This window comes from Mixophyes fleayi, chromosome 1, assembly GCF_038048845.1.
Source record: "Mixophyes fleayi isolate aMixFle1 chromosome 1, aMixFle1.hap1, whole genome shotgun sequence".
Classification (NCBI taxonomy): Eukaryota; Metazoa; Chordata; class Amphibia; order Anura; family Limnodynastidae; genus Mixophyes; species Mixophyes fleayi.
Genome location: NC_134402.1, coordinates 309,908,492 through 309,980,580, shown reverse-complemented (window position 1 = coordinate 309,980,580; position 72,089 = coordinate 309,908,492). Strand labels below are relative to the sequence as shown.

At 39.8% G+C, this 72,089-nt stretch overlaps 1 long non-coding RNA gene across 1 annotated transcript; it reads left to right on the top strand.

Annotated features, from left to right (window-relative positions):
- Window positions 1-18,746: 18,746 nt before the first annotated feature.
- Window positions 18,747-38,890, top strand: LOC142158061 (uncharacterized). The gene is made up of 3 exons (XR_012692720.1): window positions 18,747-18,904; window positions 19,003-19,360; window positions 38,628-38,890. It is a non-coding gene; the product is annotated as an uncharacterized LOC142158061 (long non-coding RNA).
- Window positions 38,891-72,089: the final 33,199 nt, after the last annotated feature.

Here is a 72,089-nt window from a genome sequence, read left to right as displayed (position 1 = left end):
CACATTGAATAACAAAAGCTTTGAGTATGATACAGTAATACATTAGACACATTTCAATACACCTCTACCCAGACATTTTTCATTGGTACACCTGTGTATACTTGAGGATCCTGCATGGTGGTAATTGGATGACGTGTATTTGTTTTACCTGGAGGAAAACCCATCAGCAGGAGGGATATGGGATGGCTCTATTGGTCTACCTTGTCCATCTTTCCAGAGTCCACCAGACTCCTCACCTTCCAGACAGTTTATCCCTCGGGTAACACAAATCTTCCTATATTAACCAATATGTGTATGCGTGCATGTGTGTGTGTGTTCACCTTTTTAAAACTAAAACAATACAACGAGAAACAAACAAAACATAGATTTGTTAGCTGTCACATAAAACCCTGCTGTCTATTTGACAGCTATGTTCTCCCTGGTGTGACAGCCCTGTATGGTTGTGCGTGTAAGTGTGGACCTTACTAGCAGCTACTTCAGTTGGTAACTGTGTCACTGTATAAAGTCCTCTATGTAGTGTCCTAATCATGTGCTGGTATTGCTATAAAACGATTTCTCAGTCACCTCAACATCGCCCTCTAGACTAGAAAAATGCTAAAGACCAATGTATATCAATCGATTTTCCCTCTGCCAACTCACATGTCATTCTCAGTACCTCATATTCAGCTACTTGACTAAGTGGGAAAGGCAAAGAGGTCTCTTTCTATAACACTTTTTTCAAATATAACAGTATCCAGTACATGCCTGTCTAACAGTGAAAATTATAAAACATGAAAATTCTACATTTTCTAGGGTTTCACATTGTCGTATCTTGTGGTAAAAATCCTACTCCAATGTTCTACACAGAGATGCATATCTGTATGCCTATCCTCTAGCAATCTCCTGTCTCCACCCTTTGTGCATCCATAAAAAGGCACATTTTTGTACAGGAGGCACGAACTAAAAAAAAAACAACAAAACAGATATGCAATCTATAAAACATGAATCGTATTTCCACAACAGAACCTTCTGCTTAAAAAAATCAGCAGTTTCTATACACATGAAAACAAAATCCCTGACTGTTTCTGTAACTTATGTCAATCTAGTGTGTGTATCTCTGAATTTGTATTATGTAAAAACATAAAAATATGTTTTAGCCCCATTGTTGATACTGTGTCTGATTTTATCTCTACCAGAGCAGAGAGAGAGAGAAAGAGAGAGGGAGAGAGAGAGGTAGAGAGAGAGAGAGGTAGAGAGAGAGAGAGGGAAAGAGAGAGAGGGAAAGAGAGAGAGGGAGAGAGAGAGAGAGAGAGAGAGAGAGAGACTAGCGTTTGTGTAAAGAATGAGAAATAGGAAAGCAATGAATGATGGGAATACAAAGGTTTGAATACAAACATACATGTAGAAAGGGAGATTTTTTTTACAACAAAATAACAGCTGGATTGGACTCTGACTCTATGGGGAAATGGCTGTATTCATTCCACTGTTCCCCTTAGCTATTTGCTAACTATGACCCCTCCCCATACTTGACTAGGGGTTCTTAACAGTGCAATCCAGTGTCGTCCGTCATTTGTTCATTAAGAACTCGGTATCTCATTGACTACATACCTTTTCAACGGACTTTTCTAACTTATAATAGAGAAATGTGAAAATGTACTCTTAGTGACTCATATTTTCTCTGAAATACATAAAACGATATTTTGGAGCAAAGTATGTACATACTTCATTGTTGGATAATGATTCTCAGCCAAACAAATTATCATGAGTCACTGCAGCCTAAAACAAAAGAGTGTTCCAATTGTCTATTGTTAATTAGTCTTTCAAGAGTAATTCTTCTATTTCTCTATCTCACCCCTTTTAAACACTTGTCTATACTTCTTTTGTGTCCCTTTTATCTGTGAAAAGAAAAACAAGATAGTTATCTTAAAACAGCAAACAAAACAAACATTTCTATTCTTTGCCGTCGGCTAGCGATTTAGGAAAACAAACATGTGACAACATAAAACGAACAAACAAAATCAACAAAGACTACTTTTAAAAAAATAAGTTTCTTTCTACATTTTGCACCTTAATGCTCACCACAGATTAACTCTAGAGTCGACTATATTTCTCCCCCAGAATATTAGTTGTTACAGAGTGTGCAATCAATTAAAGGGGAACCTCTGAGAGAAGTGTACGCCTCCTTTGTGGATGTCTATGTGATTTCCAACCCAGGTATTCATTCTTCTCTCTACACAGTTCCTACTCATGTGTCCCTTCTTATGGCAGTAGAAGCACGTCCCTGTCATGTCTTCACAATGTTTTGCTAGGTGTCCTATTTTATTGCCTTGAAAACACTTCCTCAACTTGTGTTGTTTCTCTTCCTTTTTACAATCTTTCCTAATGTGTCCTTCTTCTCTGCAATTGTAACATCTCACTATTCTGGGTTTCCTGTTATGTGGGTTGTATTCTGGTGGTCGTGTGTGCAGTCCCTCTAGTGCTGGGATACTTATCATCATTACCCTATCACTTAGTGTCTCTTTCTGTTTGTTTATACTTTTATCATGTTCTATAGCTGACTCCCTGAGAGCACTTACAGTGGTTCCTTTCCAGTATGGTAATGAAGTTTGCACCCTTCTTTTCAAGTTTTCCCTGAGGCCATCCATTAGAACTTTAACAGCAACCTCTCTGTAATATAGATTATCTTTTATGTCTGGTACCCCAGTACATTTGCCCATTGCTATCAAAGCTCTGCAAAAATAGTCTGCTGCATTTTCACTATCTTTTTGCTGGATACTAAAAATTTTACTCCAGTCCACTATCACTGGGAAATATGTGGCCAACTGTGTGATTATATGTCTAATATTGTCCTGATTATCATCCTCGGTTAAGGATTCATCCTCCTCCAACATACAATCCTTAATGAACTTTTGTATGTCAGTATTGAGAGGAAGACAGGTCTTCAATAATACTCGCCAATCGTTATTAGTTGGCTCATACACATTACCATAATATCTAATAAACTGCTGACATTTGGTCAAATCTTTCCTAGGATCAGGGAAATCAGACAAAATTGAAAATGTTTCAGACCTAGTGCATGGATCATGCTTTGCTACATGTTTTAAGGGAACATCACTATTCCTGTCTGCTTTCCCATTGGGAACTGCTGCTGTGCAGACAGGATGTAAGTCTACCAAATCACTGAAACTAGTTGCTGAAATTGCTGCTGCAGTACAATGGATGTCTCCCCCTGTGTTAACCTTTTCATTACTCTCACCACTTTCAGCAGCTGCCCCTGCTGGTGGGACCGTTCCTCTTCTTTGTCCTGAAACATTACTTTTAACGTTACTTAAAACAACATACAAGTTACTAGTTACAGTTTTTACATTTTTGGTATTGGCTGTACTTCCCGCCCCGACCGAATTTATCGGGGGCGTGTTTGCGCTCAGTTCGCCACGCTTTGCAACGCACACTTCCGGAATGCTTGTTTCCGGTACGCTTACTTCCGCTGAACACGTGTTTTTCCTTACACTCACTTCCGCTGTGCGTTCGCTGCTCTGCCACGTGTTACCTTCCATTTGCCACGATTTTAAACAATGATTATGTGCATTTCTCACTTTCGTTGACTTAATCAACCGTACTTTATCTTTTACGGTATTTAGCACCTCTGCATTAAAACTCCCTGTTGTTGGGAAAGGCCTATCACATTCTTTGGTCATTTCGACCCACGTGTCACAATACACAGTTGCGTATGCACCATATTTTGCACACATGAGAAACCTCGCTGACTCAATAAGACCTTCCTTAGGCAGTAAACTGGCAATCTCTAGCGTATGCCTAGCACCCATGTTGCACAATATACTTTCTACCCGGAACACAGACACACCGCAATGCTCTGTTCCTTCCGGCCAAATGTGAAACACAGACACACCGCAATGCTCTGTTGTTTCCACCAAATAATTTCAACTCTGTTGCTATACTCACCGCTAGAGATCTATAATCCTCGGTGAACGTATTTCCTTTAGCCGCGCTCACTCGCTTTTCTCGCCCCTGGCGAGGGTCCCTAATACAGAAATATCACTGTGGGCCCCAAGGGCTATCAGCTCCTCGATACCCTGGCTCAACCACAAAAATCTGCTGAGTTTATTATCGCTGGGAGCGCAAGTTAATACAATCAACCTGCCTTTCCAGTATAATTCCTCCTAGCTGCTTCACCAATTCGCACTAACGGTGCGATCGGATCGCACTGCCTACCAATACTAATTATTAGCAAACCTTGCGATCTATTGGTAGCGCTTTGCGAAAACCCGGTTTTCGCATTCGGTATACCTGCCCTGTATACCGTCCTTCAGTTGGGCAATCCGCCTCGTCAGACAGCAACTGAGCACCTCAACAATAAACAGTGTATCTACGTTACAAAATCGCACACTATACACCTTTTCTGCGCAGAAAATTGAAAGTTCCCAACAACCGTAATAATGTCTCAGAGGCTTTCACAAGTAATTATACTATGCATATAATAACTATCAAAACAATTGTTCAACCACGTGGCAAATCTACCGGAAGTTTGCGTACGCACAGCAGGAAGTACACATACGCACAGCAATGCAATACACTTTAACACTCACTTTAAACCATTAAAACGACAATAAAAAGAAACATTTTTCTTTCTTGTCCCTAGATTCTAATTAGCGTTCCTTCAGTCTATGCAACAACGGACATTCGGTTTCGCAACACACAGTGAACCACAGGTATTAGACGTATTACGTTCTTTCCTGCTTTATACGACGCGTCCGTCCATCCACCCTTTGTTGAGGAACCGAATATCGTAAGCGTTGCATACCTGCCGGTAACGTAATTCCTAACTCACGAGCCCCCATATTATTAAAGTAATTCTATCGTTTTAAAATAAGCATTGCCCAATCAATTGAATGTGTGTCCAAAGCACAAAGTGATTTATTTTTAACAGATGTAAATAGTCAACAATTCAATACATTATTATGTCATGATAAAGTACAGTACAGCACAGCCAATACCAAAAGATAAGTACATACCAATGCAATCGCTTGCGCTCGCTTGCGCACCCACGGGACCCGATGGACAATATTCTGTATAGAATATTGTGTCAGAGTTGACTGAGGCCCCAGTGAGATGCAACTAATATATATACAGTCAGTGTTTCATTGTGAACAATAGAGATGACGTAGATTGTTTCTATAGGTCCAGACGTTGGGTGGGTCCAGGCCAGACAGGTAATAGGTTGATTCAATCTAAGGAATCCAAAGGTGGGGGTCTTCTCTCCAGGGGGTCTGCTCCTTTTCATAGCCAGTATCATACAAAGGTTTTACTCTCTAATATCAATAACTAATGTATGCAATGTGCGATCTCTTCGCCGACTGCACCGGACAGCTGCTGATGATTAGGGCTTCAATATGATATCAGGCATGACACCTTTCCTATTACCTAAACCTTTAATAACACTACAATGTACATATAATCAACATATACATATATATATATATATATATATATAGACTAATAATAAACCGAATACTATCTGCTCCTGAATTACAGTGTAACAGAACCAATATGAAATTATATAAATAACTAACTGTTGTAATGCGAGTGTGTGCGTGCGTATTTTACAATGCGAACGCACCACGTCACGTAACACGTAACGTACGCTTCGCAATACGCACGGCAAACCAATATTAACCCAATATACTTTCGTTCATCCAATTATACGACTTCAACAAGGCCAAGTCCAAACCTTGAACTCTTTGTCATGTTCCTCAAAACATTCCTGAACAAATGTTTCATTGTGGCAGGGTGCATTTTTTTGCTGAAAGGCCACTGCCATCAGGGAATACCATTGTTACGAAAGGGTATACTTGGTCTGCAACAATGTTTAGGTACATTGCACACATCAATGTAACATCCACATGAATGCCAGGACCCAGCAGAACATTACCTAAAGCATCACACTCCTTCCACTGGCTTGCCTTTTTCCCATATTACATCCTGGTGCCCTCTCTTTCCCAGATAAATGAAGCAGACGTTATTAAAGTAATTTTATCGTTTTCAAATAAGCATTGCCCAATCAATTGTATGTGTTTCCAAAGCACAAAGTTATTTGTTTTAGCAGATGTAAATAGTCAACAATTCAATACGTTATTATATTGTAATAAAGTACAGTACAGCACAGCCAATACCAAAAGATAAGTACATACCAATGCTGTCGCATGCGCTCGCTGCGCACCCACAGGACCCTGTGGACAGTATATCTGTTAGAATATTGTGTCAGAGTTGACTGAGGCTGGTGGGGGATGCAGCTATTATATATGCAGTCAGTGTTTCATTGTGAACAATAGAGATGACGTAGCTTGCTTCTATAGGTCCAGACGTTGGGTGGTTTCAGGGTAAACAGATCATAGGTTGATTCAATCTAAGGAATCCAAAGGTGGGGGTCGTCTCTCCAGGGGGTCTGCTCCTTTCATAGCCAGCATCATACAAAGGATTATTCCCTAATATCAATAACTAAAGTATGCAATGTGCGATCTCTTCGCCGACTGCACCAGACAGCTGCTGATGATTAGGGGATCAATATGATACCAGGCATGACACCTTTCCTATAACCTGAACCTTGAATATCACTGAAGTGTACATATAATCAATATATATATATATATATATATATATATATATATATATATATATATACTAATAATAAACCAAATACTATCTGCTCCTAAATTACAGTGTAACGGAACCAATATGAATATGAATTATATAAATAACTAAATGTTGTAATGCGAGTGTGTGCGTGCGTATTTTACCGTGCGAACGCACCACGCCACGTATTACGTAGCGTACGGATCGCATTTGCATGGTTAAACAATATTAAACCAATATACTTTCGTTCATCCAATTATACAACTTCAACAACGTACACGGATGTCCAAATGGTGTAAAAGAAAACAGGATTCATCAGACCTTTATTTATTTCTCCATGCTCCAGTTATGGCGCTGAAGTACCCATTGTATGTGCTTTCGGCGGTGGACAAGGGTTAGCATGGGCTCACTGATCGGTCTGTAGATAGACAGCTCCACACTGTGTGTTCTGACAGCTTTCTAGCATAGCCAGCATTATCTTTTCAACAGTTTATACTACAGTAGCTCTTCTGTAGGATTGGACCAGAAGGGCTAGCCTTTGCTCCCCACTAGCATCAATTAGTATTGGTCGTCCATGACCCTGTTGCCCGTTCACCAGTTATCCTTCCTTGGACCACATTTGGTAGGATCTAACCACTATAAAAAGCAATGAACTGCGCAGATGACACCTATATCACAACGTGGTCTATACACACCATTGCAAATAAATGAAAGTAAACACATATAGGATCAATTAAACATATAAATACCCACAATTTATTCAAATAAACATAAAATAAAAATTGCACAACATGCAGAATAGTGTTAGTTAAACAACAATATACATGATTATCAGTGGAGAATGTGTTTCATTAACCAACCAAACAGGATGGATTGATGTGATACTAGTGGATTCTTCAACAAGTTTGGAGATTAATATAAAATTTTACTCTATCCAGTATAGAAAAATTCCATATTGAGTGAAGATGTAAAAAGTTCGGCATTGTATTTCCTGGCATCAGCAGGAGGATCGAGCGTGAGTTGCACTAGTCACGTTGTTAAACACAGAGCAGGGAGCTGGATAAGGGGATCTTTCACCTACATGCTCCTCTAGCGTTGTGTCGATTTACTGGCAAGGAACAATCAGGACTTCCTCTGTGGTGCACATCAAATTCACTGTCCGGACAGATAATTGTTAGCCGCAAATCGGTTCCTGTATAATGCAGCTCATAGCCAGCAACTCCGGGATGCAAAGTATAGCCAGTACTTAGATTCTTCACACATAGATAGTGTTGGTTGGATTAAGGAGATTGAAACACATAAATAGCGATGGCAGGTCTTGTGAGGTGTTCCCAGCATACAGTGGTTAGTGGTACTAACCACTATATACTGGGAACCAGTGCCGTAACTAGACATTTTAGTGCCCTGGGCGAGACAGGGCACCGGCGCCCCCCATCTAAGTGGGAGTGGCATTTGACAAGTGGGTATGGCCAACCTAATGTGTGGGTGTGGCTAGCACTTTACTGAAAGAATATATATATATATATATATATATATATATATATATATATATATATACACACATACACATATACACATATACACATATATACACACACACACACACACACACACACAGTGGTGGGATTCCATTAACCTAGCTTTTTTTATATAGAAAGGAGAAGCCCTATGACATACATTGCTATTTTAATATAGTACACTAAAAAGAGGCAAGATGGGAATATTAGGTCAAGTAACAGAACAGATCTTATAGGTCGGGGGTAGTAAAGAAAATAAATGTGTGCCTCCTTTAGCACTCACAAGTGCCCACAAGCAAAAAGGATATTTAATTTTGCAGAACACAATTTTTTTTTTTAATTTAGTTTTTTTTCTAAAATACATTTGACCTACTAACTTGCTGGATAAGTTAATAAATAAGCACTTTGGGTACATTCCAGATCGCTTACAGATCAATTGTTTAGTAAAACAATTACTGGATTGTTGTAAAAGGCATTTTGCAAAAAAATACTGGGTTTTGAATATTGAGTGACCTCCTAAGCTGAGTAAAAATACATAGCCTGCCCACACACACATAATATAAATACAATTTTACTTACCTTTCCTGTGTCCTCTGTCCTCTGTTCTGTGTCCTCTGTTCTGTGTCCTCTGTCCTGTGTCCTGTGTCCTGTGTTCTGCTGCTTCTGCCCCAGCAGTGCTCCTCGCTGAATATGACGTCGGGCGTGATGACGTCACATTCAGTGGGAGCGAGGAGACTGCTGGGAACCGCCGGGAGATCAGGTGACTTCTTTTTTTTCTTTTTTTTCTTCCCCTTTTGTATTAACTTTATTGACTTTTTTTTTATTTTTTTACTATGCCGGCGGGTAGGGGAAGGTAGCGGGCGGCTGCTGCGCCCTCTTGGGCTTGCGCTCGGGGCGACGGCACCGCCCGCACCACCCTAGTTACGGCTCTGCTGGGAACACCCCACAAGACCTGTCGTTTTTGAGATGCTATGATCCAGTCAACTAGCCATCACAATTGGGCCATATGATCAAAGTCGCTTAGATCCTTACGCTTGCCCATTTTTCCTGTTTCCAACATATCAAGTTCAAGAACTGACTGGTCACTTGTTGCCTTATATGTCAGATCCCTTTACAGATGCCAATGTAATGAGATAATCAATGTTATTCACTTCACTTGTAAGTGGTTCTAATGTATTTGCTGATTGATGTATATACCAGTGCCCAATATAATAGTCACCACACGTAGATGAAACCCAATGTATAGTCACTGCCCATCATGTTTCATGCCCACTAAAGTCCCATACCCACTCCCCCATCATAAACCATGCGCACAACAATCTTATGTAGACCATATACAACCCTGTTACATTTTCAATGGGCTCATTCACACCACATGTATTCTTCTGCCTACAATAAGTTAGATCATCATGTTGACCATGACAGAATTCAGTCCAGCTTTAAGGGATCCTGATAAACATCAGATAAAGAGCTATCTTCTCACAGGTACTCGGATGCCCCAGAACTTGAGCTTAGAGTAGTAGGAATTTATCTTAAGTGCCAAGTAGTGAATAGGTATAGAGACTATGAAGTAGTACAGCTAACGGTATACAAAAAATAACCAGAGAGGATGGAAATGGTCGAGGCAGGCAGTGTGCAGGAATAAACAGAGATAAGCCAAAGGTCAAGGAGGGCAGTAAGAGAGGAGGTCCTCTGTCAAGACGGGCAGCAGAAAGGGAATTCCAGGAACAGGTCAGGCAACAGGAAAACTGTAGAAGAGAAAAACAGCAGGTTTCAATAATCTATCATCATCATCATCACCATTTATTTATATAGCGCCACTGATTCTGCAGCGCTGTACAGAGAACACATTCACATCAGTCCATGCCCCATTGGAGCTTACAGTCTAAATTCCCTAACATACACACACAGACAGACAGACAGAAAGAGAGAGACTAAGGTAAATTTTGATAACAGCCAATTAACCTACTAGTATGTTTTTGGAATGTGGGAGGACACCGGAGCACCCGGAGGAAACCCACGCAAACACAGGGAGAACATACAAACTCCACACAGATAAGGCCATGGTTGGGAATTAAACTCATGACTCCAGTGCTGTGAGGCAGAAGTGCTAACCACTTAGCCACCGTGCTGCCAGATCAAGATCCAGATCAAGCTTCACTCACTTTTATTGCCAGCAAAGCAGCAGTCCTGCCTTAATGTCACCCTGCCTTCGGCGGGCACACACTTTCACAAGACCTGCAGGGAATGTAGATAAATGAAGAAGAACTTTGCAATACTTCTCTGTAGCTTCCCATCATTTCAGTGCAACTAGTCCAGCTAGTCCTGTATTTAAACATCCATGTTCTTACAACTGAGTCTTTCTTCTGGTCTCCAGGCACATCTTTCTATCCTTGCTCTGGGTACAGGCTGGATACATGGAAGGAGCTATTATTGTTGCTACCAAATTAGGAGCCCTTACCTCTTTTAGGCTGTAAAGGTACCAAGGTGCTGCCCATCTCACTTCTGAATTCTGTGGTGCTAGCTTCAAAAAGTCTGGAGATCACACGCTGGGGCAATGGTTTATAACAAAGGAGCCTAATAACTGATAATGAAATTAGCTATAGTAGCCATCCTGAATTACTCCCTTGTAGTATTCTTGTGAACGGATCCTGTGATTCATACCAACATAAATCACAGGATGGATCCGATTACGAGTCTGGCTTTTTACACGATCATCCAAGGCTGAATGGAGTGAATTTAAAGAGTATGTAGATGTGGCTATAACTATCAAATTTGCACTACATCACTTACTGACAACATCCTGCATTTGTTTGTGTTTATCCCTGTATAACATGCTGAGGTAGGAACACTGACTCACAACAAGTTAAATAGAATGAATATGGGGATATGAACTAATGATCTGAAGGCACTCACATATTCAACATAACTGCAAGTTTGAATGGGATATTAATGTATTGTGATTGTGACAACCAGATGAACTATAGAATCTACATCTAAGGACAATATACATGTGTATGCATAAGTTTGTATGTAATATGGTTGTCTATATCTAGTAGGAATGTTGGGATTAAAGGGTTTTTTCTACGAGAAACTGCGCACCAGACCTTGTTTTGAGAACGAGGTTTTGATCACGATAAATGCGATTTATAACACTGCGAGTTAGGCCCCGTTCTGGGATCAAGACTCGAGTTTCGGAAGTGAAGTGTGGAGATTGCGTCCAATGATTATTGTTATTACCTGTATAAAAGTTTGCAGAATGACACATGTACATTACAAGCCTTGAGAAAGATCGTGAATATACGGGTCGAAACGCGTTGGGATGAGTGAGTGACAGGACTATTTTTCCGGGGTCCAGCACAAGTTTATATCTCTGTGAAAAGGCGACAGTGTGGATTTGCATGCTACATGCTGTTGTACTTTGGGACTCTAGTAGGCGGCCTTGCCACTTCTATATATGCAATCGTGGATTGTGAATTGATTTGTTTTATGTGTTTTATTATTGTTTTTATACTCATTTTATTAAAAGATAAAGCACTATGTTATCCCTTTTGTTTCCTCCAGTCCCCTGTTCTCCATACCATTGATTGGAGCACAAATACATTAGGGAATAATACAAAAGAGGACTAAAGAAAAGGATGTCTGTGTGGAACATAACTGCCTGTTGTTACACTGAAGCCTCTAATTTGCATTTGTAAGTTTACTCACGAGAGGGGCTCCATATTCCAGGTGAAGGAGTTTCTATTCTATATTTATACACCTAAAAATAACAGTCAGTATTTAACTTATGTGCAAAACAGAAAACTAGTTTGCATCCCTTGCATTGCAACATGGTTTTGTCCAGGAGACTGAAATACCTCTTCATTTAAGATCCTTAATGAATAAGGCCCTATATAACTAATCCATGTAGCAGGGGTTTCTAGATATCAGGGGTGTATATAAACATCTTGTCCATTAATATTCCCACAAATTTAAAGGGATTATTCACTTCTAGACATCCTTTCACTTAAACTTCACTTAATAAATATACATCCAGCTTTTTTATTTAGAGGTCTAGATGGTTATACTGAAAAAGGAGGATTACATCCTTTAGTAATGTAAATATGGAGCCCTATATTCTATGTGGGTGGAGGAGGGAGGTTACCTGAAGAGGAAGGGTTTCAGCAAGAGTGGAAAACCTATTTAACATTCCATCCAGAATGATTGGCTAGTAATTTATCTAGCATTGAGACCACCAAAACACATTCAAAGCAACTATTTTTTTAAGGTGTGAAAAAAGTGGAAACTTGATAGTTGGCTACACAAATGCTGATTCCGCAATGTTCCGAAACTAGCAACATGACCGGTCCTTGATCTCATCACTTCCTACATCAGTGGGCATGTTATATAAGTCAGAACATACACACACCAACCATGCCCGATAATGATCTAAAATTATCATCACATTATTATCTAGCATTTGTCCAAATATCGGCTTCAAAATCACAGTGTGTGTGGCCACCATTAGATTGTCTAAGGCAATGTATAAATTTAAGACCTTTCACGTTTGGAACCTCACAAACAGCAACTGAAAATGGCTCCAGCAGTGTTTTGGTGTTTTGCAAAGCATCTCTTTGCAATGGGTCACATGATTGATGTAGTTGTGCATGCATAGAATTTGCTACAAAATATCCAAGATTTTTTTCATAATTTGGAGCACTATGCCTAAAATATTCCAAAAAGCTACCACCAAAAGTAAAAGGTGCCATTCTGTATAATCACCTCTTCATCTAAACTCAGAATTGCTTGAGTACATAACAGAAATAGTCATTTTGACTTCACTGTCCCACTACTTATTTATTTACAGAGCCCTAAATATGATAAGTTGTTTTAAAACAGAATTTCTGGTGTCAAAAGTTTTTGAACACACACAAAATCTCAATACCGCCTCCTCCATTCTCATTCAGAGACATCATTTTCCCCATTTGTTAGCCGTGTTTCCCATTTTTCCAAGGAGACTGCCCAACTTGTTCTTTTTATTATTTAATTATTTACTTGCTTGTTTATTTAAATTATTCAGTAATGTCACCATTTATTTTTAAATATCTTATTACCCAGAGAGAATAAAAAAATGTATTCTTCAAAAAACTTATTTTAGATAATCAATTTCCAGACATAAATAGCACAATAAAATTTAGTCAACACAGTCAAATTGAGAAATGTAAATATCATATAATACAGCATTATGCAAATCAAAAAAGATAAATCATAACTTGACTAACTTACTTAATTAGCTTCGTGTGTATGTAAATGTATTCAGAAAATATTCTCTTTAAATAGAAAACAGTCTCCAGGAAACGTCATCAGAGCAGAATCAATACAAAGAGATCCTGAGCAGAGTTCCTCTCTAACACCTCAGCCCAGACATGAAGAATCTCTGGTGGATACTCTGTGTTGGGGCATTAGTGCAAAGTGGGTTAATTTTCCGATTATGACTGAGAGCTACGAGTAAAATAGTATTTAAAAGATCTATAAGATAACTGAAAAATGTTGTAATTATTTGCAGGTGTCCATACACAAATCACCTTAGTGGAGTCTGGTCCTGGTACAGTGAAACCAACAGCGACTCTGGAGCTGACCTGTAAAGTGACCGGTGCCTCCCTCACTGACAGCACTAACATGTATGGTGTGAGCTGGATCCGCCAAGCTCCAGGGAAAGGGCTGGAGTGGTTGGGAGTAATGTACTATGATGCCAGCACATATTATGCCCAGTCTGTTCAGGGACGATTAACTCTGTCAAGAGACACAAATAAAGGAGAAGTTCATGTTAAACTCACTGAAGTGAAACCTGAGGAATCTGGAAAATATTATTGTGCAAGAGACACAGTATAACACAATAGCAGAGAACATGTGCACAAACTGATTTATAGAGGGAGGTCTGAGGGTAGAGCAGTGTGAGCTGATGGGCAAACTAAATAATGAGAAAATAGTGTATACTGAAAGCAACATTTATTAATTATATCTAGGTAATTGTTTTCACTAATAGCTCTTGAAATATCCCAAAGAACTGTACTTTTATGGAAATTTATTTTATTGAGGTTATAGGAATGAGGAGAGGTTGGTTTGGATGTGATACAAGGAATATTATAGTGCAAATATAATAGCAGAGCATTATATTAATTAATTACTGAATACTCATAATTACTTCTATGTACATTAACATTAGAGTTCTATTAAACGGTCATATAAGGATGTTGTCCTAAGACTTATGATTTCTCAGTGGTTCACTCCAATTCAGTTTTTAATAGCAAAGTTTCTCAGTCTATGGGCTAGATTTACTAAGCTGCGGGTTTGAAAAAGTGGGGATGTTGCCTATAGCAACCAATCAGATTCTAGCTTTCATTTTGTAGAAGGTACTAAATAAATGAAAGCTAGAATCTGATTGGTTGCTATAGGCAACATCCCCACCTTTTCAAACCCGAAGCTTAGTAAATCTAGCCCTATGTCTCTTTTCATTTTGGTAGCAGCTAAGAATGTCACTAATTTTGTGATTGGCCTATATGTATTTTGATATTACCTGTAGTACACCAGGACAAAATGCTTTTCTACATTATACAATTAATATTACCCCACAATCACCACCCAGGTAGTGGGAAGAGCCCTAGTGCTTTCAGCTCGGGGCTGGGTAAACTCATGGGGTGGTCCGCATTTGTTTTTTACAGATCCGATTTCCCTAGGGAATCCAGCGTCTTACCTAGGGCTGGTTTTGTATTATGGCAGGGTGACCCACGCTGTGGGTTCCCCTGCTATAGTACCACAAGCCCCAGCTGGCAAAGCCTAGTGCTGGTAATAGTAAAATCGGAGGAACCCTGCGCTTTTTGTCCCCCTGAGTTTGCTAGTACCAGCCTAGACTGGCAGCACTAGGGTTGATTAAACTGTTTGTGGGGTACCCCAATTTTTTTAACAGTATAAAAAACAGGAGTAAAAGTTTTAAACCCCCCCTTTCCCCCTAACCAAACAAATTAACCAACAGTAGTGCTCCATGCCTAGCCTGGTACTAGCAAAATCTGGAAGGGAAAGGCTCTGGTGGGATTATTGCAGGTAAACCCGCATCATGTGGTCCCCCTGCCATATAGACAAACCAGACCCAGGCTGGTCAGCATAGGGCTGGATTCCCTAGGGAGATCTGGGTCTGCAAAAAAAATGCGGACCCCCAGGTTTAAATTTAAAGCTTTTTGTCAACATTGTGACTTTCCACTTTACAGCCTGTTGACATTCACAATGTCAACATTTAACCCTGTCGACCTATTGAACATGTCAACATTCCGAATGTTGACCTTATAACTGTGTCAACATTTTGACTGTCAAAATTATGATAAAAGCATTCTGAATGCCCACATTTTCTTTATCTCTGTCCCCAAATTTCTCTTAGCTTCCTCTTGCATTTCCCAATCATCTCTAATTTGCTTTCTCTGTCTGTTTTATTCCCCCATGTTTGTTCCTCCCCTGATCCTCACATGCACTGTCTCTCTTACAGGCTTCTCTCAGCAATTGCCTCTGTGAAGTGCAACTCCATCTATGGCTCAAGCTGCCAACCTGTGATTGGCTGGTTTCAAAGTTGTGATGGAAGATTTGTTCCATCCAGCTGATGATGGGGTGGGTCCCAGGGTGTCACTTGCTCTTAACATTAGCTTCACTTGCTTCACAAGTGGCTCATCATTCACTCCGTTTTAAAAGGAATTAACCATCTTTCTCTACTGAGAGAGGGTTAATTAGTGATATACTTAACTGCTACCAAAACGAAGAGACAGACTGAGAGACTTTGCTATTAAAAGCTGAAATGGAGTGAACCATTGATATACATATAATAATTATATTTTAGATACTTTTATTAATCAAACCTCTTACATAGTTACTTGTACTAAGATATTTAACCTCACCATGAGGGTAATAATAATGAATAGTGAACTCTTATTTCCCCTATTAACGCAATGTTGGTTTGCAGGCCATTTTGTGTGATGTCATCAGGTATTTCCATCAGTGTAAAGAAGTACTGGGTGCTGTAGGGAAGATCTGTCACAGATCTCTCTTGATTGTCAGGGTTGATAGATCCATTATAAAATGGATATACGATCTTTTGACATTTTAGCTTCTACTAAAATGCTGATCAATCTAAGCTGCAATTTAGATTGCCTGCTAATACTGCCAAATTTATGCTTTGAGACAGGTTTCATGTTTGAAAAAAATAAAACAAATTAAACTCATGTTTTAATTGTGAAAATAAGACAAACTTGCTTCCTAGGCCGTCTATAAAATATGCATATTTAGTATCCTTTTAATTTGTAAAACTATTAACTACTTTGAGGGAATTTTGTAAGATTGCACTAAAGGATCAAAATAACTCAAATACGGTAATTTTTTTAATCTGTTTCTGCATGTATAGTGCTTTGACAATATATCTATATTCACTTCACTCTTCTACGTAAAGAAAGCTTCATCTTTTACAAAATTATGTTGAAAAAGTATTCCAATTTTAACTGACACATAATAAAACTGTGAACCAAAAGCAAAGAGAAATGGCCCAGGTGCACAGTACTCTCTATTATTTGAAGGTTGGGAATAGAGAGATGTGCATAAAACTTAACTTTTATTATTACAAACAAAAAAGCGAAATAAATCCGACTATCCTCATTTAAAAACAATTGTGTGTGTTTAAAATCCACTGATAGAGTGATTCTGCCTCTTGTTGTATTATAAGGGATTAGTCCTAGGTAGTATCATAAGGGAGTTGCTAATATGATATAGTATAATAGTGCTGCATGAAGAAATATCTATCTATACACTATTGTAAATAATTCCAGTATAATAACCACTTTAGGTGCAGCAGGTTGCAAATCTGTATAGATAGGTATGGGCAGGTTCTACTAAAGAAAAAGCCTTTTATTAAAATAAAGCACTGTGTCTTGCTAACTAAATCAGCGGAATTAGTGCTTGCCTCTTTATATTGCAGGGAATTTCTGTCCTATACTGCTCCAATATATCCCAAGTTAGAAGGAGCAATAGTTAGGTAGCTAGCAAGACACGCTAGAAATATTGCTGTATACCACTCCGTCAGATCCAAAGTGAGAAGGAGCAACAGCTAGGTAGTTAGCAAGGCACAGTGCTTTATTTTAATAGAAGGCTTTTTCTTTAGTATACTGCGATACACAATATCCTGTTCTTCACTTTGAATATGCAGTGATCCAAAAGAATGTGCCATCCAGAAATAGCCAAAGGATGAATTGTATCTGTTAAAGAGGTCGCTTTACTCTAGTTACTACGTACTAAACACTTTATACTCTGAACACAGTGCTTTATCAATATATTTATACATTAGATTAAATAGATTTACTAAAATAAAACAAAAAGTAATGGGATGATTTACCAAAGGGCAAAAGCCCTTCTGCAGGCAAAAATGGGTGCCAATAGCGTTCATTTTTCGCTTCTCCTTATATAATAAAGCAGTGGTTGAAGTGGGGTTGTCTATGGGTTTGGCTACTGTCTCCATTGTAAAACTATGAAATTCCATCAACTTACATTCCCATTACGTTTTTCTAAAACTTCACCTCGACCACTGTATTAAGGGTGTTAGCCATGCAATAACCACAATGACATTAAGTATCGTCAGCTAAGGCTTCCTTATCCTTTGACTACATTATTTTGATATAGTGGACCTGGAATCTCAAATCAGGCTTCCAGCTCTATGTATGCGCCAGGCACCCAGACTCAGTAGTAGTATAACAAGAGTCTCAGAATTGTTCCACTGTTGCTGCGATAAACTATTTTTAAATTGAGGTGAAAAGTTATTTTTTATCCCCACAATAAACAGTGATAAAGAATAACACTTTTCACCGCAATAAGTGTAATTTTTATAAAAAGGCCCTTGTGTTCTACCTCAACTTCAACTTTCTTAGGATACACCTGTAGTGTGTAAATCGGCAGTTAACTGAATGCAAAATGTATGACTAAAATGAGCTGAAAATGTGTAGGAAAACCACAGTCCCAATGTGCTCAAAATATTGCAGGGAGCTGCAGAGCTAACTCCACCAAAGACACAGATCTGAGTACTCTGTGCACCATGCAAACTAAAAGTGTTCTGTGTGCAGAACAATGTTTAGGAGGTGCACTGTGCAAAAGTGTCTTAAAAAGTCAGGAGGAATTGGGTCTCCTCCTACTGTGCACTCACCGTCTTTAATAAAAGAGATCCCATAAATACTGCATTGGTTAAAGTAAAAAAAATAGAAATAATTAAATAAAAGAAAATGTGATCCTTATAAATTCTCAACTTAGTCCCAGCAGTAGATAGTTTGGGTTGGTTTTGAGACAATGACCATGGTGACCCACTGCTACAGTGAAAATTAGCCTCAGGCTGGTCAGGGCAGAGCTGGTTCCTGTTTGTGGTTAATTTCTCTTTATTTCATAAAATTTTATTTCAGAATATCAAATTAGATTTTTATAAACAGCAGCGTAAAGAGCAGCCAACTGGGCTGTGCATTTGGAAAGCAATAAATCCCTTAGCACATCAGTATAAAAATATAATTGGTTTAATCCACTTAATTACCACAGTGCACATGTAAATATATTCAGATAACTTCCTGTTTAAATAGAGAACAGTCTCTGGGAGATGTGCACTGAGCAGAATCTGTACATCCAGATCCTCAGCTGAGTTTCTATCTAACTCCTCTGCCCAGACATGAAGAATCTCCTGTGGTTACTCTGTGCTGTGTCCTCACTACAATGTGAGTCTGATGTGGTGATTGTGTGTAAAGAGCTCAAAGTAACCATAGTCTTTGGAAGAACTAATAGAGAGTTAAAAGATTTTCTTGTTTATTTGCAGATGTCACCTCACAAATCTCCTTAGTGGAGTCTGGTCCTGGGACTGTGAAACCAACAGAGACTCTGGAACTGACCTGTAAAGTTACCGGTGCCTCCCTCACTGACAGTACTAACATGTATGGTGTGCACTGGATCCGCCAAGCTCCAGGGAAAGGGCTGGAGTGGCTGGGAGTTATATTCCATGAAGCCAGCATATATTATGCACCATCTGTTCAAGGAAGGGTAACTCTGTCAAGAGACACAAATAAAGGAGAAGTTTATTTGAAAGTCACTGGAGTAAAACCTGAAGAATCTGGAAAACACTATTGTGCAAGACACACACAGTGTAACACAGTAACTGAGGATTTGTACTCAAACTTGTTTAAAGAGAGGGAGTTTGTGGGCAGTCTGAGCTAAAAATAAGTTCACATTATGTGTGGAAATTATTCTTCAAAGACAAGCAGAACTCCCAGGAGAAAGTCATTGTGCACCTGGCACCTGGCATCAAAAACTTGTAGAAAGTGAACTAGCTTAACATGTTTAGTGCTGACAAAATTCATATGTGTTAATATATATATTCAAGGTCAAAACAAAGAGTTGTCAAACAAACCTTTCATACCAAGAACATACCATTATCTTATTAAGGCAATCAGGGTGCAGATACTGAAGCTTCAGCATCCCTAAGGCCTCTCAAGAACACAAATATTCTAGTAGTCCTGCCGATGTACCGCAGGTTATATGAACACTGCAGTACATGGATAACGTAGGTGGACTCAGAGCCGTAACGACGGCGGTGCGGGCGGTGCGACCGCCCAGGGCGCAAGCCCAAGGAGGCGCAGCCGCCCGATACCAGCCTCTGTGCCCAGATGAATCGCGGTTCTACAAGCTCCCCTACAAGCTCCCCTACAAGCAACATTCCCGGCATCAAAAAGCAGTGCAGTGGAACGCATATGCGTTCCACCGAAAGCAGGAAGTTCGGCATTTGGAACGCATTTGCGTTCCAAATGCCGAACTTCCTGTCATTGAAACGCACATGCGTTCCACTGCGGAAAGGCAAGAGGCTGAAGAAAAAAATCTCTCCCCCCGCCCCCACCCCCACGCCCACTGTGTGGACAACCAAGTCATTGTCCAGAATGTCAGTCTGCATACACCTAAGGACATATCAGAAGTACTTAAGATGATTATGGACTTTCTTATGCTTTCTAATGGTTAGTAAAGTGGTTTTAATTGATTTTCATCTGACAGTGTGTACTATCTCTCAGCTCCCTGCTAGGTTTAGATGTTTATAGACAGCTGCAAGAAATAATTATAACCTTATTTCCCTGTCCTCCTCAACTGCTTTTTATTAATGAAGTTCAATAATCATATTTCGAAATCTGGGTTTTGCAAAGTATCTGTTAACAAGCACGGTAAGCTCGACCATGAGACTGGCTCCACATGTAAAATATTATGTAAAATAATCCAAATGTATATTACAATTTGTGGGTCATTCGTTATTACTAATAATGGTATTTATAAGGAATGCCCTGCAGGGTGCTACAAATTAAATAAATGGCTGAAAAGCACATGAGAAAATCAATATATCAAACGTTGCAGGAGGCCATACAAGCTAATACATTAAAGTCATCTAAGGGTGGTAAATGCTTTAAATGTTACTATTGCTAGATTAAAATAATTATGACTTAATAATAGATGACATGCCAAATATTATTATTATTATTATCATGAAACTGAATTTCTTGACAAATCAATGCAGATTCTGACCCCTTTGCAGAGCTGTAACTAGGCATGTGTGGGCGGTGCCATCGCCCAAGGGCGCAAGCCCAAGGAGGCGCAGCAGCCACCCGCTACCTGGCACTGAATTAGACTGAGACTTTCCCGCAGAATTCTTTAAGTAAAGTGATAGCCACACCCCCACATTAGGTTGGCCACACCCACTTGGCAAATGTCACTCCCATTTAGATGGGGGGCGCCAGTGCCCTGTCTCGCCCAGGGCACTAAAATGTCTAGTTACGGCACTGGGTGGACTTACAACTTATGAAGTCGGAAATAGTAAATTTGTTTCTGTAAACTGATGAAATCACTTCAGTGGCTTTGCTTTATTTAAAGATTTACAGAAAGGACACACAGATTTGCTGCATTTATTAGACATCCTTATTGTTTTTGGGGATAGCCAAGTAATATTGGTCACCGGATCTACATGTTTTCAGAGCACTGGTTGAAAAGAAACTTTCCAAATACATATTTTTCTTAAAACTAATAAACGGTTTGTCTAGAATCAGATCCTTAAACATCACATCTGTTTTCAGGCTAGTAAAATTTCTTAAAACTCGTTGTTTTATTTTATGTGATTCCTTATTAAAGTGACATAAGGCATTTTTAGACTGTTTAGAACTCCTTTATTCTCACCATTTTTTATAGAGAACCTCTTCTATGTCTATACCATGAAATATACTGTATCTGATAATATTGATTCATCTATGTATAAGTCATGTTTTCGATGATTTTTGACCTAAGTACTGACATCAAGAATGGTACCTCCAGAATTTTCTTATGGCAATCCCATTTTCTTATGGCAAAAAATAAACCTTCACATGGGAGCCTAGATGCAAACGAGCATAGAGTGGCGGAACATGCAGATATATATAAAAATCTGGATACATGCATAGATGTGCACCCTTATGCTGTGCATGCACAATATGGATAAGCCCATTTTGTGTTTATGAGTTGGACTTACTTTCAAATCTACATGAGCCTCTTAAACTTTTATACAGTGAATCTCTTTAGTTTTCCATCTCCCTGCAAACTTAAGTCCTCCTCATGTTTGTGGACATATACGCTAAAATACTTTGGGCGGACCATCCAAGGATACCAGTACAAAGCCAAGGTAGCTTGCTGTGTACAATCAGTGCACTTAGTAACTGCGGTCCTGTATGTGAATAAATAGAGCTAATGCAGTATGAAACGACACATTTATTCCACGATACCATGTGCTGAATTGCATTGTTTTTCATTACAGTCACTTCATCTGGCTGTGTACCATTTAACACAGAGCAATGCTTTAAAAATACAGTTATTTGCTGTATATAGAATATTCTGATCCATATACACTATATGGACAAAAGTATTCAAATGCTTGACCATTAACCATTACACCAACAGGGACTGTAATGACATTGTATTCAAATATATATAATTTAATATGGAGTTGGTTCCCCTTTTGCAGCGATAACAGCTTCCACTCTTCTTGGAAGACTTTCCATAAGATGTTGGAGTGTTTCTGTGAAAATTTGTACCCATTCATTCTGTAGAGCATTTATGAGGTCAGATACTAATATTGGACAAGAAGGGCTGGTTCGCAATCTCTTTCCAGTTCATCCCAAAGGTGTTCAATGGGATTGAGGTCAGGGCTCTGTGCGGGGCAGTCAAGTTCTTCCACACCAAACCATGTCTTTGTAGTCCTTGCTTTGTGTACTGGGGCACAGTAATGTTCGCATAGAAAAGGGCCTTCCCCAAACTGTTGTCACAAAGTTGGGAGCATAGCATTGTCCAAAATGACTTGGTATGCTAAAGCATTCAGATTGCCCTTTACTGAAGATGAGGGGCCTAGCACAAACCCTGAAAAACAGCCCCATACCATTATCCTTCCTCCCCCAAACTTCACAGTTTTCATAACGCAGTCAGGCAGGTAACGTTCTGCAGGCATCCACCAAACCCAGACTCGCCCATCTGACTGCCATAGAAGCGTGATTCATCACTCCACAGAACACATTTCCACTGCTCCACACTCCAATGTCGGTGTGCTTTACACCACTCCATCCGAGGTTTGAAACTAGTCTTGGTGATGTGAGGCTTGCATGCAGCTGATCGGCCATGAAAATCCATTCCATTAAGCTCCTGCCGCACAGTTTTTGTGCTTACATTAATTCCAGTGGAAGTTCAGAACTCCTCAACTATGAAATCAGTAGAGCATTGGCAACTTTTAAGCACCATGTGCCTTAGCAGTTGTTTACTCCGTTCCGTGATTTAATGTGGTGTTCCGCTTCGTGGCTGAGTTGCTTTTGTTCCTAAGCACTTCCACTTTCTAATATTATCACTTATAGTTAACCGTGGATCATTCAGGAGGGATGAAAGCTCACAAACCGTCTTATTGCAAAGGTGGCATACTATCACTACTACGCTTGAAGTCAATGACCTCTTCAGAATTACCCATTTTGTATCACAAATGTTTGTAAATGGAGAAAACATGGCTTGGTGCTTGATTTTATAAACCTCTGGCAACGTATCTGATTGAAACACCTCAATTCAATAATTAACATATGTGGGCAAATACTTTGTCCATATAGTGTATATTAAAAATGGATTGAATATAGTGATACACAGACTCATCATTGACCTGCACTAATTATGGAATTGCAGAAGACTCTACATTGGGATATTTATTATGCATGACAAACTATTACAGTTTTAATATTAGTTTTCAGGGAGCATTGAAAGTGGACAAAATTCCACTTATGATTCTATCAATAAGCACTAGGTGGGGCTGTGATCTAATATCTAATCTAAACCTAGCTTTATCTAGATTTTTAATTGTAAAAAATAAGTTTTCTAGCCATTTGTATACCATTGATTTAGAACAATAAAATACCATTAAACACCCAAAATTGAACATTCAGCTTTAAACTGCTAATTAACTATATTAAAAAGTAATGTATATAGACACACATTTGTAATTACAATCAAAACATGTAAGATAAGAACAATAATGCATAGGAAATATACCATATTTTAACAACTTGACAGAAATTGTATTCTTTATAAGATAACTGTAGTGTTCAAAATTATATTATGACCATTAAATTTACTGATGTTAATATTTGCTAGTATTTTTTTTAAGTTATTTTGAGTATCAGTTTCTAGCACTGTCAGTTAAAAATATGACTATAGATAAAAGACATTGAAGTTCAGGTACTGAAAGGAAATATCAAGTCTCAGAGGAGAGAAAGATCTGGGGGTTAATGTATCAAGGTCCGATTTTGCAAAATCAGCGATTTTCTTGGGAGAGTTGAAACTCGCAGATGTTGAAGCAGAGATTTCATGCAAAATCGCCAGAGTTGTGCTTCTGTCAAAATCGCTATTTGCAAAATCGCCAGAGATCAAACTCCCGACTGTTTGCCACTGCAGCTATACAGCTCTCAAATGTATGAAGCTGCGAGTAAGCAAACTCAGGAGAGTTTGATTTAAAACACGCCAGATACAACACACTGCTTGATAGCAGCGTGTTGTATAAGCACATCACACTTACACTGCCTGTCAGTGTAAAAACTGTAAAGAATAGAAGAAAGTATGAAAAAAAAAGCGTGGCCACCCCCCTCTATTCCTGCTCAACCCTAGGGCTGCCTGACTACTGCTGGTTCCGTGAAAATCGGGGAAAAATTTTGCATGGGGTCCCCCCGATTTTCACTTAACCAGCACTAGGCAAACCAGCCAGGGTTAGCGGCACTATAGCAGTGGGACACGTAGAAGGGGTCCCCCTGCCATAATGACTAACCAACCCTAGACTGTTCAGCCCTGGGATGGATTCCCTAGGTAGTTTGGTCCGCCGAAAAAAACGAGCGGGCCCCCCCCTAGAGACACCCATCCCAGTGCTGATAGCACTAGGGATCTTCCTACTACCCCTGGGCTCCGGCAGCTGTATGACAGGCAGTGTAACAGTGATGTGTTTACAACTCGCTGCTACAACACAGGAGAGTTAGCTAAACACGGGAGTGTTTGACAAACACGGGAGTGTTTACATCGCAGCAAATCTCCAGAGATGACCAGCGATTTTGAAGATCAGTGTCAAAATCGCAGCTTGATACATTTTAGGTTTTTTTTACTAAAAAAAGCGTGTTCACACCCGCGATTTGCCGCGATTTTAACACGCTGTCAAAATCGGACCTTGATACATTTACCCCCTGGGAAAAAAACGTATGACTATATTTGACACATTTAAAACAGACCCCCATTTGTCATCTAGGCATTTTTATTGCTGGGTTTTAATAGGAGATGCATGTTAGTACTGATTGAATTGTTTTTTAGAGAAAAAGTGGAAGAAAATAAAAAAAAAAGGTGTGTGTGTTGCTTCTTGCCTTGGACAACTGTGTTTAAGCTTTAATATCTAAAGGTGGAGACTTGAGAGGGGTATAGATAGACAGGCTTGCTATGAGTAGTGAGTAGTCTCTCTTTTGATATAACAGTGTGTTAATAGCAATTTGTGATCATTTTGCTCACAGAGCAGCTGGTGAGTTAGATTTGCTTGATGAGTTGATAGTGGGAGTTGTGAGTTTATAGCTATGCAGTAATGGTTTAGTGAGTGTGTATTAGCAATTGAGTAATAGAATGCCGTCAGGCCTAATAGGGATTTATTGCAAGTGTTGTGTAAATGGATTGTTACTTTAGGAAAAAGAAAAAATGTATTGCTTCGTTTATATACATTATTGTGTTCATGTTTGGAGGTATGAGAGAGTATTGAGAGGGATGGATCAGCTATGACTAGATTCTGATACAAATTTCTTTATGTCTCAGCAACACAATTAACATTTATATGCAATTGTTTTTTGGGAAAATAGATATATGAAGTAGTGTGCACACTAGATTCATAGGGGTATATTTACTAAGCTGCGGGTTTGAAAAAGTGGAGATGTTGCCTATAGCAACCAATCAGATTCTAGCTGTCATTTTGTAGAAGGTACTAAATTAATGAAAGCTAGAATCTGATTGGTTGCTATAGGCAACATCCCCACTTTTTCAAACCCGCAGCTTAGTAAATCTAGCCCATAGTATTGTGATTAGTCAATTAGTGAAAGCTGTAAAGTAACAGCAGTTGAGTAATTAAAAGTAATAAAGTGACTTATGATTGGTTCATATAATATCCTTTGTGTTAAAAACTGAGGGTTGTGAGGACAAATGATACCCCTGATGAAGTTCGAGAGAACAAAATATGTAGGGTTTTAGCCTCAAGATAATGGTATTTTTGGAGTAATTTTTAGTGTGATTTCTCATTGCTATCAACATCACCGTGGATTCAGATAAGCACTGTTTTTATTAGAGATGCTCACTGACCCCTGTGTTTTGGTTTTGGATCTGGATTACCGTCGTGTTTTGGTTTTGCCAAACCGCCCTTGCATGTTTTGGTTTTGGTTTTGTTTGCTTTTGTTTTGTAATTTGTTAAAAAAATTACATTTTTTTGGCCTAAAATAACATAATTTAGGTATTATTTTGTACCTACATTATTATTAACCTCACTAACACTAATTTCCAGTCATTTCCATTCAATTTTGACCACCTCCTAGATCACAATATGATTTTCATACACTTTCAAAGAAAAATTGCTGCAGTTCTTGCCAGTGATAAGAAAAAGGCCATTATCATGCCTGGGCATAAGACAAATACCGTATATACTCGAGTATAAGCCGACCCGAATATAAGCCGAGGCACCTAATTTTACCACAAAAAATTGGGAAAACTTATTGACTCGAGTATAAGCCTAGGTTGGGAAATGCAGCAGCTACTGGTAAATTTCTTTAATAAAAAAACTTGTCAGCTGACCCAACGCCACTCTGTTTGCAGAATATACTGTTATAATAGACCATTATGCTAAATCAATCGCTAACACTAACATCAAATTACACTAACACTGTGGTAAACTATTCACTATTAAGACACTGTGGTACACTATTCAGAAGAGCACACAACTCGAACTTCAGGACAGAGTAAACAAATCTTTAGAATATCAATTTATAGGAAATAAAACTGTAACCTTCATGATCTGCACTTGTACAGAAATGTTCTAGAATTGAATGGAGCTCATTGATGCACTGCCAACACTCACAGATTCACAAGTGTATGTGCCACATTATCAGCATGGTAAGAGACACTCCTCTATCATCCCACACCTCACTCAAAGGGAACTAACTGTTCAGGAAGTACTTTCTTTTCTGTATTAAACAGAACATTATATGCAGCATGCAGCAGCTATATTACACACAATACATAATATACATGTCCTTTATATATACACAGTGTCCTCACATTAACTGTTTACTAGATACTGACTACACGATCACGCAGCCCTCTAGGAATCTTGTGGATAAACAAAGGCTGCTTATAAACAAAGGACTTCAGTACTACTGAAGTCCTTTGTTTATAAGCAGCCTTTGTTTATTCACAAGATTCCTAGTCCTTTGTTTATAAGCAGCCTTTGTTTATCCACAAGATTCCTAGTCCTTTGTTTATAAGCAGCCTTTGTTTATCCACAAGATGTCTAGAGGGAGAGAGAGAGATCTTTCACTTACCTCCACAGTGGAACGCATGTTCCTTCCACAGACAAGACAGGAAGTTCGGCATTTGGAACTTCCTGTCAGTGGACATGCGTTCCACTGCGGGAGTTAAGCTGTTGACTCGTGTATAAGCCGAGGGGGGGCTTTTTCAGCATTAAAAATTTGCTGAAAAAGTCGGTTTATACACGAGTATATACGGTAATCCACCTCTTAAGTGTGGAATAATTTTTACACAAATCCTGACAACAGTTGTCTAGCCATTTGTAGCGTTTTTAAAGTCATACTCAGTAGAGGTAGGGACCTTAACCATCTGGGATCCTCATCCATGTTACGTCATTTTTCAGCAAGTTCTTGGAAAGCTGTTGGGAAAATCAGAAACTTAGGTTAAAAAAAATAACAACAAGCATTCCAGCATCATCTGCCTCCCTTCTCTCATCTACATTCCAGCACCTGAAATCTACCCCCCCCCCCCAACACCTTCATCATCAATATCCCCAGAACCAATAATTTACAGTTAAACAATCCTTTGCAAGAGGAAGCAAGTATGAAACCTGTCACCCAGTCGCAATGTGGATCACAGACGCCCTGGGTACTATGCTAGTATTAGATCTGCGTCCAATGTCCACTATTAATACAGTTGGTTTAAGACATTTAATTGAGGTGTTTTGTCCCTGTTAGCAAATGTCATCACTATACCATTTAACTAGAAAATCTATTACCCACCTGTACCTGAAGGTTCCTAAAAATGTAATTATTGGGCTACAAAATGGCATTCTATCCACTGTACACTTAACCACAGATATGTGGGCAAGCAGAACTGGGCAAAGTAAAGATTATATGACTGTAACAGCCCACTGGGTTGGTCATTCGCCTTCACCAGCAGGGACAGCAGCATATACCCAAGTACATCACATTTTTCAGAAGTAGGCTACTCTGTGTATCAGCAGCTTCAGTAAGAGGCATACAGCTAACAATCTGTTCCAAAAACTAAGGGATGTCATTGAAACATGGCTAATCCTGCTTGGAGTCTCCTGAGGATATGTAATTTCTGATTACGACCCCAATATTGTTCAAGCATTACAGCCGGGTTCAATTCCAGCACATTTCCTGTTTTGCACACACAATCAACTTGGTGTTACTGAACTTTTAAAAATGACATGCAGGAGATGCTGTTTGTGTCCGGAAAAATTTAGGATCAATTTCTGGTTTCTGCAACAGCATATAGGAGAATGCAGCAGCTGCAAGAAGACTAGCATTTGAGGGGAATGTACTTTAGTCCAGCGAAGTAGTCACCTGTGAAGAGAGTGCAGACACGGTTAGCTTGAGTCAAGTGATTGCCTTAATAATACATTTTGACAAGGAGCTACAGAAATTTAACGTGTGAAATAACACAAAATAAATGTGCTAACTATATTTTAATTGTAGATTAAATACTTAATTTGCTTCACAAGGATCCAAGAGCTATCAACATCTTGTTTGGACGTCTTCTCCTTCAGTTTCTCTGGCAACTGTTAGTTGTAAAAAAAAATTGCTTTCCCAAGACACACAGTGGTGATGCAGATGAGTCCGCACAACATATATTTGCTCTGCTGTAAAAAAATGGCCCAAAAATCGTGACAGCTCTGCCCTAAAATGAACTACTAATTCCATTTGGAAGGCCATTTTCGGCAATTACATCATAGTACACAGACTTCTATCATGGTGGGATGAATTAGTATTGTTTGAGGAAGATTAGCACTGAACCCTGCCACCTCTCCTGTTTCTGAGTGAGCTATGGTACAATAAAATGTAACTGCAGATTTAGACCAAGACTGTCAGCCCTATTATTTCTATTTCAGCAATTACAATTAGCAATGGAGCAGTGTAGCTCTTCTCTTTGGGTGTTACCCATATAACGCAGTAGAATTTGCCTGCAAATTCTACAGACAAGCCTGCTTGTCTTCCTCTTCATCAATGACTCTTAGCAATTGAGCACTCGTCTTTGGGTGTATATTACACCCAAACCTTATTAGTGCAAATTAGGAAAAATACAGTTTAATCCATGCTAGGCCCTCCACCATCCTTTGCATGTTAATAGTATGATTGGTTGGAGTTATGGGCAAGGTCACACATTTTGTTGTCAAATCCTTCAAACCAGCCCAGATGTCAAACTGTTGTGGTCTGCCACCTGCGTCATCCCTGCTTGTGTTTGGAAAGTGCAAATTGGTGCCAGAACCTCATGTGCCAGAACTGCTGCCACTGGTGCCACGCTGCTGCCACTGCTGCAGGACTTACACAATCAACTGCATCCTCATCAGCGCCCTCGTCGGCTACCCAAATCTCCCCATCATCCTCTTCAAATTCCAAAGTGTCATGCTCACTTGGTGTATCACCGGCTACACTCGGGCTTTTCAGGCACACATCAGCAGAACTGCTGAAAGGGCCCTTCTTTATGGGTACATTTTCAGAATGCTCACGATTAGACATACCACTGGTGGATGGACTCTCCACAGGGATTGGTGTCATTTCTGATTCTGAGCATACATTATCCTCTAATGCCTTACTGTTTTCTTGCAGCTCGGCTTTCACGCGTAACAGTAGTTGTGCACCACTTTTAGACTCCAAATTACTTGGTCTTGCTTGGTCACGAGTGACCGTACAATAATAATGCTCAATGACATTTTTTAATTTGCCACTAAAAGAGAAAGGCGAAGGGCTCATTCTTTCTTTGCCACTGCGTGTGTAGAATGGCATGTTGGCAATTTTTTTTTTTATCGGCAGTTAGCTTTTCCTAAGTTACACTTCTTTTTCACTTCAATGCGGTAAAAATTTTTTATGTGTGTTATTTTCCCCTGATTTAAAAAGACTATGTACTTTTACATAGGCTTTACCAGATGACGTTCTGGGAACACTACATCAGGACTGGTGTCAGCACGTGCTTGCTGATTCTGCTCATATGTGGACTGCTTTGAATCCATTTTAATGAGCCCAAAGCACTTGTAGTGCAAAAAATTGTAGAAATACTGCTGATAAATATGACTTTTGACAGCCAGAAAAATTAATGTTTCACACTGGGGAATATGGGACACCCCAAAGCACTTGTAGTGCAAAATATTGGATAAATAAGGCTGCTAAATATGACTTTTGACAGCCAGAAAAATTATTGTTTCACACTGGTGAATATGGGACACCCCAAAGCACTTGTAGTGCAAATATTGTATTAGATACTGCTGACAAATATCACTTTTGACAGCCAGAAAAAATAATGTTTCACATTGGAGAATATGGGACACCCCAAAGCACTTGTAGTGCAAAATATTGTATTAGATACTGCTGACAAATATGTCTTTTAACAGCCAGAAAAATTATTGTTTCACACTGGTGAATATGGGACACCCCAAAGCACTTGTAGCGCAAATATTGTGTTAGATACTGCTGACAAATATCACTTTTGACAGCCAGAAAAATTTATGTTTCACATTGGAGAATATCGGACACCCCAAAGCACTTGTAGTGCAAAAAATGGTAGAAATACTGCTTATAAATATGACTTTTGACAGCCAGAAAAATTAGTGTTTCACACTGGGGAATATGGGACACCCCAAAGCACTTGTAGTGCATAATATTGTATTAGATACTGCTGGCAAATATGACTTTTGACAACCAGAAAAATTTATGTTTCACACTGGGGAATATGGAACATCCCAAAGCACTTGTAGTGGAAAATATTGGATAAATACTGCTGTTTAATATGACTTTTGACAGCCAGAAAAATTAGTGTTTCACACTGGGGAATATGGGACACCCCAAAGCACTTGTAGTGCAAAATATTGTATTAGATACTGCTGACAAATATGTATTTTAACAGCCAGAAAAATTATTGTTTCACACTGGTGAATATAAGACACCCCAAAGCACTTGTAGTGCAAATATTGTATTAGATACTGCTGACAAATATGTATTTTAACAGCCAGAAAAATTATTGTTTCACACTGGTGAATATAGGACACCCCAAAGCACTTGTAGTGCAAATATTGTATTAGATACTGCTGACAAATATCACTTTTGACAGCCAGAAAAATTACTGTTTCACATTGGAGTATATGGGACACCCCAAAGCACTTGTAGTGCAAAAAATGGTAGAAATACTGCTGATAAATATCACTTTTGACAGCCAGAAAAAATAGTGTTTCACACTGGGGAATATGGGACACCCCAAAGCACTTGTGGTGCAAAATATTGTATTAGATGCTGCTGACAAATATGTCTTTTAACAGCCAGAAAAATTATTGTTTCACACTGGGGAATATGGGACACCCAAAAGCACTTGTAGTGCAAATACTGTATTAGATACTGCTGACAAATATCACTTTTGACAGCCAGAAAAATTAATGTTTCACACTGGGGAATATGGGACACCCCAAAGCACTTGTGGTGCAAAATATTGTATTAGATGCTGCTGACAAATATGTCTTTTAACAGCCAGAAAAATTATTGTTTCACACTGGGGAATATGGGACACCCAAAAGCACTTGTAGTGCAAATACTGTATTAGATACTGCTGACAAATATCACTTTTGACAGCCAGAAAAATTAATGTTTCACACTGGGAAATATGGGACACCCCAAAGCACTTGTAGTGCAAAAAATTGAAAAAAAAAAAGCCTCCTCTCTTCCTGCTCTAACAATTGCTAATAGAATTGGAATTAATAATATAATTGAATAGATTAGAAATTAAATAATAATACAAAGAATAAGGTGTACAATTATTGCTCTTTCCCTGCTCTAATACAGCCTGTGACCTAACCCTGCTCTCTCCCTCTGTCAAATGGCGATGGACTGCTGTGGAGATGGGTTTTTATGCTTTTCAAATATCGCGAGAACCGAGCTCTGAGATCCGACTACATCATGATGACGTTTTGCCTCGTTTTCGATTCTGAACGGACGGGAGAGTACCGAGCCTGCTCGGCTCGGTACTCTGATAGGCGAAGTTTGGGTGGGTTCGGATCTCGGGGATCCGAGCCCGCCCATCTCTAGTTTTTATGCTACCTTTTGTAAGTGTCTTTAACCATGTTCAAAATAAAAATTGGCTGTTTTAAAAGATTTCACACATGCGGGGATGTCTTATCGATTTCCTTCACAGATAATGAAGTGATTATAAGTGAGAGCTGAGGATCCTGCCTGTAGAACATCTATGGAGCATTTGACAGATAAGCTTTATCTTTATTTGAAAAATGTACTGCTTTCATTCAATAGTTTAATTGACTGTACATTAACTATTACGCAATGAGGGCCCTTTTTTCCTAAGTTTTTTGACAACTCCACATGTCCCATTTCCTTATTGCATTTGTAAACAATGAAATATATGATGTTACAATTCCAGGGACAACTACATGCTGTTTGCCTGCACTGACCGTTGGAGAGTATAGACGTAGTTAGCAATAACTCCCGCACCAAGACAGTGGCCTTCCTCTTCCCACCCAATAATGTGATTGTGGGAAAATATTTTCACATCCTATCTAAATAAAGAGTTCTTAGCAACTGAGGCAGAGTACAAAATAGCACTTTTTCACCCATATGCAGAGCCAGACCAAAAATACAGAACCACAATGCAAAATACTGTAATATAACAAATGGGGGCGGAATGGGGTTTGGGAACAAGACCTCATAGTTACTGGCCTCTACAGCCAATCCTTGGGGTATCCATTTCAGACACAGCCTTGTGGAAATAATATATTAAATTGAAACATTCAATCATTACAGTATCTATAATACCATATATCAGGGGCGGGCTGGACCGGGGGGCAGGGGGGCAGCGGGCACCCGGGCCGCTCAGTCTAGCAGCTGTTCAGGCCGGCCGCCTCCCCCCATCCACCGCCGTGGATGCAATTATTTTTTTATATTACAGGAGGTCACATCGCGTCTCACGCGATGCGGCCGCATCAGTGCACAGGCGGCCGCATCACATGACACGCGATGCGGCCGCCTGTGCGCCCCCCGGGCTGATACCTCCCAGCCTGCAGGTGTCATATATACATATAGGGGGAAACATAATTTGACAAAAAATAGGAGAGGGGTTTGTTATTTGAACATGCCTGACACTCACTTCTCCTTGTCCATGGATAGTAACTGGGGAACTAAAGGCTAAAAAGTATCCCTGACACTTACCATTGTGGGAAAATGAGGTTCAGCAATGGTAAAGCAAATTTAATCTCTTGTTTCACAATGTTTGTTCAATTTTATGTGTGGGAATATGTATGCACTGTATGCTCAATATCATTTGTAAGATGTTAATCTGTGGGAGGACCACAGACACACAAAAGCTTTCAGTTTGTTGCATTTTATATTTAGCAGGCAATTATAACATTTCACATTCATTCTGATTTTCATTTCCCATGTGAGTACAAAGGCTGCCTAACAAGGTATAGAATATTATTTTGTCTTAAAAGAAACATAAGATCATTGGGCGTCATACTGAGAAAAGGAACTATACAGTTGTTGTTGTCAGTTTTCAATTACATTGGTCACTTTTAATCACATTGACAGTTGTTCTATTATTATTTTTTTTCTGTTCTACAAAAAAGGCAAAGACTGGAAATGGAAAGATGAGAAAGAATTATAGGTTGAGTACACGATGTAGAACAATGATTATTGTTTCCTGTCACTGCCACTACCTTCATTATGTTATCATATAACAATATAATTATTATTTACATTTAGTATTAAGAAGAGTTGAACATTTTTTCCACGATTTATTTTGTGGCTTTTGTCAGATGTGCAGTACAGAAGAGATAACCGGTCTCCAAACTTACCCCAGCACTGACCTGTGAACAACTAATACATTTTTTGACAGACCACATTTTTACCAATTAATAAACATTGGTAGTTTATGTAATCTCCACAAATACATAAAAACAGGAGAAAGGGTAAAAGGCTGTGATTAAACTAAACAAGTAAATAGCTACCACAAAACCATAGTAAAACATCAATTTATTAAAAATCATACCTATACCGATCTATCGCTCCCTACTCGTATTATCTCCCTTCAGGCCCTCTCTAAACTTATTCTGGAGCTTAACCTCCCTACCTTGAACTCTAAGAAACTGACCTCCTTCAAAGATCTCTATGCTCTGGACGTTTCTCCCCCTTTTGCCCTTATCCAGGAACACTTTGATATCCCCACCAACAATATATGGATAGGCTCGAAATCCAAGACTGCTCACTCCCTGTCCCTACCTCTTGCCCAAATGCTAGACAGGCTGATGAAAGACTTCAACAGGGGGGGAATAACTTTCTGGTATCAATATCTCCAATTTCTCATCACACCCCCCCCCCCAAGGCCCCCTCCCTGCTCATATGTGGACTGCTGTGAACCCATTTTAATAATACCCAAAGCACTTGAAGTGCAAATTCAGGAATATATAGTGCTGGTATATAATAATTTCAGCACCAGAAAAATTGTTTTTTTCAAAGAGGCGAATATCTGACACTGACCACTGACCCCTGACCCAGTGCCCCAGGCTGCAGCCTGATCAGCCTAATGGTGGATCAGGCCCTGGTCAACACGTATCTTGAAATCCGTTCCTTGCTGACTCCAGAAGTATGCAGAGCCGGTTTCCACTACATTGAGAACAACAGCACGATGCGCTCAGTATGCGTACCTTAGTGACTCAGGCCCCATGTCTCCAAGTATTTGCGTATACAGCTTTCTGGCTGCCAACAAACCTCAGTCCTCTACAGCAGTCTATCTCTCAGCAACAACTCTTGCCTGACTTTTCCACACAACAGCATACCAGAAACACATGTGTCTCTTTTCACAAAATGTCTCCTCAGTATTTGCTCACTCTGAGGCTTCTTCTCTCAACAAACCCTGGAACTTTTCAGCAGTCTTACAGACTAGACTTTTTCTGGGTCCTAGAGTCTCTCCTGTATCATGTTGTTAGACAGTCCTGTTTCACTGGGTCCTAGTGTCCTGCAGATTTCTGGGTATCACATCAACAAACCTTTAGTCACATCTGAAGTATGAAGCATGAAAATCAATGTATAATCAGTATGATTTCCAATGTGAAAGTTTTTACATGCTTTTACATTGGAAATGATTATTAAATATAATATGAAATCTATGTGATATTATAATTGACTTGATATTAAATGGCAGTTTCATACAACTTTATCAGTGAGTTACACACCATAAACCTTTTATTTCAAAATACCTTTAAGATCTGTGTCATGTTGCCTGAATGCATCACAAAAAAAAAAAATCTTTTTTCTGTTCTAATGTGCAAGAGTTGCACTATGCATGATCCTTGGTGAACAGTTTCCTACTTAAACTTTGGCTTTACACAAATGTGTGCAAGGACAGTTGCATGCCATATTATTTAGTCAGACACATGGCTTTAAATCCCCAGGACAGTACATAGTCCCTGAGGCTACCTAGGTTCTGCAATTTAGTCTCTTTAGATAGAAAGATAGGCATGACTGCTGTTTGGTAATTAATATGTATATAAAAGAACACAATGAAATGATAGGCTGAACTAAAGATTAAGAGGAAATATTTTAAAATGAATGATTAATTGGTGTTTGATTAACTGTATGTATCAGCAAGTAAAACATAGACATCTGAGAGGGAGTTAGATGGTTAAAGTAGATGATCACTGTTTATTATTGTTGGTAAAGCGTTGGCACTAGTGGGAAGGGAGCGCATGGTTATAGCATAATTGTGGGAATACAGTGCTGGCATAAGTATCTGAGGGACCACAGTTCTGGAATAGTGAGGATATAGTTTTGGCATATTAGGTATGTGAGAGGACATTGGACAGTGTTTGTGCTGCTAAATCTATATTTACCTAAGTTAATGTCCACATGATTATTTAGTGGTCTATTTATTAAGATGCAATAAGCCATAATACAGAGAAAACAAGAGTTTTCTCCATAAAATATCTATCACATATATTATGTAAAGTTCAATGGATGAGAAATCAAAGATTTCTCATGCCATGACTAAGTTAATGCTCATACCACTTCATCCATAAATAGTAAAAACAGATTCCATGTGTCGGTGTCACTTCCTACCCTAGTTTAACCCTATTGGTCTCGGACACTGTTCCCCTCTTGTATCCCCATATATTTCTCGCTGTAATCTAAGCTTTTACTTCATGTCCCTCACCAATCTCCTCTAAAATACTTCTTATGGTAGACAGTGTGGTGACATCATGTAACAGCTCCTCTGTGATGTGTATGGACCTTTTACTCTGATTGGCTCCCCTGCCATCTAGCTACCTGTGATGAATTTTAGCAACGCTCATAAAAGGATGCAATTTAGCTTTAATGATTCAAGCAATGCATAGGTGTGAGAATGTTAATGCTAAGTGGTAATTGAGGGGAAATAAACAGAAAAAAAAGAAAAAACAAGTAGCACCTCCTCCTCTTCTACAGCGGTAGTCTGGCAATGAGAATGAACCTGTCACCAGCAACAGGCAGATACCACTAAAGTAAAATCTAGGATGTCTGGATGCCACTGGGCCCCTTATGAATCCAGGCTCAATCACAATGGATTGGGCTGCAATTGAACAAGTGTAGTAATGTATAATGTTTTATTACAGGTGCACCTTGCCTGGCATTAGGTGGGTGATTAACCATCTTGTGCTTTTTTGTCATTTAATTTATTTTCATGTTTCAATCATTTCCTTCTGTAAGTTCTACAATATAATTGTTAATGATTAACTTACTTTACATAAATTTAATTTTCACACTATAAAATATGTTATAAAATTTGTCTTTGATTAGGAAAAGTCTAATTTATTTATTAAAAAATATAGAATCATAATACTTAACCAGCATAAATCATATACTACAATACTGTATAAATGAAAGACCAAAGAAAGCATTAGGACAAACTGACTATATCATTAGTTTGAACATACTGTATGCTAATCTAGGGCCTCATTCATTAAGGATCTTAACTTGAGAAACTTCTTATTTTAGTCTCCTGGACAAAACCATGTTACAATGCAAGGGGTGCAAATTAGTTTTCTGTTTTGCACATAAGTTAAATACTGACTGTTTTTTCATGTTGCACACAAATACTTGATAGCTTATTTGTACACTTAAATTTAAAGTTGATATTTGTGTGCTACATGAAAAAACAGTCAGTATTTAACTTATATGCAAAACAGAAAACTAATTTGCACCCCTTGCATTGTAACATGGTTTTGTCCAGGAGACTAAAATAAGAAGTTTCTAAAGTTAAGATCCTTAATGAATCAGGCCCCTATACAATATCATAGGTCAGTACTGTAGCGGTGCATTTTTAAACTTGTCATTCAAGTGTGTCTTGTTGGCAGTAAATGAGAGGTGATCAAGTATTTCTAAGAGACCGACTGACCGCTATTGTCATTTAATTGTACTTCTCGTTTCCTTTAGTGAGGCTCAATTTACACATGATTTACTGCATTTGCAATAATTCAGTTTTCAGACTTTGAAATACCATATTAAAGTGTAAATTTCTATTTATTTCATAAAAGTTCATTTCAGATGATCAAATCAGAGTTAAAAAATATGACCGTGTAAAGTGTAGCTAACTTAATCATCCAGTTGGAAAGCACATAAATCATATAGTACAGCAGTATATACATTTGTATAAATTACCAAATGAATCATGAATACAATCTAACTATCTCATTGGCTTTTACCACTTAATTAGCACAGTGTATATGTAAATATAGTATGATAGCTTTATGTTTAAATGGAGAACAGTCTCCAGCAAATGTGCACTGAGCAGAATCTATACATCCAGATCCTCAGCTGAGTTTCTCTCTAACTCCTTAGCCCAGACATGAAGAATCTCCTGTGGTTACTCTTTGTTGTGTCCTCACTGCAATGTAAGTCTGATGTGGTTATCATGTCAATAAGCTCCTAGTAGCCACAATCTTTGCGGGGAGCTTTAATAGAAAAGCTTAATATTTCCTTGTTTATTTGCAGCTGTCACGTCACAAATCACCTTAGTGGAGTCTGGTCCTGGAACTGTGAAACCAACAGAGACTCTGGAACTGACCTGTAAAGTGACCGGTGCCTCCCTCACTGACAAAAGTAACATGTATGGTGTGAGCTGGATCCTCCAAGCTCCAGGGAAAGGGCTGGAGTGGCTGGGAGTTATATGGTTTAATGCTAACTTAAACTATGCCCAGTCTGTTCTGGGACGGCTAACTCTGTCAAGAGACACAAATAAAGGAGAAGTTTACTATAAACTTACTGGAGTAAAGCCCGAAGAATCAGGAAAGTATTACTGTGCAAGAAACTCACAGTGTAACACAGTAACTGAGGATTTTTGCACAAACAGTGGGTGGAGGGGGGAAGATGTGGGTAGCAGAGTCTGAGCTAAATATTAAGACACTCAAAATAAGAAGGAAATAGAGTATGCTGAAACAGGATGGATATGTTCATTTATGCATAGAATTTATACTTAAAATACAAGCAGAACTTCCATGAGAAAAGCCACCGTGCACCTGGCACCCGACACTTGTAGTCTATTATGTTTTTTCAGCAAAACAGTCATTTTATTTCCAGGGAATCACTGAATGGGGAAAACTATTACAACATCACTTTCTCTATGTACCACTGTTCATGGTTAGTTTTTTCAGATAAAGTGATGTCAAATTTGGTCTTGCAAATAAAATTCTGTTCATATAACTGATATTTAAGCATCATAAAACACTTTAATCCGAGTAGAATAATCAAACAATATACTGCTTAACAGCATTGTGATTCTTCCTGTACGGATATCACTTGTCATATGCTATATTAATTACTGACCTTTATAGTAAATACAGATATTACAGTAATGTTTTGTGGCAGGATAATATTCACCTGATATGTTTGCAATGGGACCAACTGTGTCAAACGCATTATTTTTTTGGTAATTTTAATATGTAGTGGCCCAAATATTGTGCCACAGCCAATGGATGAAATGTATCTATTAAAATGTTTGTTTACTTTACTTACAAAACGATAAACATTTTATACCACCCAGAATACAGTGCTTTATCAGTTTAGAAGTGCAACGGTATATACGGTATGTATTTTCCGCACCATAAGGCGCAAAGGATTATAAGGCGCAGTCTCAATTACGGGGTCTATTTCTGTACTTAACCCATACATAAGGCGCACTGTATTATAAGGCGCATGCCAAAACATACGGTCTACAAAAAAGGGTAACAGATTTTCTTGTTTCCTCCACTTCCGAACCATAAATTCATTGATGTTGAATTCTTTCGCAGCTGCTCTATTCTCATTTACAACCGCGTAACTGATAGCCTGTAGTTTGAATTGTGCCTCGTAAGCATGTCTCTTCACTGGTGCCATTTTCGGGGGTCCTTAGACAAACAAATGTTGTTTTGCAGCATACCGGTAGTATACCAATCGGAGGCGTGGCGGAGGTGAGCGTATGTACTGCACTTATTACGTAATGTTCTCTGATTGGTTTATCGCTGCCAGCGTACATAGTGTACGTATTACGTCCCTGTGTCAGCGGGAAATGGTCCGACAGTCAATCAAGCGGAGCGCTTACCAAAGTCGCACAACAACATTTTGGAACTCAGTGCACACATAAGGCGCACCGGATTATTAGGCGCACGGCCGATTTTCTCAAAATGTAAGGCGCTCTCAGGTGCGCCTTATAGTGCGGAAAATACGGTAGTCATATTTATACATTAGATTAAAGAGATTCCAGCAACCCAAAAAAACTACTGAGTTGATTTACCAAAGTGTAAAAGCCTTACTGCAGGCACAAATGTGTGGCACGATGGTTTGTTTTTCACTCCACCCTATATCATTATTATCAGTTATTTATATAACTATTTCTGCAGCACTGTACAGAGTACACTCACATCAGTCCCTGTCCCATTGGACCTTACCGTCTAAATTCCCTAACATACACACAGAGAGAGAGAGAGAGACTAGATTCAATTTGATAGCTGCCAATTAACAATTAATGATGTTTTTGGAGTTTGGAAGTAAACCGGAGCACCCAGAGGAAATCCACGCAAAAATAGGGAGAACATACAAACTCCACACAAATAAGGCCATTGTCGGGAATCAAACTCGTGACTCCAGTGCTGTGAGGCAGAAGTGCTAACCACTAAGCCACCATGCTGCCTCATACACCCTTTATATTAAAGGGGTTAAAACTGGAATTCCCCCGAAGGCATTAGGTATTATCTTCAAAGGCTTCCAGATGCTTTGACTAATACCTGGCTCTAAAATATAAATATTATTTTCTTGGTGATAAAATGTAGACATAATATAACTTATACATTACATCTACAAATGATGAAGAGTATATAAACAATATATTATTTTATATCTCATTTTATAATATATATCAGAATTCAGCCATAGTTGAAAGAGCACGCCGATTTTGCACATACAATACCTTCCCCCCACCTGTTACAATTGAACTTGAATACCAAGTTTTGAGTAGATGGCCAGATTAACCTGTAAAAGGCTGTGGTCTGTTTCCTGTGGAGAGGTAAACTCCATCCACAAGAAAGGTTTTTGATACCTCTTACACAAGGAAGAAACTTTCTTTTCCAGCCCTGCTCCCAAGGTGAGAGGACTTAGGTGATGGAGACTACAAACTTATTTCAATGGTGGTTTGTATAAGGGACCTGGTGAGGCCCTTTATATTAGAACCTGGCTAGCAGGAAAAATGGTATAATGGAGTTTTGAATGGAATGAATGAAAGGTGGGTGAGTCTGGAAACATAGTTTTATGTGTTTTTGAATGGAAGATGGTTGACCAATGTTGTAATGGAGTTCTGTTAAGTTATTTGAATGGAATTGTCTGAGTTCAGATAAAATGGAGTTGAATCTGGATATATACATAGATCTGTGTGGTTCTGTGTTGGTTTAATGTTGTAATGGAGTTTTGTTAGGTTATTTGAATGGAATGGTCTGAGATCAGATAAAATAGAGTTAGTGAAGACTTTGGTTTGGTATGGATAGTGTTACATAAATGCATGCCTTGTAATAATATTGCAAATGCTGTGTAATAAAAGTGTATGGAAATGGTTGTGCATAGTTTGTTTGTTCGATAGAATGGTGGTTGTGATGATACCGGGTTTAACGTAACCTTCTGCATCACACAGCTGGCCTACCCGGTACCTATCCAAGGTTCAAAATCAGCCAGGCAAATATCCAAAATAACACAAATAAGTTTATTTAACAAAATGGTAGCACAAAAAAGCAATAAACATATTTAAATAATAACTTGCAACAAATAACACTACAGTCTGGCACAGACAACATACAGGGTATAATGAAAACACCTCACCAGTATCTTTGTCACTTTCAGGGACTGCTGTCTATCAATCCAAGTTTTTCCCCTATCTCCTTTAAGACTACCAGCAAACATAGTGGCCCTAAGTCCCTGTCACTCCGCTTTCGGCAGAACCACAGCTCCCCAAGACCTGGAGAGGTAGATCGGGGCAATGGCAGTACTCCAGGAACTGATTGTCCCTTTCCTGTCAGGGGCAGAGATCTAGTGAATGCCAATTTGCTGTCCTCTCTAGCTGTCTTTTAAGGCCAGAAATGACCTCATCATCAATTCCAGGACCGGCCTGATTGGTCCTTTTCTGTGTTTACCTTTTCACAGGTAAACATACAGACAAAGGAGATAGCAGTTGAGTCACTCCTGATTTAATTAGGAACAGGTATTGTTATGTGGCTTTATAGTAGAGCTTGTGTAAACAGGAAAGATCACACTCCAGACACACTTACATTTAAATACACAATGCTGTCCTCTGTAATTAAACATAGAGTTCTGTCTGTGCACCCTTTTTACTATGCTAGCACACATAGACCCACTGCTAAACAAAGATAAGAGACCCCATGGTGTGATGTACATTCATGCATGACTGGTTGACAATAACCCTTTATGCCTAGACTGAAACAATGGATTAGTCTGCATGCTAACGATACAAGCTGGCAGTTATTCTAACTACTTTCAAAAAAGAATATACACAAGCTTAAATATGACTGACAAATATGGGGGAACCAGAGGCCTAGAAAAAGTATATGTGTTATAGTCCGAAGTCACCTCCTTCCCTCACAGTGGTGTTGGAAAAGCATTTCTTGGGAAAGTGAAGAAACTGTGTAGGTGGTATTGGAAAGTCTGCTATGCTGCTGTTGAAAAGTGTTGCTGAAATTAGGATTTAGATGCATAGCAAGTGATTGGATTGTTCAGGAAGTGGTCAGATTGTTAAATATAACGTTTTGTTAGACTGCTGGTTTAAAGAGTAGTTTTTAACTCAATCTCTGAAATAATGTGGTTTATTGCTGGAAAAGTTGATGCAGTTAATATGGCAGCAAGGTGAAATACCATGTGTTTAGAGTATGCTGAGTTCAGACAATAGAGAAAATGTATCTAGAAGCTTGTAAAATGGGTGCCATCTTAAAGATTTCATGTGAAGGGAATGTGGATAATGAATAATGGCTGTTGGACATTGAGATAAGTGAAATGAAATAATAAAGGAGAATAAATGGTAACAATATATATGTAAGAAGAATGGAGTCTTGCCTATGTGTTCTCTCCCCCCACACACACAGGTCTCCCCCCTCTCCCCTCCTAACCCTCCACACACACACATTCACACACATTTAGACAATAGGTAAAGCTTGACTCACACGCATACGCTTACATAGACACAATGACTTGTATATTTACATAACAGGCAATAAATGTAATGTTTTGCAGCAAAATCTGTACTTTGTGTAAAATACTATTACGCTGTTTACTGTTTTATAATATATACATAAGTTTTACAATTAGAATATTAATAATACAACATGTTTTAAATCATGGTTGTCCAACCCGCGGGCCGCATGCGGCCCAGCACACCTGTAAATGTGGCCCAGCGGGAGTTTTGCTTGTGGCAAGGGGGCAGCGCTGCAAAAAAAATCCTGCAAATAAAAAAAAAAAGAAAATACTTCGGTCATGTCAGCTGGCTCTCCGGCTCCCTCCCTGGTCTCCTCCTCCGTGTGGCGCTCGCAGTGAATGTCGGGGGTGATGTCATCACACCCAACATACATTGCGTAGCGCAGCACAGAGGAGTCACCCGCGCGAATTATCAGCAGCAGTGAAAGATTATCCAGTATCTTATTGTTGTTACTCTGAATTTGGACTCTCTGCACCATGCAATTATGAACTAGCTGTGTTCTCTCTATGTATCTAATATAAATATTAAGAGATAATTGTATTTTTAATATTTTAAACCATTTTAAATGTGCAGTGCTGAGTAGGGTGAAAATATCACCCACTGTTACCCTCATCGGAGGCTGCTCCATGAGCCATTTTTCCCGCCACCTTAAAAATCTCAGTAGATTTCTATTAGTCCTCCTGATGCTACCTATATCGGTGACCATTTCAAACTGGTCAATAAAAAAAATGATTCATGGGTGCAGAAAGAGAGGGAAAAAAAGTTTTTGCCATTTAATTCCCCGAACCCCACTAAGGGGCAGATGCAGGTAAGTTAAATTGTAGCTGGTAATGGGACTACTGCTTTAATCATGATTCTGCAACAGGTTTCCTAACTCTTACTAACTTCATTTTAAAGTAAGTTTAATATGTTAACTATGTTTTCTATGGTTTTTTGGATGATCAGCTATCGTTAGTGTTAGTGTATTTTATGTGCGGCCCAAACCAACTCGTCGTCTTCCAATGTGGCCCAGGGAAGCTAAAAGGTTGGACACCCCTGTTTTAAATGAAACTATATTTTGTGCATAGTTTTTCTTGAAGATATGAGACTAAGCTATTATATGAATATTGGTCCTGTGGATTTAAGGAAAAATAAGAATTATATTTTCTAGGTTAAATCCAAATTACCTTTGCGAGGAGTGGGTTGACAGTAACAGTCATATATAACGGTATTAAATGGTCCTCCATACATTTGCCAGAATATTAAGGAGATTAAAACCCCATAATCACCCTAGAAACCCTTTTACAACAACTACCGGTATATTGTATGTACTTGTATTGTTTTGCTAATAAAAGCGTTTTTACAATTTTTTTGCAAAAGCAGCGGAACTAGAACTGGAGCTGAAGGGCTTCCAAAGTCCTAAGTACCTGTTATCGCTCTGGATAGCTATCGCTGTGGTAGCTGAGAATTACTCAGTTGCCACAATAATAAAATATTGTTAAATTGGGGTGAATTTTTTTTTTTTTGATAAATGATAAAGAATTACACTTATCACTGCTATAAGTGTAACTTTAATAAATAGGTCCCTATGTTCAGCCTTTGGGTAGTGAACAGTTTATAATGATTACAGATCAGTCTTTCATTTAAAGAACAGGTCATCTCCAATACTATATATATATATATATATATATATGTATACATGCACAGTTCACTTCATAGGCTACAGATAATTCAAAGGATATTAGTATTTAGATTTCATGTAACTAGCAGCATATAAGAGAAACAAGTTAATACTGAATTAAACTGAATGAAATCACAAACCCTGAATAGTAATCATAGGTCCCACTGCAGATGGAAGCTGAAAGACTGCTGGTAGATACAGCACCTTTACTTGCAATAAAATATATTCATCACCGGAATAAGAAATCACTGGCCATGGAAAAGCTGCAGCGAAAGTCAGCGCCATTGTTTGCAGGAATATATAGGGCCGGATTCATTAAGGAAAGTTAAGAAAAACATTTAGTAAGTTCTGGACAAAATCATGTTGCAATGCAAGGGATGCAAATGAGTTTATTATTTTGCATATAAAAAAAATAATTGCCCTTTTTTTTAATGTAGCACACAAATAGCTTATTTGTACAGTGTAATAGTGGAAGTAATTCTAGGACATGCCCTACCCCAAATATAAATCTGTCATCACATTTTAAATTTACCTCCGCCTCCAATGCAATACGGTTTAGTCTTACTTGTTTACTTTTGCTTAACTTTCCTTAATGAATCAGGTCCATACACGCAATGGGATCAATAATTACTGGTAACAAAGTGGACAAGCTGGAAGAAGTTCAGCATTGACACTGATAGCAATCTGGACTCAAGGAATCGGGACAGCAAACACAAAGGGAAAAGTTAATGAGCTGTAATGCAGTACAGTGCCAACAGTGGAGTAAGATACACAGCAACAACCATGGGGTGAAAACAGGTCAGGTACTCACTTAATACCATTGAACCCCAAAGTTCATCTGGAGTAAGTAACTTGACACAGTAGATTCAGGAATGGAGAACACTTGGTAGTACAGCATTATACAGCTGCAGGTGGAACCAGACACAACCAATGCAGGAACAGAGCTCAGCAATAGTTTAATGCTATATAGTAGACAAAGAAATAAATCAGTAAAATCTTTGTAAAGCAATGCTCAGACAAGATGCCAGGCAGCTAGCAGCAGGTAACAGTATTGCTGGAAAATAAAATCATGAATTAGGCAATAATAATATTTTAAAATATCTGTCTCAGTGAGGAACACATCTCCCTGAAATAATTTGATATGTTACTGAGTACACCTATCTTGTATCAATGACTACATATTTTTAATACAGTTTATATATTATTACTATTCTGTGATAATATTTTAAGATTAGACATATTTTTTGTTTGCTGGTTGGTCTGACTAATCACTGGAATATAATAACTGTGTGAGTTTACTATGAGAATCTATTATCTAACACCACGCTTTTATGGTTTTTAATTATTTAGCAGTAAGCGCCTTGTTAGTTAATTTAACTGCTCTCTAAATGTGCAGATGTGATGCTATAATATAGTTTTCAGCAGAGTTTTAAGTTCAATGATTCTGTTTAATAAGCTGTACCAGTCAGTGCACCCAAAATAGGACAGGAGTTCTATATGCAGCTTTAATTATCTAATAAGATATACATTGCAATAAGAATAGATGAAGCTTAGGCAATATAAATAAATCTGGGAAATAGATGGATAGGGGGTAGAAGTGATATGTATGCACTGTCTGAATATAGATGGATGCAAGGTATATTCAGACAGTGCATACATATAACTGCTAGCTTTTATCCACCTATTTCCTAGATAAGGTTCTTTTTATTATTGCATATACCTAATTATTTGCATTTCATTTTTTCAAGACACAGTTGTTTTCAGAATTATTTCTCATTGCTACTTTGTTAGATATTTTATGTGAAACAGCAAAATAATTTTATCCTGATATACTAACTTCTTCAGAGTTACATATATACTGGCCATATTGTTTATTAAGATAGGTATGTTACGATTACAAATTAGACCCTTTAGTTTGATTGGTTGCTCATCTTTACATCACGAATTGAAACAAGAGGCTGACCTTTTGAGTTACAAACATTCAAATAGGAGACTGTCCTACCTGTAGGGACATTCATTCAGAGAGTCAGGCTAGGCACACACTACAATGTTTTCAGACGAGTATTGGGTCAATCACATCATAAACGACTGTTCGGTCCGATACTGTTCCCTCCACACTGAATGATGGACGTGATGTTATCACGCCCGATGCCCACAGAGACGAGTCGGCAAGCAAGAAGCAAAAAGAGAAGAAAGAAGCCGATAGAAAAGGTAAGTGAAGGAATGGAAGCATGGGGGAACAAAGGCAGCATGGCAGAGTGTAAAGAGGGGCAAAAACAGCATGGCAAAGTGAAGTGGGGGCAAAAAAAAAGCAGCATGGCACAGTGTGAAGGGGGACAAAAGCAGCATGGCAGAGTGTGAAGGGGGCAAAGCAGCATGGCAGAGTGTGAAGAGGGGCAAAGGCAGCAAGGCATAGTGTGAAGAGCGGCAAAAGCAGCATGGCACAGTGTAAAGAGGGGCAAAAGCAGCATGGCAGAGTGTGATGAAGAGGGGCATTACTGTGGCATAATATGAACTGGGGGCATTACTGTGGCATCATTTGAAAAGGGGGGCACTAAAATGTGGCATAACATTACTATTATTATCTTGTTAATTAGCAGCATTACACATTTTAAAATAAACATTTAGTAGCCCTTAAAAGGATAAAAAGGCAACAGAGTTTGACATATTTTTTCAATAAGAAACCAAAATTGCAATGTGTTGTATCAGAATTGGCCTTGGAAGTTACAAAACAGTCACAAGCACAACCAATCCAACCTTAAGAAAGCAGCACACCAATTATTGAAATACAATGCGATAACTCCACAATTGAAAATAGTCTTCCTGAATGATGGACAGTGCAACAATATAACAATTTTAAAGAAAAATATGACAGACTGGCAATTTCTAAAAAAAAGTTAATTTGCAAGTATTGTGCAAAATATGACTTCATAAAAGAGAAAGGTATACATGTGTCAAAAGAATGGAAATGTTTTCAGAATCAGGCATCAGGGAAAAATAAAGCGGTACAACTAAGAAAAAAACTGAAAGAACATTTTTCATCAAAGGCTCATAACATTTGTAAAGAGAATTGCAAAAAATGGGAGCAGGATTCAATAACAAAAATAATAGATACGAAGAATGAAAAATATTTAAGTACTACTTGTAGAGTATTTAATACAGTTTACAGCCTAGTAAAAAGATGTAAATCATTTTCAGACATAGAATATGAGATTGAAGTGCAAATTAAAAATGGATTAGATATGGGAATATCATTACATTCACGTACAACCGCTGTGAAAGTAATGAATTTCAATGCAAAGGAAATTAAAAAGAAATATTTACTAAAATTACTGAAAATAATCTGAAAATATGTTTGATTATTAACGAAGCTTCAACGATATCTTGAAAACCAGTTATTATACTTTTCTTAAAAGTTGAGGATTCAGTTACATCACCAACGATTTTTGTTGAGCTAGTTGAATTGGAAAAACAAGATGCAGAGACAATATGTTCTTCAGTTATGGAAAGTTTAAATAATGTTGGGCTTACTAAGAACTACCTAGAAAAAAAATTAATAGGATTTTGCTCAGATGGTGCCAGCGTTATGCTTGGGAGAATATCTGGAGTAAGCACTAGGATAGCAAAAGAGTTCCCAAACATAATAATATGGCACTGTTTAAACCATTGCCTCCAACTTGTTTTAGATGACTCGATAAAGGAAATAAAGCAAGTAAATCATCTTAAAATATTTATTGAAAAAATATGTACTATTTTTCATCAATCCAATAACAACCAAGTTGAATTTACCAAAATATCTGAACAACTTGGAATTCCAATTATAGAGTTTTGGGAACCAAGATGGGCTGCCTGTAGTTTAACCCAGGCTGTGTGGTGCGCTTATCCAGTGCTACATCACTATTTTTGTTCTAATAAAAAGTACTTAGGTATGGTTGCCTGTGACTGGATCACTATTAAATAACTTTTGGTAAAAATTAATTTAAAGCAAATAGCGCAGGGCACTTTTTTTATGTAATTGCGCGTGCATTTATTTTTAATATTGTGTATATTGTGAGATAGGAAATCGTTATTTATTTAGACCAGGGTAGAAAATTTGGTTTTCCTGTTGTAACCTTTCAAAAGCAAACACCTTATTTTTGATGTATATCTGATACAATAAGTCTTTGTTTTGAAAGCATTTTGCATATCTTGGTGCAGGGAAATGCTTTGTTGTACCTGTCTTTGGAAATGCATTCATGTCTAAGGTATATGTTTGATTTCTGATAAGTATTTGTAAGTTCTGTTGTGTAGTGTAGAGGATGTGTCCCCATTAAGGCTAATTAAGTCTATTCAATGTGAGTGACCAACACTTGAATGCACAACAGGGGGGCCTGTTACCAGAGTGCAGGTCCAGGAACTCTAAACAATGGAGACAGAACATTTGAAGGGGGATGTGGAAGTTAAATTGTGTTAGATGCAAAACTAGATTACATCCTGAGATCTGATGGAAATCAAGTTGATATGAAAGTTCAATTATTAGATGCAAAATTAGATTACATCCTGAGATATGAGGGAATATTCTAGACAGGTTGGAGCCAGCTAGGTCCAAGGGGCTGGCTTACCTCTGCTAGGAGTTATGTCAGAACTGTATAAAAGGTGAGCTGTGTGAGCATGTAATTCATTCTTCTGATTTTCATCTGACTTGATCACCCTGGTACCTTCAACTAGGGTGAGAGCAAATAAACATCTTGCTTCAAGACCTGCTTGAAAACATCTTCAATATTGCTGTAATCTTTGGCCTGCCGATTAGACCCTAAAATTTAATCCGTTCTCCAGCTGTCTGAGGTTTGGACCCAAGCTTTTCCAGTACCACTGCTCTGCCTGCTACCTGCAGCCCTGGTCAGTGTGATAGGTCAGGGGGGGATCCATCCACAGCAACCCTGATCTATAGTGAGAGGTCAGGAGTACCAGCCAAGGTACACCAGCAACGAGGTACGCTAGCAGCGACAGTGACCCAGAAGGAACATGGTTCTGAGTGCCATAGAAGGAGCTCAGTGGTGGAAGGATTGTAAGCTCCTCCTACTGTGGCAAGAGGGCGCATTTGGGATAACGAAAGGGAATGGTGGCAACGGAAGCCCAGCCAGTTCCCAGCAGCAACAGACAGGGTGGCATAGGCAGTCCAACTTGTCATACTGCCCATCTGGAATATATGCATTTTTATAACTGATTGAGCATTGATGATTGATATTTTAAACAAAATTTCTCTTCTTTCATATGCACTGCAAGCAATAAATATAGACATAATAAAAGGCTGAAAAACTTGTGATAAAATATATTAAAGCATTTCAAATGCTTGGAAGTGAAAAGGGTACATACAAAAAACAAAAAAAATGAATGAATTAATTACTTCAGAAACCTACAAAAATATAAAATTTGTAGAAAATCATCGATTTGGTGGGCTTCCTCGGAAAGACTTTTAGAAAACATTGTAACGAATTTTAAAAAATACTAATGGATTGTGAACATTTAAAAGCAAGTTGTAGCCAATTTCAAGATAGAAATACATTACAATTTCTCAATTTTTGGAGCCAGATTACTGGAATATTGAAGAAGCACTAGTTCCATGGAAAGCAGCTGAAGAACAATTGCTTGTATTTAATGACATTTTTAAATACCAAATTAATATTAATGATTATCGAGATTTTGTGGAAAACGTTTTAAAAAATTCCTAGTAATATGCAGTTCCTGAAAGTGTTCAAAGAGCTAAAAAAATTGTCAGACCAATTGCTGTAAGTTCAGAAGAGACGGAAAGGGGTTTTTCAAAGATGAACATTATATGTTCAAAGAAGAGAAGTTGCCTAACTGTATCTAATATATCAAACACAATTGACTATTAGTCTAATAGGCCTATCTCTAAAGGCATGGGATCCTACTGAAAAGACGGTTACAGATAAATCACACAGCCGATGATGCTTGGATAAAAGCGAAGAAAATTGCAAGTGAGGACGCCAATCTAGAAGCAATATGTAATATCTTAAATAACAGTTTTTTTGTCAGGTATTATTTAATATTTTTGCTTCAATATTTTAAAACTCTTTCTTATAACATAATCTAGTTTTGTGTACATCTTTTATTGTTCCTATTTGAGTATTGAATGCATGAAATATTAAAATACCCTTTGGTATATCTTTTTGTATACTTAAAACGATCATTAGGTCAGAGAACCAGTTGTTAAGTTATTTGAATCCCACCACTGACTTTAACACATAACAATAGTAACTGCTTTAATAGAAGGGGAAGCTGCAGGAAAGATCAGCTATGTCACTGTCCACTTTTCTGTATCATGTGTCTGTGTTACTGTGCACTTCTTTACCCTGTATCTCTGGTACTCCCCTCTTCTCCTCATGTGTAAGTGTCCCTGTTTCTCTTTTCCTCCAGTGTTTCTTCTGTGAAAGACTCCTCTATTCCCCATGTGTATCTGTATTACTTCTGCCTTCCTTTCCCTTGAGTTTCTGTGCTACTTCAGTTTTGTCTTACCCATGTTTCCCTGCACTTCTCTCATGTTCCCATAGGTCTGTGTATCTTTCTACCCTAGTTTAACCAAATTGACCTTGGACACTATTTCCCTCTTGTATCTCCATATATTTCACTCTGTAATCTAAGCTTGTACTTCATGTCCCTCGCCAATCTCCTTCAAAACTGCTCATGGTAGGCGGTGTGTGGTGACATCATGAAACAGCTCCTCTGTAATGTGTGTGGTCCTTTTACTCTGATTGGCTCCCCTGCCATCTATCTATCGATTCACAAAAGGATACAATGTAGCTTTAATGATTCAGGCAATGCAAAGCAGTAGGATGTTTAATGCTAAGTTGGAATTGAGAGAAAATAAACAGGAAAAAAAAGCCAAGCAGCACCTCCTCCTCCTGTCCAACAGTGGTTGTGAGAATGAGTCTGTGATCAGCAACTACTAAAGTAAAATCTAGTGTGTCTGGATCCCACTGGGCCCCTTATGAATCCAAGCTCCATAACAATGGATTGGGCTACAATTGAACATGTGTAGTAATGTATAATGTTTTCTTAAAGGTGCCCCTTGCCTGGCATTAGGTGGGTGATTAACCATCTTGTGCTTTTTTGCATTTAATTTATTTAAATTTTCAAACCTTTCCTTCTGCAAGTTCTACATTGTAATTGTTAATGATTAACTGAATTTGTGCAAATTCAGTTTTCACACTATAAAATATGTTATAAAATGTGCCGTAGATTAAGAAAAGTCTATTTCAGATAATCATTTATGAAAAAATATAGAAGCAGAACATTTAGCCAACATAAATCATATACTACACCACTGTATAAATGAAAGACCAAATAAAGAATTAAGACAAACTGACAATATCATTAGTTTTAGCATACTGTATGCTACTCTATACAATATTATAGGTCAGTACTGTAGTGGTTTATTTTTAAACTTGTGTCGTGTTGGCAGTAAGTGGAAGGTGATCAAGTATTTCATAGAGACTGACCGACCGATAATTATTGCCATTTAATTATACTTCTTGTTTTCTTCAGTGAGGTTCACTTTACACGATTTCCTGAATTTGCAATATTTCAATTTTCCCACTTTGAAATATCATATAAAATGAAATGTAAAAATGAAATCTAACTATTTCATTGGCTTTATCCACTTAATTAGCACAGTGTATATGTAAATATATTATGATAGCTTCCTGTTTAAATAGAGAACAGTCTCCAGGAAATGTGCACTGAGCAGAATCTGTACATCCAGATCTTCAGCTGAGTTTCTCTCTAACTCCTCAGTCCAGACATGAAGAATCTCCTGTGATTACTCTGTGTTTTGTCCTCAATACAATGTGAGTCTGATGTAATTATCAAGTCTATAAGCTCCCAGTAACCATAGTCTATGGAAGAGTAAATAAAGAGCTAAAATTAAAACATTTTGTGTATATTACATGTGTACTTCACAAATCTCCTTAGTGGATTCTGGTCCTGGGACTGTGAAACCAACAGAGCCTCTGGAACTGACCTGTAAAGTGACCGGTGCCTCCCTCACTGACAGCACTAATATGTATGGTGTGAGCTGGATCCGCCAAGCTCCAGGGAAAGGGTTGGAGTTTTTTTGAGTTATATGGTACAATGCTAACTTAAACTATGCCCACTCTGTTCAGGGACGGCTAACTCTGTCCCGAGACACAAATAAAGGAGAAGTTTATTTGAAAGTCACTGGACTGACACCTGAAGAAGCTGAAAAATTCTATTGTGCAGGAGAATCACAGTGTAACACAGTAACTGAGGATTTGTGCTCAAACTTGTTTAAAGAGAGGGGGCCTGTGTAGTCTGAGCTAAAAAAATGTTCACATTATTATTATTATTATTATTATCCTTTATTTGTTTGGCGCCACAAGGGTTCTGCAGCGCCGTACACTGTACAAACAGTAGACTATACAGGGTAAGACATTACTGAACAATAAACAATAAATACCAAACTTCAGAGGCTCCAGGCAGGCTAATGCAGAAGTACAGAGCAGAAGAACAGGTATGGATACAGGAGGGAAGAGGGCCCTGCTCAAGTGAGCTTACATCCTAAGGGAGGGTGAACAAGACTAAGGCACAAAGAGAGTCAGTTGACGCATATGGGAGGGAGATGGGACCGGGAGGAGAGAGTGGATAGTGGGTTAGGTGGAAGGATGGTAGGCTTTAAGGAAGAGGTGAGTTTTAAGTGCTCGTTTGAAGGAGCTAAGATTGGGAGAGAGATGGATGGAGCGGGGGAGGTCATTCCAGTGAAGGGGGGCTGCACGGGAGAAGTCCTGGATTCTGGAGTGGGAAGAGGTGACCAGGGTGGAGTAGAGGCGACGGTCATTGGCCAAGCGCAGGGAGCGGGCAGGAGTGTGAATGGAGAGGAGGTTAGAGATATAGGGGGGAGTGGACTGGGAAAGAGCCTTGAACGTGGTGGTCAGGAGTTTAAAAAGGATTCTGTAGGGGATGGGGAGCCAGTGAAGGGCAAGGCAGAGGGGGAATGCGGAGGAGGAGCGGCGAGAGAGGAAGATGAGTCTTGCAGCCGCATTGAGAAAAGAGCGGAGGGGGCAAGGTGGGAGAGGAGGAGGCCAGAAAGGAGGAGGCTGTAATAATCGAGGCGGGAGAAAATGAGTGCGTGGATGATGATTTTGGTGGCATCCTGAGAGAGGAAGGGCCGGATGCGGGCAACATTGCGAAGCTGGAAGCAATAGGCTTGGGCGAGGGATTGAATGTGGGGTGCAAAAGAGAGAGAGGAGTCGAAGGTAACACCCAGGCAGCGGAGTTGGGTGACAGAAGAGATGGTGGTGCTGTTGATGGTGATAGAGAGGTCATGGTGGGAGAGGAGCCTGGGGGGAGGAAAGACAATGAGTTCAGTTTTAGAGATGTTAATTTTGAGAAAGCAGGAGGACATCCAGGAGGAGATGGCAGAGAGGCAGTCGGATAAACGAGAGAGGAGGGTGGGGTAGAGACCGGGCGAGGAGGTGTAGAGTTGGATGTCATCGGCATAAAAGTGATACTGAAGACCGAAGGAGGAGATGAGAGCACCAAGGGAGGAGGTATAGAGTGAAAAGAGTAGAGGGCCGAGAACAGAGCCCTGAGGGACTCCGACAGGAAGAGGGGATGGGGTGGAGAAGGAGCCAGACGTGGATACAGAGAAGGAGCGGTTAGCGAGATATGAGGTGAACCAGGCGAGGACAGACCCAGATAGGCCAAGAGAGAGAAGGGTTTGTAGCAGGAGGGGGTGGTCTAAGGTGTCAAAGGCCGCAGAAAGGTCAAGAAGGATGACTAGGGAGAAGTGACCCTTGGATTTGTATAAAAGTAGATCACTGGTAACTGTGGCCAGGGCAGTTTTGGTGGAGTGCAGGGGGCGGAAACCAGATTGGAGAGGGTCGAGGAGGGAATAGTCCGAGAGGTGTCTGGTGAGGCGGCTGCAGACAATCCTCTCAAGTAGTTTAGAGGCAAAGGGGAGAAGTGAGATAGGGTGATAGTTAGCAGGAGAGGTGGGGTCAAGATTGGGTTTTTTGAGGATGGGAGAGATGAGAGCGTGTTTAAATGAGGAGGGGATTACGCCAGAGGAGAGTGATAGGTTGAAGAGGTTAGCTAGGTAAGAGCAGGCAGTGGGAGAGAGCGAGCGGAGGAGGCGAGAGGGGATAGGATGGAGAGGACAGGTAGAGGGTGGAGAGGATAGAATAAGTGAGAGAACTTCTTCACCTGAAGTAGGGCAGAAGGAGCACCAGAGTTGGTTGTTGGGGGGAGGTGAGGGGATGGAGGGGAAAGGGAGGAGGAGATGTTCAGTCTGATGGCCTCGATATGAAAGAGAAAAATTTGGCGAAGTCAGAAGCTGAGAGGGAAGTCGGGATGGGAGGGGGGGTGGAAAGAGGAGGGAGTTGAAGGTGGCAAAGAGGTGGCGGGGGTTGGAGGACTCAGAAGAGATAAGGGACTTAAAGAGGGATTGTTTAGCAAGGGAGAGAGCGGAGCAGAATGAGGTGAGGATAAATTTAAAGTGAAGGAAGTCGGCCAGGGAGCGAGATTTCCTCCAGAGGCGTTCAGCAGTGAGAGAGCACTTCTGGAGGAAGCGGGTGAGTTTGGAGTGCCAGGGTTGGGAATGAGGCATCGCTGGCGGACAGAGGAGGCCAGGGCAACAGCATCCAGGGCAGTAATGAGGGAGAGGTTGTAGAGAGAGGACGCTTGGTCAGGGTAGGCCAGGGAGGGAAGAGGTGAAAGGAGAGTATCAAGAGCGGAGGAGAATATGGCAGGGTCAATGGCATCAAGGTTGCGCCTAGTGAAGGTAGATTTCGGAGAGGTGGGAGCCTGGGAGGAGGACAGAGTAAAGGAGAGGAGATGGTGGTCGGAGAGAGGGAAGGGAGAGTTGGAGAAGTCAGAAAGATCGCAGAGATGAGAGAAGAGACACACACAGTGTAACACAGTAACTGAGGATTTGTACTCAAACTTGTTTATATAGAGGGGGTTTGTGGGTAGTCTGAGCTAAATATAATTTCACATTATGTGTGGAAATTATTCCTCAAAGACAAGCAGAACTCCCAGGAGAAAGCCATTGTGTACCTGGCACTACGTACTTGTAGAAAGTAAAGTAGCCTAAAATGTTTTCCAGTGAAACATTTTATTTCCAAAAACTCACTGACTGGAGCAGCCTTTCATTGCATTAGAAAAGTTCATGAATAGGCTTTTTTTATTAAGACTGATGACATTACTGGTCTTGCAATTAAAATCATGTTCTTTAAACCAAAACTTCAGCATTAAAAAAAACTGTAATACAATTAATAAAATGGATAGAAAAGACACACATATGTGTTGCATCTATAAGACATACTTATAGTTTTTGGGGGAAACCAAGTAATATTGTTCACCGGATCTTTAAATGTTTTCAGAGCGCTGGTTGCAAGGAAAATTTTCAAATACTTATTTTTCTTAAAAATAATAACTGGATTGTCAAGAATCAGATCCTTAAACATCACATCTGTCTTTAGACTAGTAACATTTCTCAAAATGCTTTGTTTTATTTTATGGGATTCCTTATTAAAGTTTGTGACATAAGGCATTTTTAGGGGGGAATTCAATTAGCCGTGAAGTGTCTCGATTCCGGAGACACTTTGTGTGGATATTTTTACAGAAATATCGACTCATTTTTTCTGAAGTTGAGGGTTGAGGAAAAATGAATGGGTATTTATACTGTAATAATGGTAAAAATGCACAGAGGAACATCGCGGCTAATAGAATTCCCCCCTTAGACTGTTAGAACTCCTTTATTCTCACTCTTTTTATGGAGAACCTCTATAGTTGTCTGGAGTAATTTAGGTCTTCATTTAGTAACGACTAAAAAAAATATATGGAGCGATGGGAATTACACTCTAACACATTTAGGGGGGTATTGAATTAGGAAATGCGACCACGATTACGCCCGGCTGCGCATGTAAAGTGACATTACGGTACCGCAACATTGCAGATTTCTGTACGCACCCCTATGAAATCTACAATGTTGCAGTACCGGAACATGTCCGGCTGCACGTAATAGCGGCAGCGAATCCTAATTGATATGCCCCATATAATTAAAACATATTTTTATTAAAAACATATAAAATATTATAAAAAATACACATTATAATTACAACAATGCTTCACGATTCTGTGTCTATACCATGAAATATATACAGTAATATTCACTTATCTATATATGTCATGTTTTCTATCACGAACACGCTCCCAGCTGCCGTGACTTTGGGGTGTTCGCTGTATGAGATCACACACGATTTCAGCCCGCAGTTTCTCTCTACCTATCACACATGTTATAGACCTACGGAATCGCCCCCAAACACAGCGGTCTCACACCCCCAGACACTTCAGGTTTTCCACCACCTCTTGGATACAGCAATAGGACCCCAATACACTGTCCCACACTGGCACACAGGCTTTTAGTTATCCACAAACTAGAAAGACTCACACCAGCACACAAAGGGATGCCTCTTCACACCTCCAGACTGTTCCACAAATGTAAAAGCAAGCACACACAGCTTGTTAATCAAATGTATTAACAAATCACACAGTGGCATTCCAAGGGTTAACTTGGTCGAGCTCTCTTCTAACAGGCTAATGGATTCATTAGAGTATCAAGAACGCAACTTATTAAATGATAGATTTAATATACAAATATACAGGGCATACAGATAAAAAAAGAATTAATAACAATTAATAGATTGACATAACAAGCAAAGCAGTTTAAAATAAAAAGGGTTACATTCAGAATAGCACTTACTTGGGTTGCATAATCTGCGCCATGGGGAATTGGCAAGGAAGATGGTCAGCTTATCAATGTAACTTGATTTCCCCAAAAAGTCTGACAGTTTTTCCTTTCAAAACACAGGTTTTTAAGCAAAATGAAATGGGATGGTCTTCACAGGGGCAGTGTTTAATGCTAATAGGGGGCAGGGTGTCACTTTACTTTGACACAAATATTCCCAAAGTCTTGACCTGTGGGTAATTCTTCACAGATATATCCCAGAGAAATAACTCTCCCCTCAATAAACCGGTCATAATCTCCCGCACATTTAAATACCAAACATGATGGAATTATGACAATGTGACATACCTTTTCCAAAGATATATGATTTTAGCTGTTCACGGTTACCACCCCTACCTGTCATTGACAACCCTGGAGTGATTTCTACTCCTCAGTGACACCCAGATTTCCCAAAATATGAGCTATGTAGTAGACATTTTCCTTTGAAACAAATATTTCCATATATCTTTATAGGCAGTCTTCAAACGCTATCTTTGTCTACATGGATCTCACCTAGGCATACGGCTCTGTCATTGACATTTAGTGGTTCCTGGTATTTACACTACCTATTGAAAGGAAGTCCATTAAGTGGAATACAGGATCAAGAACAATGGATGTCTGTGATCTGCGTATTTTAAGCAGGTCTCCTTACAACAGGGTTTGCTTAACTTAATTACCCCCTACTGGGCTAAGGTTTTCCTTTTAAAAACATGTGATCACACATTTATCTGAGTTGAAAATCAGGTTCATTTATGTATCAATGCCATGTTTTATTAGGGCCCTGACATTCAATATTCTATTGCATCATATCAGATTTATGCTCTCATCCTGACATTTTCAATGACTGTTTTCTCACCTAAGTACTGACATCTAGGATGGCACCTTCAGAATTTTCTTATAGTAAAAGAAACAGAATATGATTAGCCAGCATACTGAGTCTTGGCAATGTAAGGGGTGCTAAGGGAGACAAAGCTACACAGACTACAATCCCCCTCCCAACACCTCAATAACTCAACCGATCCAAGGGGATACTATGAAGCACACCGCACTGTCTGCATCCCGTTAAAACCAAAGAGCACTCTCACGTCCTCTCTCTCTACCACGTCCGCCTGCACTGATGCCTGGGGAAGAAACCAAATGTGAGGATCTGCTTACACCAGGTGACGATTTGTACTAGGCCACGTCAAGGGGCAGAGACACTCACTCTACCCCGCCTGCCAACACCTCGTTTTGCTCTGGGCCAACAACCCGGCGTTACAAATACTAGGGACTAGGAACAATCCCACCCAAGTACTCTACTCACTAGTAGGTAAGGGCCTGCTCAGAAGAAGGGAAACCTAGTAGCTATACTCACTGACTAGTTCCGACTTCTGACTCGTGCTCTCTCGAGTTCCTCCGTCACCTGCAACAATAACACACAGCCTCCCACCTACACTAACCGTGAGACTATAGTGTACTACCCACAAGATGCTACTAGCTAAACAATAGGCACCCTGATCCTACAACAACTATTGACCAGTCAACGCAACTCTGCTAGAAGCTGTATGTGGTGTACTGCCTAAGTCCCCCGCCCTCTTCCTGGGGAAGCACCAGCCGGTTATTACCCTATGCTCCGAGCTATAGACTACACCCAAATCCCAGGACTTACCAAGGAGACTGTCTCCTCACTAGGGGCACTTACACAGTACCAAGGACCAGTTGCAAATTCTGGACCGGGGCCCACTGGAGCAGCGTGCCTCCTGGCAAGACGCCTCTGCCTGGAACCGTCAGTGGCCACTACCGGAACTCAGACCGGACACGGCCAACCCTGTGGTAACACCGCCTGTGCTGGAACCGCCAGGCGAACCTGCCAGAACTCAGAGTCGGGCACTCAAGTGGAACCGAACGAAGAATCCCGGGAAATCAAATGGGCCATGCTGCACTGCCAATGGGGTACCCTATCACTGCCTCCGTAACTCTGCGTGACCCAGGGAACTATGGGTTAGTAAAACTAATGTGTATCCTAAACCTAACCGTATGTGATGCGATTTAACTCTCTACTCCCACAAAGGAACGGATAAACACAAGGGAGAGGGCAGGAAACAAGAGCCTACCTTTAATGGGGGCCTGATATCTTGCACCTGGGAAGAGACTTCTAAAACACAACCATACACAATACACAATACCACAATACTATATCACCACACTAGTTCAATAACACGTTACTACTGTTTTGGATGGTCTGAGAATGGTAGGCACTTGCGCCGACTAGCTAATAAGACTAGAATACAAAACAATAGCAGGTGCCTTCTACTCAAACTGATGTCCCAGGCCTAATGCTAGAAATTAACTCTCTGGTCCCACACTATGGACCTGGTACCCTGCCTCAACTTCCTGATAAGGGCTCTTACCCCCACTCTACCTGTAAGGGCCTTGTGCACTGCTTCTGTCTATTGAGCCTGTTGCCCAAGTCCTGTAAATTGGGCCTTATGCCAAACTTCTACTACTGAGGCCTGTGCCCCCTCTCTAACTATAGGGCCTAGTGCCCAATCTAAACTAAGGATCTGGTGCCCCCTCTTTAACTTTGGGCTTAAAGTTCAGCTATGTATGGGGGTCTAGTGCCCAGATAATTCCTACCTGTACCTAACAGCGACAGGTCTTTGTGCCCACTACTGTTGCCACGGGCCTAGTGCCCAAAGTGCCCATGGGCCTTGTGCCTGACCTAACAATCTATTTTATTCTCACCTGCTCTGCGCAAGATTCTCAACTTGCCCCGACGTCTTAGTCTCCGGGCCTTCCAGACCCTCCAGCCGGCAGCGCCTCTTCTCCTCTTTGGCGCACTGTTCCCCGCTGTCTTCCCGGCGGGGGCACTCCTAGCTCCTACAAGGGCTCCCCACAGATGACTTCCGCGCCATCTTCTCTGCTGTCTTTGCGTGCTGGGTAGCTCCTAGCCCTTATCAGGGCTCCCTGCCACTTCCGCCGGCGTCTCCTTCTTCTTCTGCACTGGACGTCCCACGTCGACCTCTTCCGCCTGCTCCACTGGCAAACTGACTGAAAAATGGCGGCGCCCGCCAGTGCGCTGACATCACTCGACGATGCTGTGTGCGCTGTGCGCCAACAATTCAAGCGCCCAGAGCTACCGCAAAACCCTAGTAAAATATAATTTCATTAAAAATCATGCATATACAAAGAATCAACAATAATTACAAATACTTATGGTACTGGGAACATTGAAAGTACAGTTGTGTGATTAGTTAATATCACACATAAAAAGCTATATGTAGTTGTGTACTAGAGCATGAATATATGAGACTTTAAGGAAGACAAATTCAAGTATATTTTGAGAAATCGTGAAGAGAGAAGTCTAACAACAGTCGGTGAAAAACAAAAATGGAGCCAGATAAAATCCTTCAGTAGATCTCAGTTCAAGGATCTTTGTGATGTTAAATACTTTCGTGTCAAAAAAGACAAAAGTATTTTAGGAGTGATACCGTTATTGGCTAACTAAAAAAAATATTATTATTAGCAAATATAATAATATTTTTTATATGGTTAGACAATAAAGGTATCACTCCTATAATACTTTTGTCTTTTTTGACACAAAAGTATTTAACATCACATAGATTTTTCTGGCTAACACAGTACTGTAATAATAATTTTTAAAAAATTTTTTTTTTTGCTATACACCAGTTCAAGTATGAAAGGTCTCAATGTCTGCTCATTAGTCTCCGAATCAATGCCCCTTCCCATGATGAACTGTGTGAAAGGAAGAAAAGTCCTCTACTTGAATGTTTGCAAGTCCAGACTTGAGCCTCTTGTTTCAGGTTGTGATGTAAAGATGAGCAGCTCCAGTGGCGGATCCAGGGGGGGGGGGGCGATCGGGGTGATCGCCCCTCCTACCAGGGGCTTGCTGCCGACAGCTGCACACTGTGCAGGTCCGTTGAGCAGTGACAGTGTGCTGCCCGGCTGCTCTGATTGCCGGCAGCATTAGACATCAGAAAGGGGGCGGGCTCTAAATCGTCCCCTACCTAAAATCGCCCCGGGTAGGACAAATGTCTAGATCCGCCCCTGAGCAGCTCCTTGTGCCTAAGTCTGTCCTAGCTGTGTGTAAATCAAACTTTGTCACGTTAATATGTTTCTAATCGCTCTTGCACATTCATCAAAGGTTTAAAACATGCTGACTCAATCCCAATATTTAAGGAGAAACAAATCAATTAACATTAAATTAGGGATGTGCACCGGCCACTTTTCACGTTTTGGTTTTGGGTTTTGGGTTTTGGGTTTTTGGTTCTGATTACCTTCAGGTTTTGGGTTCTAATGGGTTTTGCCAAAACACCCCCCTCAAGATTTTGGGTTTTGGGTTCTGATTTTTTTTTAAAAAGCATAAAAGCTGCTAAAATCCAGATTTTTGGTTTTTTTTACTCCTACGCTATTATTAACCAAATTTTTGTTCTCCATTATATGCAGCACAAGAGAGCATACCCCTAAACCACACACACTCGGCAAAGCCTTTAAAAATTATATGCGGCACAGGAGAGTACCACTGGACTGGAGTTATACGGCTGCACCACTGGACTTATACGGCAGGATCAGTGGACTTATACAGCAGTACCACTGGATTTATACGGCAGGATCAGTGGACTTATACGGCGGTACCACTGGACTTATGCGGCAGTACCACTGGACTGAACTTAAGCAGCACAGGACAGAACCACTGGACTTATGCAGTACAGGACACCACCACTGGACTTTTGCAGGACAGCACCATTGGATTTATATGGCTGTACCACTGGACTGGACTTATATGTCAGTACCACTGGACTGGACTTAAGCAGCACTGGACAGCACCACTGGATTTAAATGGCTGTACCACTGGACTGGACACAGGACAGCACCACTGGAATTATCGCAGCACCACCACTGGACTGAGCAGGACAGAGCACAGGACAGCACCACTGGACTGAGCAGGAAAACACCACTGGACTGAGCAGGACAGAGCACAGGACAGCACCACTGGACTGAGCAGGACAGAGGACACCACCACACACCCTCCCTCTTCCCTCCCCAATGCCCGAGTGAAGATGGCGGCGGGAAGCCGGGAATAATATGAATCCGATTCTCGCGAGTTCCGACGGCGGGATGATGACGTTTTGCCTCGTTCTGAGTTTTGCGTCGGGCGGGAATCCCCAAACAGTGCTCGGATCCGGGCTCGGATCGGCACTGTTCCGGGGTGTTCGGATTTCAAAAATCCGAACCCGATCACCCCTACATTAAATTGTAGATATATCAAAAATTTTAAAAAGGAAATATGGACCCTTAGCAGCAAATCATATTCTAGAAATGATTTTTGTAGAATGTTTTAGATAAACAATAGCTCTAGTCTGATTGGTTGCTATGGGTAACACCTCCACTTTACTTTTAGCAGGATTGATAAATCTACACTTAATTATTGCTAATGACAGAGCTGTGTACTTAAATGTAGAGATAAATGGGGTTCTATGATAAAAAAAACAATATAAGATATGATATTGTTTATTAGCTAAAACACATAAAGTGACTAATCAAACTAAAGGGTCTGGCTTGTTAAAACAACAGTATTAATTAAATGCCTGTATTAATAATGTATATGGCCAAAATATATCTAACTCTGAAGAAGTTAATATAACAGGTTAAAATGACTGCTGTTTCATATAAAATATCTAACAATGTAACAGAAGGAGGACAGACAATTATGTTTTTACTGTTTGAAGATGCATATACACCTGTAAGGTGACATATCTCCTCTGGTGCAACAAGACTCAATGACGATGATGCCGATAGGCAACACTAACCGGCCACTTCTGACTTGTTGATTACATCTTAACCCCCGTCCACTGAAAGTATTTCATTTATCAGTGTTGCACTATATTATATGATGTTGTGCCTGTCTTTTTGCATTACTTAACTGATTTTTCTATTTGTACTGTGACAGGAAAGTAGATTCCCATTTGATTTATTATGGGCAAAACAATAGGGGCCTGATCCATTAAGGATCTTAACTTGAGAAACTTATTATTTCCGTCTCCTGGACAAAACCATGTTACAATGCACGTGGTGCAAATTAGTATTCTGTTTTGCACATAAGTTAAATACTGCCTGTTTTAAATTTCAGTGTACAAATAAGCTATTAAGTATTTGTGTGCTACATGAAAAAAACAGTCGGTATTTAACTTATGTGCAAAACAGAATACTAATTTGCACCCCTTGCATTGTAACATGGTTTTGTCCAGGAGACTGAAATAAGAAATTTCTCAAGTTAAGATCCTTAATGAATCAGGCACTAGGTGTTTATTTTTAATTTAATTTATTTTGTGTTTGTAATTTGCTGGGGTGCTTGCATTTAATTATATTTTAAATGGTCAAAGGGAAATTCACATTTATTAATAACACTGTCAAGACCCTTTCCTCTCTTGTGTATGTGACACTTAATTACATCATTGTATTATGTATATAAATATGGTAATACGACAATTGCATTTCCAGTTAATGTTTCTAAATATGGGGTCTGTAAAGTTCTCAAAATCATTAAACTTTGAATAGCTTTGATTTTGCAGCAAGGTAATGCCATCTTAGAATGGTGTTACCTGTCATTTTCAATGGTATCCCGCTGAAGCCTCTGGCTTGGCTGGATCCCTGCGCATAGCAATAGGCTGGCAGTAAACGGTAAAAATATTTGTACAGGACTGGTGAAGTCCCCCCACTTCATGTTCCCATGTGTCTCTATCAATTCCTACCCTAGTTTAATCGCATTGGGCTTGGACACTGTTTCCCTCTTGTATCCCCATATATTTATCTCTGTAATCTAAGCTTGTACTTCATGTCCCTCACTAATCTCCTCCAAAACTGCTCATGGTAGGCGGTGTGTGGTGACATCATGAAACAGCTCCTATGTAATGTGTATGGTCCATTTACTCTTGGGGTCCCCTGCCATCCATATATCTAATAAATTTCAGCAATGTTCATAAAAGGATACAATGTAGCTTTAAGGATTCAATAGCTTTAAGGATTCAAAGCAAATCGGTAGGATTTTGAATACAGAGTGAAAATTGAGGGGAAATAAATAGCAAAACAAGAAAAAAAACAAGCAGCACCTCCTCCTCCTCTACTACAGTGGTAGCCTGGCTGTGAGAATGAGCCTGTGATCAGCAACAGGCAGATACTACTAAAATAAAATGTAGGGTTTCTGGATCCCACTGGGCCCCTTATGTATCAATGCTCCTTAACAATGGATTGGGCTGCAATTGAACATGTGTAGTAATGTCTAATGTTTTCCTACAGGGGCACTTTTCCTGGCATTAGGTGTGTGATTAACCATCTTCTGCTTTTTTGTCATTTATATTCATGTTTCAAACATTTCCTTGTATAAGTTCTACATTGTAATTAATAATGATTAACTGAGTTTCTACAAATTCAGTTTTCACACTATAAATTCTGTTATAAACTTTGTATTTGCTTAAGAAAAGTCTAATTCAGATGATATTTTATTAAAATTATAGAAGCATAACATTTAGCCAACAGAAATCAAATACTATAAAACTGTATAAATGAAAGACCAAATAAAGCATTAGGACAAACTGGCTATATCATTAGTTTTAATGTACTGTATGCTACTCTATACAATATTATAGGACAGTACTGTAGTGGTGCATTTTTGAACTTGTCATTCAAGTGTGTCTTGTTGGCAGTAAGTGGAAGGGGATCAAGTATTTCAAAGAGACTGATCGACTGGTAATTGTTGCCATTTAACTGTACTTCTTGTTTCCTACAGTGAGGTCCACTTTACACATGATTTCCTGAATTACAATAATTAACTTTTCAGACTTTGAAATACCATAAAAAATGAAGTGTCAATTTCTATTTACATCCTAAAAGTTTAACTCATATGATGAAATTAAAGTTAAAAAAATGACAGTGTAAGCTTAGCCATCCAATTGGAAAGCGCTCAAATCATATTGTACAGCAGTATATAAATTTGGATAAGTTGCCATATAAATCATGAATACACTCTATCTCATTGCCTTTATCAACTTAATTAGCACAGTGTATATGTAAATATATTCAGGAAACATCCTGTTTAAATACAGAACCGCCAATCTGAAGGGAAAGGGCTGGAGTGGCTGGGACGAATACGTTACAATGAAAATATAGTTTACGCCCAGTCTGTTCAGGGACGACTAACTCTGTCCCGAGACACAAATAAAAGAGAAGTTTATTGTAAATTTACTGTAATGAAACCTGAAGAATCTGGAAAATATTACTGTGCAAGACGCAAAATGTAACATAGTAACTGAGAACATGTGCACAAACAGCGGGTGTGGGGTTGGGGGGGGGGGGGTGGGTAGCTGTCTGAGCTAAAAATGAAGACACTCAGAAAAAGGAGGAAACAGAGTTTGTTGAAACAGGATGGATGGGTTCATATTATGCACAGAATTTCTTCTTAAAATATATGCAGAACTGCCGTGAGAAAAGCCACCGTGCACCTGGCACCCGACACTTGTAGAAAGAAAACAAGTCTAAAATGTTTTTTCAGCAAAACAGTCATTTTATTTCCAGGGAATCATTGAAAACTATTACAGCATCACTTTCACTTTCAAACACTGTTCATGGTTAGATTTTTCAGATAAAGCGATGTCAACATTGGACTTACAAAAAAAGTTTTGTTCATAAAATTGATATTTATTCACCATAAAATATTTTAATCCGAGTAGAATAATCAAACAATATACCGCATAACAGCATTGTGATTCTTCCTGTACAGATATCCCTTGTAATATGTTATATTAATTACTGACCTTTATAGTAAATACAGAAACCACAGTAATGTGTTGTTGCAGAATAATATTCACCTGATATGTTTTTAAAAGGGACCAACTGTGTCACATGTTGTTGTTTTGTAATTTGAATATGTAGTGGCCCAAATATTGTGCCAATCAGACACAGCCAATGGATTTAATGTACATATTAACTGTTTCTTCCCTCTAGTTACAACATTATAAACACTTTATACCACCCAGAATACAGTGGTTTATCAGTTTAAACAAAGAGTTAGGCACTAGTTAAACGAATGACATTTAAAATAAATAAATAAATAAATATATATTTTTAAACATATACCTTTATAGAATGGGATATATAGATGATGCCAAAAGAAAAGTCAGTAAGAGTCAATACATAATATTATGTCCTCTAAAGGAAATAGTTCCAATGGTATTAAGCTGTAAAGTACAGAGCCTAAGCACATTTTATATGCTAAACGTCTCCTCCTCTGCAATCAAATCTTCACTGTACCCAAGGGCGGATCTAGAAAATAATTTTACCGGGGGCTATTTAGGGGGGCAATTTAGTCCCTGCCCCCTTCTTGACAGCTAAGGCTGCCTACAGCTGCACACTATGTGCAGGTCCGTTCGGCACAGACAGGCATGGAGAGTGTGCTGCCCGACCGCTCTGATTGTTTTTAAAACACAATCAGAGCAGCCAGGCAACACAATCTCCCTGCCTGTCTGTGCCCAATGGACTTGCACATAGTGCGCAGCCGCCGACAGCAAGCCCCTGCTAGGGGGGGTGATTGCCCTGATCGCCCCCCCCCCCCCTAGATCCACCACTGACTGTACCTTACAAGAACTGGTTATTGCTCCTAAATTCATCCTTAGAGAGTGGGGTGTAATGTCCTGGGTTTGAAGAAGCTGTTCCTGTGTGATAAAAGAATAGACTGGAAAATCCAATTGCTCTGCCAATAAAAAACACGTGTATGGAAAAATAGTGCGTTTGTCACCCTGGCGTCACTGATGCATTTCTCTTCCCCTGTTATGGGCGGTTTCTTCAGAGGTAAGATTCTAATGGTCCAGGCACCCCTTATATATCCATCATTTAAAATTTATGGCCAATCGTCATCATCATCATCATTTATTTATATAGTGCCACTAATTCCGCAGCGCTGTACAGAGAACTCACTCACATCAGTCCCTGCCCCATTGGAGCTTACAATCTAAATTCCCTAATATAGACACACACTCACACACAGACAGACAGACAGAGAGGGAGAGACTAGGGTCAATTTTTGATATCAGCCAATTAACCTACCAGTATGTTTTTGGAGTGTGAGGGGAAACCGGAGCAACCGGAGGAAACACACACAAACACAGGGAGAACATACAAACTCCACACAGATAAGGCCATGGTCGGGAATCGAACTCATGACCCCAGTGCTGTGAGGCAGAAGTGCTAACCACTAGGCCATAAGCAGAAACTTTATTGTGAGGTAACTGCCTGATGCTACTCGAACATAGGTCAGATGATATTGGTACAAACACAAAAAGTATCACTGCACTAGGTATTCACTTCCCAGAAATGATTTTCTATTTACTTGGTATGGTTTCACACAAAATAATCGGCAGGTGATGCACCAAGAACATTAAGAATGTATATGTTAAGATCCAAAAGAGAAAAGAATGTTCTAAACGGGGCACTCTGTGAACAATTGATAATACTTTTAAATTTCATTAAAACATAATACTTTATTCATTTCAATAAAATAGATTCCCACTTAATACAAATCAGTTTGTAGCAAAATATTTAAAAACAATAGAAGTGAAAAAGTAAAGAATATGTTTTAAAATGGTGGAAATACCACCATCCTCATTATGTGATATATTGTATAATCAAATAAAATATTGTTATTGATATTCACCTGTTGCATGTTTTCTTATTCTTAATAAGTAATAATATATGTATATCTTGTCTAAATGTGTTATAGTATAATAGATAATAGATAACCACCTATATCTTATGGTATAAATATACCCTGAGACACTTAGACTAATCCATAATGAAAGATCAGGCAAATTTGTAACATTTATTAACATTTAAAAAATGTATATAATGAAAAAATGTTAGAGTTACAGCTATACTCGTGGTCTGTAGTCCATCCAGCATACTCATTCATAGCATTCTGTATATATATGTCTAACAGAGTGCTAAGATAATCATTGCTATTTAGCCTTAAAAGCGAGTAGCGAGTAGCGAATCGCGCATTGATGTCCTCCTCACTTTGTGTTTTTATATCCTCTAGTTAGATAAGGCAGTTAGTCAGCCACTATTAAGAAAACTGATTGGCAATATGAGTCTGATAGTAACACAGCAGCAATTTGTACCAAACCTCTATAATTGAAATGAGCACCACAGAAGTATGACAGTTCTCCAATTAAAATTTGCAATAGTTATTAAATTAGTGTGTAACCAAAGAAGGGTGTGATTTAGGGAGGACTAAATCAACAGCCCCATCTATTCAGTTGCAGTAATGTTTATTAGCCACAGTTAATAAAATAAGAAGCTGAATGATTATTGAAATAACAGCTATTTTTCAGATTACTGCTGCTGGATACATAATTATCATAATAAATTGCAATCAAACCCCTCTGGGGTAATTATTCTCATAGCCTTCTAATGAGGCACACACTGAGTAAGTGTCAGGATTTCCCAGGTATGACCACAGAGAGAGCGTAAGTGGTTAAAGTGGCTTTATTCAGAACACAAATAACAAACCACCACGGATTGTGGCACAGATATACCGAAATGGGAAGACAGAGCAACAGTTCAATGGGATCAACAATTTAACAGAACTTGGTAATGCAGACTGGAGATGTCAACTTGGTAATGCAGACTGGAGATGACAACTTGGTAATGCAGACTGGAGAGGACAACTTGGTAATGCAGACTGGAGAGGACAACTTGGTAATGTAGACTGGAGAGGACAACTTGGTAATGCAGACTGGAGAGGACAACTTGGTAATGCAGAGTGGAACAAACAACTTGGTAATGCAGACTGGAGATGACAACTTGGTAATGCAGACTGGAACAAACAACTTGGTAATGCAGACTGGAACAAACAACTTGATAATGCAGACTGGAACAAAGCACATGGAAATGCAGACTGGAACAAACAACTTGGTAATGCAGACTGGAACAAACAACTTGATAATGCAGACTGGAACAAAGCACATGGAAATGCTCACAGGAGTGACCTGATGATCTGGTCCAGACTGTTTGAAGCAGGCAGGTATAAATAGGCCTCATGCAGCTGAAACCACTCCCAGTGATCAAGGAGAATAATCAAGTAGCACAGTGGCCCCTTTGGTGTGCAGTGGTACTACAAGTGGAAAGCATAACAAATCCAATAGAGTCACTGCAGACAGCAGCTGCAGAGTGCAAGTCGTGACAGTACCCCCTCCTTAAAGGGCGGATTCCAGACGCCAAAATACTAGAAATGAACAGAAAAGTCAGAGTCATAGTCCAGAATTGGGCATGTATTTGAGAAGCCTTCATGCAAGGACGGAAAGGGTATAGAAACCACACCACAGGGGAGTTGAGATCCAGGAGAATCTTTCTTCTTCTTCCTCTTCTTCACTCTCTTTTTATGTTTTTTAGAGTGTTGCTGGAAATGGAGTGAAGAAAACGATAATCTCAAAGTGGGAGTAGCTGGAGATAGAACATGAGGCATAGATGAAGCACTGGGAGTGAGATTGGCAAGTGCTGGTGTAAATTCTTTGATCACGGCCTCAGTAAAAAGCTGTAAATCAGACAGAATGAGATCTTGGGTTTCAATTAAGGGCTCTGCCCATTCCAGAGCTTCCCCTGTAAAGTTGGCCAACATGTAAAACACTTGCTTTCGTTGAGTATCAAGAAGGTTGGATACAGAGGGAAAATAGGATATATAGAAGTTAATAAGAGCATGAAATTGCTGAAAATCCCCATTGAAGGTAGGTGGTTGGAAGACTTGAACAGAGGATGAATTCGAATTAGCATGAGACTCGGCCAGCTCGGGTTGAACATACATCCCTGGGGACTTGGGTCGGACCCCCTTGGCAGAAGACAATCCATACTGGGCAGATGACTTGGCAGGGCGCCCGGATTGGGCGGCAGACTTGACAGGGACAGTACTGAGAGAAGCCTCGGAGGGGACAGCGCTGTGAGAAGCCTCAGAGCAGACAGTGCTGTGAGAAGCCTCAGAGCAGACAGCGCTGTGAGAAGCCTCAGAGCAGACAGCGCTGTGAGAAGCCTCAGAGCAGACAGCACCAAGTGGTAACTCAGGCTGAACCGCATAGAGTGGCAACTCGGGCTGAACCACATGGACAGGCAACTTGGGCTGAACCGCATAGAGTGGCAACTCGGGCTGAACCGCATAGAGTGGCAACTCGGGCTGAACCGCATAGAGTGGCAACTCTGGAGTGGGCTGGAGGGACAGGGCCCCCTCTGGAGCAGACTGTAAGGGCAGCGCCCCCTCTGTAGCAGACTGTAAGGGCAGCGCCCCCTCTGGAGCAGACTGTAAGGACAGCGCCCCCACCAGAGCAGACTGTAAGGGCAGTGCCCCCTCCGGAGAAGACTGTAAAGGCAGCGCCCCCTCCGGAGCAGACTGTAAGGGCAGCGCCCCCTCCGGAGCAGACTGTAAGGGCAGCGCCCCCTCCGGAGAAGACTGTAAGGGCAGCGCCCCCTCTGGAGAAGACTGTAAGGGCAGCGCCCCCTCCAGAGCAGACTGTAAGGGCAGCGCCCCCTCTGGAGAAGACTGTAAGGGCAGCGCCCCCTCTGGAGAAGACTTTAAGGGCAGCGCCCCCTCTGGAGCAAACTTTAAGGGCAGCGGCCCCTCTGGAGCAAACTTTAAGGGCAGCGCCCCCTCTGGAGTAGTCTTTAAGGGCAGCGCCCCTTCTGGAGCAAACTTTAAGGGCAGCTCCCCCTCTGGAGCAAACTTTAAGGGCAGCGCCCCCTCTGGAGCAAACTTTAAGGGCAGCGCCCCCTCTGGAGCAAACTTTAAGGGCAGCGCCCCCTCTGGGTTGAACTGGGGAACCCGGATTCTCATGGGAGCAGATAACATGTCTGGAATGGAGACAGAAGCTTGTAACTCAGAGCTAGAGCTAGAAGTTGAAGATGGTCGGAGTCTAAAAAATGTACATCACTGGCACAGTAAAGACACAGTTTGTAGGTTCTCCTGCGCCATCGCTCCTCTTCGGTCAGGTGAGGGCGTGGAGCACCTGAAAACCTGGAATTTGTTACAGGAATATTGGAAGGTACTGCTTGCAGAGAGTCAAAGGCAGACAAATTTGGTAATGAAATGTTAACAGCATAGTTAGACTCCTTACAGCAGGATGTATTATTGGTGGAAACTGGAAGTTGCTTAAGCACTTGGTTCAGCAAGGAAGATACTTGCGCTATTTGAGTGCGAAGTTGAAGAATGTCCACTTGGAGCAACTGGAACAGGGAATTTTTGGAGGAAATAGCAGCCATGGTCTTAATGTTGGAAACGGAGTAAGTCACTTCCCTGGAAATCCTTTCCAAAAGAGATGAAAGCCGTGCAGCAGCAGGCTTGGTTTTATGGCCAGATCATACTGTCAGGATTTCCCAGGTATGACCACGGAGAGAGCGTAAGTGGTAAAGTGGCTTTATTCAGAACACAAATAACAAACCACCACAGATTGTGGCACAGATATACCGAAATGGGAAGACAAAGCAACAGTTCAATGGGATCAACAATTTAACAGAACTTGGTAATGCAGACTTGAGAGGACAACTTGGTAATGCAGACTGGAGAGGACAACTTGGTAATGCAGACTGGAGAGGACAACTT